The following is a 58,851-nucleotide window of genomic DNA, read 5'->3' on the forward strand; positions in this document are numbered from 1 at the left end:
AAATGCCCAGGTATGTTCATTTGGGATGACCGAAACTTCTTTTTCAATAAGTAAGAAACCAGGGGAGAAGGTTCCAAGGTGATTAAAAGAAGAGGGGAGCAATAGTTATGGGGGTGTGGTGGTTTATATACAGCAAGTGAGAATATAAAATAAGGGGGAGGGTGAAAGAAAAAAACTGGTCCAGAAGGGAGACCTAGTCTCTCACCAACTGCACTTTCACAAATGGCTTCATTTCTTTAGGTCCCAATTTTGCTATCAATTGAGAAGAGTTTGGACTGGACTGGATTTCTAAGGATCATTCCACCTTTACTCTTTATTATTCCATTTTGTAATACATGGTCTGATATGAAAACCAGTTCTTTCTCTTAGCTTCAAATACTACCTTTATTTTGATGAACCTCAAATTTATATCTCCACACCAGACATCTTTTTTGAGTTCAGGTCTTGAATATCCAACTGCCTATGTTGACATCTACCTCAGAGACATCTCAAACACACCATGTTCAAAACTGAGATCTTGATTGCCAGCAATTTCCCCCCTGCAAGCTTTTCCTTCACAGTATTTCTAACTCAGTAAATGGAAACACATCCACCCAATTGCCCAAACTGGAAACTTGGGATTCATTCTTAATACCCATCTCTCCTTCACCACCCATTCTTGCTCAATCCAATCTTTCTTTCAATCCTGTCAATTCTGCCTTCAAAGCGTGTCTCAAATCTTTCCACGCCACACCACCTACACTTCCATCTCCCTAGTCCAAGCTACTTTCATCTCTCACCAGGACTCCTACAATAGCCTTTAAAAGACTCTTGCCCCCTTCTAATTCATCTTCCACACAATAGCTGGGTGCTTTTCTTAAAATATAAATCAGATTATGTCATCATCCTGCCTATAAACCTGAAATACCTTCTCAATACACTTAGAATAAACTCTAAATTCCTGGCCATGGTCGACAAAGGCCTACATGGTCTAGCTCCTCACTCTCCCTCCAAATTCATCCTCTGCCACTCTCTCTGCTTGTGCCATGCCGGTCTCTTTCAGGTCTCTGAAGCTGCCATGGTTTTACCCCCTTTAGGGTTGTTTGACCTCTATTCCCTCTGCACCTTACTCTTTCCCCCTCACTCTTGGCCTAACTAACCCATCCTCCTTTTTTCAGATCTCAGCTTACTTTAAGAGAGAGGCCTGTACACTGAGTAAATTATGTCCTTCCCCCATCTCGTAGCACCTTACTTATTTCCTGTATCTCAGTTATCATAATTTATCATAAATACTCATCTGTGGATTTACTTGTGTAATACTTGTCTTCTCAACGAGACTATAGGCTCTTCTAGGAACAGGTCTGCAATTGTTCTTCGTAGATGCAAAGTCCAGCCCAGTGCTTAGCAGATAGTAGGTGTTCAATTCATAACACATGTGGCTGCATATTGGTAAGACCTGAAAATATCAACAGATGTTTATTTTGTGCTGAAAAAGTCCAAACAAATGTGTAATAAAATAAGGAAATATAGTTGAATATGTCCTGTTTCTCCAACCTTCTCAGTTCCCAACCCCTAGAATCTTGCAGCACTCCTCCATTTTCTTACTGAACCTGCCCAGTTTTCAGAGTTGAGAAGGGAAGTATCTTGATTTTATGTTCTTTTGCTTTGCTCCCCCCATACACATTTGGCTTTGTGCAAGAAGGTAGCTTGCACAGGTATGGCTGGGTGAGAGGTGTTGGGAACAGGAGGGATGGAAAGGCAATAAAAAGGAACCATATGAGGGAGGTGGCTGCCCTTGTACAGCTTGGACATCATCCCAGCTCACCCACATTAGAGTTTCTTTTTTAATGCCATATATATCCAGTATTCTCTTCTTCCCACCTCTAGGAATCCAAAAATAAACAAGCTGTTGATCATGGGCTTGGTGTTGGCAAAATTGGCAAGTACGGGCAGACAGGCTCCCAAATCTAGGAGTTTTCTCTTGTGGCCACCACCCACTGCCCCTGGTCCTTTTGGAGACTGTGCACCTGTTCTGGCTGAGCCCACTGGGTATTTTGTTCCATTTAGATGCCTACTGTTATAGATCGCAGGACATAGGATAGGGCTTCTGAGTAGTTTTTCAACTCTAACAATGTCTGTTGCTTCCTCTGATTATCGCCTCACTCCATTACTAGAGTGAAGCCCTCACTCCTTCTCTCCAGCACCCAAGCTCATGTTTTCTTTCCTCCTCCCTATCAAGACCAACTTGTTCCTAATCCCTTTTTATATTCACCTCCACATTTGTGGGATCCACTCTGCATTTGTTGCAGAGATGGGAGGGTTAGATTCAGGGATTCGCTTAGCAGGACGGAGTTGGCGCAGGGCTCTTCCCATCATTCAGGTCAGGCCTTGGGTAGAAAGTTATCCTACCTTGTTTTAGTAACTCACCCATCAACTCAACCGTTCAAAAAATTTATAGAAATTTTGTTGATCCTAGAAGACAGCCCTGATAAATTTGGACTTGGGTTATACCTTTTTCTAAGACTGAAGTTAGCTCAAAACAAATGACTTTTTCCATCTGGGTGCAGGGGAGGGTTGGGAGGGGTTAACGTAGAAAGTGGAGGAAGAAAGAGGAAGAAGGTACCAAAAAGGAGGATCTAACACTGGATTTCAGTTCCCACTAATGGGAAATGGTTCATTTCCAATTCTGCATTTCAAGAACAAAAAGACTTTCTGATGGTCTTTTTAATTCTTTTTGGATCAGTATGAATCCTTAGCAGTAATTTATGTCTTCCTGCATTTAAAGGGTTAAAATATTTTGGGAAGTGAAATAACTATGTTTGAGGATGGTTACAAAGTCAAGACAGGGCACTTTAAATGCATTGTTCCCCAGATGTATTCTGAGTCACAGAGTCTGTTACGGACTAACCTGTTGGCTTTACTTAACCGTGATAGTTCACATATTAGTTTGTCCGTTCATTCAACAGTCAACAACCACTTCGAACCGTGCATTATAATTTTCAAAGTACTTTCCCCTCCATTATACTTGATTCTCATGAGAATCCTGTGATGTAGTCGCTTAACAGAAATTACCATTTTAGAGAACAAGAAACTGAGACCCACAGAAGTTAGTCAGTTGTGGAACTTTAACTGGAACCCAGATCACCAGATTTCACATCAAATTCTCTTTCAGTTCTACCTACTTTAATTTAAACAACATTTTCTAAGCGAGTACCATGTGTTGGACACAAGTCTAAAAGAACAAAAATGAACTACTCTTGTCCTTAAGGAGCTTCCAACCTATCAAAGACAGACAGACATCAAGGCATGGGTGTGGAGTCGGGGTAAGTGCCTGGGTCTTCAGAGAACGCTAAGAGTCTGGTGTAGAATATTGTAGGAGATGAGACTAGAAAGAAGTTTGAGGCCCTAAAGTGCTTGATTTATTGATTCACTGTCACCATCATCAAGTCTTCTCAATATACCGTCCCAAATTATGGCCTTTATTAATGTCATTACTAATCTTTTTCTGTCCCATTTTCTTTTGAGCATTTTGCTGGTATTTTTGTGGCAGTGCCTCCAAAGGGTACAGCAATTCTTAGTAACTTGATGTTTACATGTTGAAAGCTGCTGGACTTCCAACTAGTTGTAAGATTGCTGAAATCGTGTCTGGTCATATTATGCACGTGCCATTATATGCAACTCATCCTTGCCTGGCCACAGAAAGAAAATGGTTACAACTCCTGGCACATAGGCCCAACCCTGAGGGCAGGCTGGGCCTTGGTGACTAGGGTGATGTGGAAACTGGTCTGGATGCAGGGTTGGCACCTGGAGATATCACCTGTCAGTTTATTACCCAAAGGTTTGGGATGCCCACAGGATTGGGGTGAACTTGGGCTTAGTTGAGTGGCATCAGGATCTGTTAGGTGCCCACTTCCTGTTAGGAATGGTGTTGGCTTCTGGAATCCAGGCTGTGGCTGTTACTTGAGGCTGTGTACTTTGGAATGGCGTGATGCTGGGTGATCTGTCTGTTCAGGGTACAGCCTGTCAGGTACAAGAAGGTACAGGTACAATGAACCAAACTGCTGATTGTGGTGGTGGAGATAGTTGAGGATTTGTGTGTGCTCCAGGCTCTTGTGGATCTTCCCACACTGGGTATTGGGTATGACTCGATGGTATGTTGGGGTGGCTGGGTTAGTCCTGTTCTAATCAATACTGGATGAAAAGCTCAGAGGCTGAAACTGCCTAGTGAGGGAGTCAATGCCTCGCACTGATGTTGGAATGGGAGGTAGGATGCAGCATCTGAGAAGAAGCCATCGAGTTTTATTGGGCTCAGAATCAGGACATTTGGGGCCCAGTCCTGGCTCAGGGACTATCTTTTGCATGACCTAAAGCAAGTTTTAGCACCTTTCTGGGCCTGTGTTTCCTCAGTAGACTGTGTGCCCCCTGGGGTCAGGGTCCACTGTTGTATTCATATTTGTTTCACCAGCATCTAGCACAGTGTCTACCCCACAAAAGACTGCCAATCATCTGTGTATTGTTTGAATGAGTGAATGAGTGAGGGAATAGAGTGAGTTGAGCATGAAGAATTCCATCAGTAGTTTAAGGGAAGAGGGGCTTATCAGAACCATGGTCCTTACCCTCACCCCCTAGATCCTAATGTCTATCCTCATGCCCTTTTTCGAGAACTAGTAATTCAAATAATAGTATACCCTCCAAAGTTCCTAACAGCTGTGTGATTCTCTGAAGAAAAAAGATTGATATAGTTTATTTTAAAATTATTTTCCTTACCATTCACTAGCCAAACATGTTATAAGAATCAAAAACAAATCTCCTGTAGCTCCAGAAGGATCCCAAAGAAGTTCTATCTACCAGGAGAGCTCCTGGGTGGCCTCACAGAGACAGCAAAGCAACCAGGAAACCCTCTGACATTTGCAAATGCTGTGAAACACCAACAAACAAGCACAAGAAGACCAAGGGGGTGGAGACAGATCAAAGATTTACAGGATCTACTTAATCTCATTATGGTCAATGTGCTCAGAAAGGGTGCTGTTTTGTTGGTGTGGAGACAAGTGTCTCCCAGAGTGAAAGGTCTTCTCCAAGAGTGAGTGGGCACTTCTCACTTTGCTGTAGGCCCTAAAGATGTGGGCAGCTCCCACTTAGGTCAAACACTCTAAACTGTGAATTAGGGGACTAATTGTTTGCATTTAAAAGGGTTTTCAGTTTCTTGTGTGTGTGCTTGTGAGATAGATAGATATCAAACTAATATGCAAACATTATACAATTTGGAAGATAAAGAAAAGAATAAAGGAGGTGAAAAGCATTCATAACCCTACTACCCTAAGATAGCCACTATAAATATTTTCTGTTAGTTATGTACTCTTATTTATGTCCAGTTTATTTTCTATAAAGAGTATTTTGAAACATAGTTATGAATATATGATATACATATATTATATATACATATACCTCTTCTTTTCACCTTACCTGTTACCATAAGTATTTTCCAACTCTAATTTTTAAAAACGAGTTGTATTATAATTTACTAATTTACTTAAACATTCTCCATCCAACACCCTTTCCCCTAACCCAGTCATGATGGCACAGGTGCATTGTGCAAATTTTCTGTTGTTATATATTAGGCTTGGATGTATATATTTATTCAAAGATATTTTTCCCCGTATGTTGAATTGTGCCTTGAAGATAGATTTCTAGAAGTAGAACTACTGGGTCAAAGGACATAACTACATTTATGATTCTTGATACACGTGACCAAATAGATCGCTGGAAGAGTCATGCTAACCAATATGGAGTATGATAGGAGTCAGTCTCACCATATTTTCACCAAGAATTATTTAAATGTCAGCCTCCACAGTGAATCTAAGTGTTGGTTCAAAGATCTTATAACTACTTGGCAGAGAGGCTGATAGAAGTGGGAAAAGGTGAAGGGAAAGAAGGAAGAGACATTTAAAACTCAAGGGCAGCATTGGAACTAGACACCATTGATAAGTGACAATTCGTTAGAAATTAATAAGGCATTTCTGAAACAATGTACATCAATGTAATACCAGTCCTCAGTTTACCAAAATGGATACTGCAGCAAAATAAATGATTCAGGGTGGACCAGTTGATGGGAATCAACTCTACCAGTAATTTATGGGGTGGTCTTTGCAAACCATGTCCCTCTCTGGGCCTTTCTCAAATGTAGAACTGTAGAACTGAAAGATGAGGAGAGTTTAGATTATGGGGTCATATCCAGATAAGGAAGATAAACTCATAGAGTTATGGGGTCCGGTCAGCTATTCTTCTCTAGACACCCAGATTTACAACTCTGATGAGATTCATGGCTCTATTGGAGTTCTACAATCAAATAGCAGATATTCTAGGAAGCTCTTGGGGCATCTCCATCCTCAGTGATGAATCCCCAAGTTCTATATGTACTGTATGGACCGACGGCAAGATCTTTCAGGGTCTTGTTTCCATGGAGGGCTTCCACAGAGAAAAGTTGAACAAATGGATTGATGAAGTGGCTTGAGTCATCTACCACCATGAAGACATTTGGCCTTTGGCACCTCCCCAGTGTTCTCCTGATAGTTCTCTATCCAGACAGTGGCATACAGAAATTATTAAATTGCTTCCAATTTAGTATACTAAAAGAATAATTGCAGGTTCCTTCATTTCCCTGACTCTATTTTGGGGACGTGGTTGAGTGGGAAGCAGGACTTCTCAGATTTTAAGAGAGGCCTGGGTCAGCTTTGGAGGTTTCTGGAATTGGGGGAAAAAAAGAGAGAGAAATGAAAAAAGTGAATATATATATGCAGAAAAAAAATATATATATACAGGAAAAAATATATACATATACAGAAAAATTGAGAAGATTGTATGGAGAACAACTCCGTACCCAGTTTCTCCTATTATTAACATTTACATCAGTATGGCACATTTGTAACAATTAACAAAACAATATTGATACAATATTATTAACTAAAGTCCACGATTTATTCAGATTTGTTTAGGTTTACCTTAGGTCTTTTTCTGTTCCATGAACCCATCCAAGATATGACATTACATTAAGTTGTCATGTCTCCTAAGGCTACACTTGGCTGTGGCAGTTTCTCAGACTTTCCCTGTTTTTGATGACCTTGATCATTTTGAAGAGGTCAAGTATTTTGTAGGATGCCCCTCTATTGGAATTTGTGTGACGCTTTTCTCATAAATAGACTGGGGTACGGAGTGAAGACCACAGAGGTAATGAACCATTTTTATCAACTCGTACCAAAGGTACATACAATCAACATGGTTTATCATTGTTGATATTGACCTTGATGACCTGGCTGATGTAGTGTTTGTCAGGTTTCTCCACATAAAATTACCTCCCCCTTCCCCTTTCCCATACTGTACTCTTAGGAAGGAAGTCACTGTGCATAGCTCACACTTAAGGGAATGGGGAGTGCTACTCCCTCTCCTTGAGAGCAGTGTATCTGCATAAATTATTTGGAATTCTTTTGCAAGAGATATTTGTCTCTTCGCTTCCATTTATTAATTTTTTCAATAATTTATTTATATCTATGTGGACTCATGGATATTTATTTTATACTTTGTGTTATAATCTAATATTACTCTATTTTGTTGCTTAAGATTTTCCACCTTTGGCCATTGGGAGCTCTTCAGGTGACTCCAATGTCTCTTTGAAATATCCCCCATCAATGTAGGGTTTTTTTGTTTTTTTTTTTGGCTGAGGAAGATTCACCCTGAGCTAACATCTATTGCCAATCTTCCTCTTTTTGCTTGAGGAAGATTCACCCTGAGCTAACGTCTGTGCCAGTCTTCCTCTGTTTTGTATGTGGGTTGTCACCAAAGCATGGCCACCAACAAGTGGTATAAGTCCACACCCAGGAACCGAACCTGGGCGGCTGAAGCAGAGTGCGCCAAACTTAACCACTAGGCCATGGGACTGGCCCCCAGTGTAGGTTTTTTTTAAAGCAAATCCTTACTTTATGGTGCTACAAGATGTTCCATCCTAATTTTGTATATTTCTTGACCCAGGCCTAGAATCAACCATTTCTCCAAGGAGCCTTGCTTCCCATTACTGGAGAACAGTATCAGAAATCAAGATCTGTCATTGCTACTGTGGCATCATTGCTTCTAGGCCAAATATATTTTAAATGTTACGTTTTTAACACCAACATACATATAGTTATAATACAATTGCACTATTCCTAAGACAATTATAGATTTATCAAAAGTAGTAAATCACAGTACCATAGGAGCCAGTGGGGGCTCCTACACTGGGACCCACTCACAGGATTTGTGTATGACGGTCTTCTCCTTTCCATCCTGTCAGTGTAGCACTAAGACTGATGTACAACCTCAGTGGAGATCAAGTCAAAAGTCCAAATGTGAAAACTTCTCTGAATCTAAGGGCACAGCAAATGGCTCCTTTGCAGGGCTGCCCACCCCATATCCTCTTTCCATGACAAGCCATGGAAAAAATAGTGCATTTAGAACCTGGGCATCAAAGTTCCGGATCCAGCTCTGTCAGTGATTCAGTGTATGTGGCAAATGCATTCTGTCTGGGCCTCAATTTCCAATGATAAAAAATCAGTACTGTTGGGTTAGACAACTGTTAAGGACACTCCTAGTTCTAGCATATTATAATTTTCAGTAGTTTCCCATTGAGAGAATGTGATTGGCTCCACCTCTCCTTGTACATGGGCATCAATATTCCAGAAGGTCTAAGCCAGCAGAGGGATGGTGGTGGTGGAGAGGTCACTGTTAATAAGTAGGAACTACTTGATTATTTTCTGAGGATGTTGAGGTCTGTGAAAGGCCTAATTTTGTCTATATAATCAGGCCTGAGAAATGTCAGATCCTTCTTTTTAAAGAATGGAGATCAAAAAAGTATAGGAAATATTGATGGAAAGTATCTCTTTCATTGCCTTCAAGTTTGTTCTGGTAGATCAAGGCTTCTTTTTTTTTTATTGGTAACGGCAAACTCCTCATCTGTTATTTCCTCTGACTTCAAATAATCACCTTTAATGCAGTGATGGCTGAGCTACGTCTAAGTTTCTTACTAGGAATCTCTCTAGGTTTTTTTCTTTTTCTTTCCTTCTTTCTTTCTTTTTGTGTGTGTGTGAGTGTGAATGTTACAACATATTTCTTACATCCACATGGGGCCCAGTGTCTTAAAGACTGCCCAGTTTACAAGTGTCATCTCCTTCCTATCATTGACTGGGACAGTTTCCAAAAACAAACAGAAGAGGAAAAAAAATAGAGTGCGGAAAAGACACTGAGAACTGTCATCATCTGATTACAAATGCTGGAGATCAAAGGTACAAGGTCTTAAGAACTTGTCTTCTCCAACTTTTAACGTTTAAAATGTTTAATTGGCTTTTGGACCCACTCAGCATTATCCCAGACTTTGGTCTACAATTGGTTAAAAATTGATAGAAGTGAGGATTCTGGGACTGCCTTCTTAGAAGTTTAAATTTTAACCCCTTCCCCCATCGCAGGTACACATATACACATATACTCCTTTCCACCCCCCAAAGTTATGCAAATATGTATTTAGATATAAAGGTACGGAATTTAGAACAGACAGCCATCACGCAAATCACCTGGGTTATTCCTTCATCCAGTTGAGGAAACTGAGTCCTGACTAGTGGTTCTGCTCAGGTCCCTTAAGGAGTTCCAGGCAGAGCTGTAATTAGAAACCAAGGTTTTTCTGGCAACAAATCCAGTTGTTGTTTTTTTTCCCCTACCTCACACTGTGCCCCGGCGGAGTTAGACGTTTGTGTGTATGTCTCTGTATGTACATACATTACACAGACACGGACGTGTAGGAAGCATGCACCAAGCATCTGTAGTCTGACCTCAGGGAACAGTGTAATGACTCGAATTTCAGGCAGCTGAAAGGTTTCTGCGGGTGGAGGTTGAAATAAACAAGAAAAGCCACTGTGGAGATGTGAATGGAAAAGTACCGAGCACTCCCTCCCTGCACACATTCTTCCGCTCTCCAGCTCTCCCTGACATCAAGCCGGCTTCAGATAGGCTTCTGCACGGTCAGGTGTACAGAGGGCGGTGTGGAGACGAAAGGAAAAAAATGCAGGCACAACACGCAAATCAGGTTTTTCCACTTCTAGCCTTAGGTAGTGAAGACAGCTAAGTGCAGCAGTCTGGTGGCAGGGTCGGCCAGCCACCCTGAGTTTACAAACACTCCAGGGCTCTCCTCCCTTTATCCCCCTCGTAGTCCAGCTGCTGCTTTCCCTCATGCTAAGGTTTCATAGGCAGTGAAAACCCTGCTGTTCAAAACAGTGATCAAATGCAATAAACAAATGATTATGCGTCCCCCCATCACTTCTCTATTTTAAGCTCCCGATAGATATTTATTTTCATTCTAAATAAGTGAGAAAAGTGTGGAAAATCAGTGTTTTAGGGGAAAACTTTGAGGTAGGCTGAAAAGGTTTCTAAAGAAAAAAAAAGTCTCGGAATAATACAGGCTGAAAGCAGGCAGCATATGGATCAAAACACTTCTTGACACTTGCTTTTCAGAAGGTAGTGGCTGGAAATCTATTTTTTTGTTGTTGTTCTGTCTCAAAACTCTCTGCTCAATTTCTCTAAAACAGACTAAGAAAACTCCTTTCTCCAGGGATAATATAGGGAGCTTGTTTACAATAGTTCTAAATGAAGGATTTGAAATAAAATGAATGGGTAAAATTTACATGTCAGGTAGATAACATCTCCCATGCCCATCAAAAGTACTGTCAAGGGCTCCAGCACAGGTAACGAGCACAACCCAACCCAAATGACTATCAAAACTCAATACTCATCGTGACTTGGAGTTTGTTCCAAGAACCAGTTTTCAGTTTATATAGAGCCCAAAGCAGCCTTGCTTTCCTCAGTCTGCCAGAAAACAAGACACTCACCTCCAAACCCAGGTGGCAGATCAGCCTGATTCTCTAAAATGAAACAGGACCATCCCACCACGCAGACCCATTTCAGCTGTGTTCTGGGGTCATGCACGCCTCTAGTGAGGGCCGGCCTGTCCTCCAGAAAGAAGGAAGCCTGGAGGAGTTGAGGGATTATCTGTAAGTTTCCTTCCAGTTCTAAAATCTATAATTCTGTGGTGTGATTAGTTTCAAGATCTACCAAAGTACCAGAAGTTCCTGACAAGGGAAACAAGTTTCCTTTTTGGAGCCCCCTTAGAAAGAGCACAAGACTGTGTTTATTCCAAGGATAGGTTCCTTTTCAGCTATGACTGGATTGTGGGGAAGGTTTTGTGAGCAGAACCGGATGCGAAATCTGTTCCTTTCCTTAAATAGATGTATTATTAAGACCAGCCTATTTTATTTTGTAGCAAAACTTATATTTACCCAGCAGCTGTGATTAGGAACCTATTACGACGCGCAGTCCACGGGGCAAAGGGGTTGGCCTGGTCCTCTGTTCCAAATATGAACTGCCAGTAACCATTAAATCATAGGACTGGTTGATAGTCTCTCCAAGTCTTCAGGAATCACACATAAGACCCCAGACATGGAATCTCTCTTAAGAGCTTCTTAAGGATGATTTAAAAGAATTTGAATGTATTCAAGTCGATTCTTTCTTTAATCCTGTAACATAGCACTGCTGGAGTGAAGGAGGGCCACACAGTGATGCCATCTGGCTACTAATGGGGAGAGATCAAGAATGAGAGAAGGAAGGACATTCTAGAAAAAATTCAATTGGTATAAAATTTGATAAAGTTACTTTCCTAGGAATTGAAAAGAGATCAAGAGGTGGATGCACAATTTTCCTCACTGTTCATTCAGTAGAGAGAAAGGGACCTACCTAAAAGTCAGTCTCTAACTTTAGAATATTTTCAATCATTGTTTTCTTCTTTTAATGGTTTCCTTCTGTTCTGATCAATTTCTTTCAATGTAAACAGTTTGATTTGGCAAAAAAAAAACAGTAGTAGAAATGTGGGACTCTGGCACTTGGTCCTAGAAATACTGCGCTGAGAACTTTCAGGTCCCTGGTGGTGGGGTTAATTATCTATAAACCAGGCCTGGTGGGTTCTCCAAGGGCTCCTTGCAGAGAGTTAAAAGGGCTGAGGTACAAGAAGGGTGAATTCCTTCCCAGCCCCCACTCTGGTTGGTTCTACTGCCAGAGGGAGCACATTTCCCTTTGCTCTGCAGCGCCCCCATGGGGCTAAAATTGGAGTGGCAAAGAGAATGCAGGAGGGACCAATGAGGCAGGATGGCAACTTTGACAAGAAAAGTGACCAAAAATCACAAAAGTAATCTCATTGTGGGATCAAGGATAGGGCACAGCCATATAATTCACATTCCAAACCACACAGATACACCTAAAGTTCTTATTGCTCATAAGAGACAGAATAAAAATATCACACCTATACATACACAAAGAAAATCACTTCAGCAAAATCGGGGCATCATTTTGAATCCAGTGGGATTCATTTTAAACTCTGAAAATGAGGGGGAAGGAGGCAATAAAAAAGCAGATTGCCTTCTGGCAGAATAAATCTGCACTTGACAATATCATGTGGCTTTGGGGGTAAAATGTTCATGTCAACAACAATGACAGGATTAGGCCTATGTATATTTTTCAAAAATCCTTCACAAGACAGGCTTTTCTGCAGAGGCTGCAGTAATCCATCTGTCAATAAGAATTAAAATATTCAGATTTCATAGGGATAGACACTTATGCATATATCCTGAGCACTGGCCCTTGTGGGGAAATAATCAACCTCTTTGGACCTCTCTTGGTTCTAAAACCCCCAACACAGCCTTTTCGAAAAGGGGGGCTGCATTTTCAGCGATAGATATGAACTTCTTATGGACTTCTTCTGGAAAGAAGATCCCAAATATCCCAGGAAACAGCCAGCAATCTTTCATAGCTCCGCTCGCTTCTCCATTATAAACCCAAATTTGGGGTTCGGAGAGGGAGATTATTTTGGGAGTATCTTTATTGGAAATTAACATGTGCAGAAAGTTTGCGGAACCTTTAAGAACTCATCTGTAATTTAATGAGTCGCCTGAAGGACTCTCATAGCCACGGCTCAGAACAGCCTGACCTTTGAAAGCTGCTTCTGATCCAAACATTTTGGGTTAATTCTTGAGGAATCTGAAATATTATTTTCCCCTCACACCCTTCTTTTAAGAGAGACATAAAAGAAACAAGAGTCTCCCTCATTCAGGGATGAGTAGGAGGGGAAAAAACCCCAACCAACATTTAAATAGGGAAACTGGCAGTTCTGAATAAACAAACCAAGGCCCACAGTGAAATGATTCTGCACTGCATTTGCCTTTAAAAAGAAAGGAAGAAAGAAAGAAAGAAAGAAAGATTCCCCCTTCTCCTCCGCCTCCCAACTCAGTTCGAAAGCTAAGAGGACGGTGCTGCGTGCAGCGCGCCGTAGTTGTAGGACAGTCTGTTCTAAATACACGCAGTATCTGTGATACTGGCACCGCAGGCCTTTAGAATTCCCTCCGCTGATCTCTCAAACACAGACAGAAGAGATTTTTTACAACGACCTTGAAACGAGGGCTGGAAGGGAGGGAGATGAAGACCTTAAGAAAAAGCAAAACACAAACATATATTTGGCTCTACAGAATTCTGGAGAACACTCGCGTACACATACCCAAATACACACACATTTCTTGCAACCAGAAATTTCCTAAGAGTCCACAATAACAGAAAGAATAAACCCACCACTTGCTGTCCTGGAAAGAAACAAACCAAAACAAAACAAATCCTTTGAACATGTCTCTCAAGTGCAGGAGAGGCTCCTTTCTGTAAAAGTCCAAGAAGAAAAAGAAAATTGCACCAAAAAAAAAAAAAAAAAAAAAAGTGGGGGTTAGGATTGTTATATATACGACCAAAAATTTAACCTTCTTTCCACAGTATCAGTATTAAAATAACAGATCTTCTTTAAAACGCCTGAGAGATTAGACAGGGAAAAAAACCACTCAAAAGAAAATCCAACCGATGCGGGATCCTATGATTTACGTAACATCACAAACTTGGAAAAGGCAAAAATCAGAAGCAAAAATCCGAAAATCATCAAAATACAAGTACCAAAAATCCCAAGCCACCACACCAACAAGGAAAAAACAACAACAACAACAACAAAAAACTGTCCCAAATAAAAATAAAGCAAATGAACCCACCGAAAACTGCTTGGCAAATATTTTTCTCGTGGTGCCTAATATTCTAGCTGGAAAGAGCTGTGGTGTTTATTGTTTTTTTCTCTTAACTCGCCTCTAACCCTACTATATATAACAGACTTTTTCCAACGGATCGAACCTCTCGCTCCCTTTTGTGTATTTAGCTCGAGGAGCTGAGTTTATGGGTAAGAGAGGAGGAATTAGCCCCAGACCCCGGGAAAGCAAAGAGCACTCCCCCTCTTATGTCACCGAATAGCAAATTAGTTCTCAGAATTCCAGAGGCCGAGCTTTGCTACAGAGAAGACGCCGACGTCACAGAGGGGGCGCCCACGTGACGCTGGCGGAGCAGGCCGTACCATAGTCCTGGGCCCGGGGAGGGTGGACCACCGTGTGGCCCCTCGAACCTCGAACCCGAACCTCCAAATCCGAGACGTCTAGCCTGTGTGGGCCTCAAAATATGCCGGATAGTGGGAAAATTTTGTGGCTTGGAAGGCTTTTTATGGGCCAGAGGAGGCAAAAGTCCCGGAGAGCTGACACCGAGTCCTCCCCTGCCACGTAGCAGTGGTAAAGTCTTCAGCTCAAATTCCGAGAATTGAGCTCTGTTGATTCTTAGAACTGGGGTTCTTAGAAGTGGTGATGCAAGAAGTTTCTAGGAAAGGCCGGACACCAGGTGATTATTGCTGTTGCTGCCGCCGCTGCTGCTGCTGCCGCCGCCGCCGCTGTTGCCGCTGGTGCCGCTGCCGCCGCCGCTGCTCATGATCATTATTTTACCTTTTAATTCTTTTTTTTTCCGCTCTTGCCAAATGCTTTGGCTCCAAGTTTCCTATGTGTATCTATTGTTATAAATGTATATATTTATTTATTCTAGCTGTCAGGTGTTAAAATAAATGCCGAAGATTAGTCCCACGTCTCTCCCATTCTAGGATATAGATTTTTATATATTTATTATTTTATTCTTGCTGCCTTGGAGTGAATCGGCCGGTTTGGGGAGGCTTTTGCCACCCTCCCTTGTGTTGTTTTGGTTTTGGAAAAGGAGGTGGAGGAGAGGAAGGAGGGGAATTAGGGGGCGGCCGGAGCAGAGAGGACGAGACAGTGTTTGGGGGGTGATTCGGGAAAGTCTGGGGGCTGTCTGGCCCCAGACGGCGGAGAGGACGCGCGCTCGCGCTCTCGCTCTTTCTGCTGCTGCTTGCCTACGGCTTGTGATCTCGCTGGATTCGCGCGGCTGTGTTTTCTCCCTTCTTCTCTCGCTTGCAAACTGCCTTCCTTGCTCCCTCGCTCCTGCCTCCCCTTCCCTCCCTCCCTCCTCCTTTCCCTCGCCTCTCCTTCCTTCCCCTCTCCAGTCCTTCTTGGTAACTCCGGGAGGCGAGGAGGGAGGCTGCCCGCTCGCTCGCCCCGCTGGCTCCCTTCCACCGGCCTCGGTCCTCTAGATTCCCTGCCTCCGAGGCGAGATTTGGGAGGAAAAATGCACGCGAACTCCTCGGGTTTTTTTTTTCTTCTTTTCATAAACCCAGATGAAGTATCGTTTCTACTATTTCTTTTCAGAGCCGTGATCTTCTTAAGGAGATCCGAGTGTTTCGGTGTCCCCTTCTCCTGTGTTTTGGGGGAGGTTTAGCTTGCCTGGGGGCGGGGATGTTGAATACTTTGAAAATTATTCTTTCTTGGTTGCAGTCGAGGGAGTCGGGAACCCCCGCGCGCTCCCTCTCCCCATCCTCCGGAGAGAGGCTGATGGCGGGACAGGGATTTGGGGGGTGGGTGGGGAAGGGGTGCGCGTTTGCACCTGCGGTGCCGTTCAGCATGCGGGGACTCCGGAAACCTTAACAGGACAGCCCAGCCGAGCGGGAAGGTGGCGGGAGTTCTGGCGGTCGCGGTGTTTGTATTTTGGACGCTGCGTGACTCGGTGTTAGCTCCCAATGGCTGTTCCCCTCTTTCCTAAATTTTATTTTTCCCATGGTGCAAGCTTTGTAAAAAGATAACTGCGGGCCGGAGAGTAGCCGACGTCAGCCTTCAGATTCCCGAGGTAGTTGCACTGGGCGAGGGGAAAAACAAACAGCCCCAGCCCGCGTTCCTATGTGCAGGACCCGGGAGGAGAGAAGGGCAATTTGTGACCCTGGCTGGGGGACCTGGCGCGGGAGGAGGGGGCGCGGGCGCGAAGGGGAGATCTTTGTGAGTGATTTTGCAAAAATGTATTGCGAGGTTGGTTGGATTTGCAACCTGTGGCTCTCCTCGAGGGAGTAGGAATGGGGGAAGGCGGCGGCGGCGGCCCGGGGCGGGAGCGGGTAGGGAGTTGGAGCCTCGGAAATGGGCTGCGCTCGGGGGCAGCGGGAGCGAGGGGCCACCCCGCTGCCGGATGTATTGACCGCGGTAAATGTCTTGAGATCTGTGGATTGCGTTGCCTTTATGATACCGTGTTATTGGAACTCTGGCGAAAAATGGAACTAGTGTTGCAATAATGAGTTTTAAAGCTCCCTCGTGGAAAACAAGAACACTACCCAGTAGATAAAAAAAAGAATGAAAAAGACCCCTTTTATGTTGTGCCCCCTTTCTCGCAATGGTTGAGTTGGTGGTGGGGGTCCTGACAGCTGAGCCGGGGAAATGACCCCAAACAGGGTGCTGAAAGTCCAGAGCTGTGACTGGGTCCCTGACCCGCCTCAGAGAGCTGGTCATCTCCCCCAGGAAACTGATTTAATCGTTTATGGATTTTTTTTTCCAATCAGTTTATAGTTTCCAGGAGGAAAATCTTGTAATGCTTTACTCTCTCTCTCTCTCTGTTTTTTTAAGTGAGTGTCAATAGATACATTTTTTACTGTCCGGAAAAAAAAAAAAAAAAGTGGGGCAGGAGAGAAGGAACCAGGGAAAGGGCTGTTTAGAAATACAGTTTGTGGCTCTGAGCGATGCCACCGGCTTCCTCTACAGAGACTGCCAGTTTCCCTTTTTCTTTGCAAGGTGTGTGTGGTTTTAATAAATAACTTAAAAAAATAAGAGGGGGGCCGGCAAGATCCGTCAGGAGACAGGTATCTATTTTGCTCACTATTTACTACCAAGAGCCTTTGGCACTGGAACAGAACCTCGTAAATCTGCAGCCCAAGTTGAAGTTCATCTGGCCCTAGTCCACACGCTATTCCTGGAGGTAGCAAACATGAGCTCAAAGGAACAAGGTGAAATCACATTCTCGCTTTAAAATATATACTTTTTTTTTTTTTTCAAGGAGAAAAGATATTTGTCTCTAGGGGAGGAGGAAATGGAAAGAGAGCACGAGGAGATGGGCATTCCCTTGCTAAAATGACTGCATTTAAGTTTTCAGGCCAAAATAGAAACCTGTAGATGGGAAATATTCCCTCCCATCCCCCCCCCATTTATAAATAGAAGTTTCCAATATCCTATTTGGAAGATTTTCCAATTCTACAGGCCCAAGCATTGGCTGATTTTAAGGGTCTGTTGATAGTGACAATAAGGCTAGAAGCTGTTTCTAAAAACTGGGCAACTTGAAGGAGAAGGCAGCCAGAATAAGCAGGAATTCTCCAATTGGACTTTTCCTCTGCTATGTTGAAGGGTTTTACCCCGTGCTTTCTTGAAAAGACTCTCCCATTTATTCTGGGTTTGGTGGACTGGGATGGGACTCTAAACTCTTAAGCTGTCGTTTGCTGAGCCTTGAAGAGTTCCAGTTATTGGTTGAGTAAATGGCAGCCATGACTAGATGTCAAAATCCTTCCTTCCCTCTCTCCCCTGCGGGGTAGCCACACTCACAACCCACTTTGTTGTGAAAAACTTAGAGAGATTCAGAGGCGGTGGTGCGGCAGCGCCACCCCTCGGTGGGTGCAACTCTCTAGTATTTGCAAAAGTCAAGTATTTGAAAAATATTGTGAAATGACTTTATGAAGAGTTTTATTTTTTTTTTCTTTAGGAAGAGGAGAGAAAGCTAACTTTAAAAAAAAAGGACTTTACAGTTGATCTCTGAGATGGGGAGGAAAAAAGTTGATTTCCAGCGAGGATGGTGCCATAACAGGCAAAGCAGTTCGAATAAGTGTGTGTGCGCGCGGGCGCGAGGCGGGGTTGACTGGTTGGCTTTAAGTAGGCGAGTTCTCCAGGCTGAGGTGGCCCTCCTTCCTCCTTGGACTTGACTTAGGGCAACTGAATTCTGCTGCTTGTCTGACGTTGAGACATGGAGGAATGTTTTGGTGTAAAAAACCGTAGTGACTGGAAATCCTGCTGTTTCGCTGGCGCTGATGGTGGTGAATGTGCGGAGTAGGTTGAGGAGGGAGGTTTGTGGATGGCGTGGGGCAATGGTAGGCTGGTCTATAGCTGGGTTTGGAGCCCCCTGGGAGGCAAAGTAGAGTGGCGCGCACCGGTTTCCTGCACTGCGCAACAAGTGGGAACGCCGCCGCAGTGATCCGAGTGAGGATGCTGTGTTGTGGCAAAGCTGGCAGGTTTCTCTTTTCTCCACTGGAAGCCAGGAACGGCTCCTCCCAACCCTCCCCGCCTCCCAATCTGAGACGAGCAGCCCCACCAAAGACCATGCTCGTCCCCCTGTCCCCACCCCCAGCTTTGCCGAGCGCTGTAAGCCTGGGTGGGACCCTGCCCTTGGCCTCCAGGGCCCCTTTTCTCCGTGGGGATCAGGAGTTTATTCCCGACTTTCTGTGCTGGTCGACCAGCGTTTGGCAGGAATCTCTGCTAATACCGTCGTATGCCTTTCTGCTTTTTGAAGACAAGTGTACTGTTTCTTTCTCTTCCCAATACATTCAGCCTTTCCGGCTGGAAAAATCAATGTATAATATATGAACGCAACTCTAGATACCGTGTTATGGTTACTAGAGGCGTGTGCATCGAGAAGAACGGAATTACATCCAGTAAATTAAACGTTTTTCAGCTTTGCCTATGGAGGCAACCGCCACCCCCTAACAGAAAAAAAAAAAAAAGTGGGGGGCAGTCGGATGTGGAAGGCTGTGGCCGCGCGGTGATTTTCGGACAGACTGAGTCTGCCACCTAGTGGCAGATCGTGGCCGAGTTCCCCGCCTTGGGCGGTGGGCCAAGCGCGTCCCTTCGGGTCCCCAAGTATTCCGACTAGGCTCTAGAACTGACAGAGGGAGGGCACCCTCCAATGAGGATGACTTCCAACCTCCAATGTTTGGGTAACATGGATGAAAATTAGAAAGCCTCCGGATGCTTGCCCTGTCCACGGTCACTCAGCGATGGGCATCTGCCTCCAGTAATAGAACCACAAAATAACCGGTTTTGAACACTATCTCCCTGTCGCTGTAGCCTCTCCCCGGGAGAAGTCGGTGGTGGAAGGATGCCACGGGGCTGTAGGATATATAACTCTTTACAATTGAGGAAATAGGCGTGATGAGGGGGTCTGTTAATGGTGAGTTACTAACCTAACCCGGACCAGATTTTAAGCTTCTGAATTCCGGGTCAGTGTCTCAAAGGCGAGTTTATCTCCGCTCCTTCGAGGTATCTAAGAGAAAGGAGCAGCACTCAGAGAGAGCCATGATTTTAACCTCTTAGGTCACCGTAGTTGGAAACGGTTACTTAGCAATCTTGGAGGAATTTGTTTAGAAAGTACGGCCTCAGATTTTCAATAACACACATGAAAGTTCTACTGTAGTGCTGAGGGGTGGGGGTCTCAGATCTTGGGGTGTGTGCGTTTATTAGGGGGTGATTAAGGCCCGGTTCCTAGACTTGTGGAGGTGCACCCCCCTGCGCCCATGGCTCACAATTGGATCCTGACATCACTCCCTTCCCCTTCCATCCAATCTTAGTTCAGTGGCTTGGCTAGCAACCAGTTGTGTGTGGGGCTCATATGGATAGGCAGAGTGTAATTCTCTTAGAATTTGTGCCACAACAGCTTCTCAGAAAAGTTTTCTTTCTCGGAGCTCAAAACTTAAGATGGCAAACTGGCGTCCGCGTGCTGGCGGCCCCTAGCGACCGCCGGCGCGCACACCCGCGGGGGACGCCGTCGTCTCCACCGCCCTGGTCGACCGGAATCGAGTTCAGCCTCTCCCACTGCGGGAGCTGTTGGAGGCCGCGTCGGAGAAACGCGCCTCTGTTCGGGTTGGAAACGAATCTGGGGACGTGTTTGAAGAGCGGTCAAGTTTGACTCATCCCTTTCCAAGGACAGTTAGTGCCTTCCATCTTCATTAACGTGAATAAAGACCTTGGCTGACTTCTGTCCGGATCGGATTTTTAAAGGCATTGTTTGCTGGGGGAGATCATGCCGCTCCCCTCCCCCGCCAGCCTTTTTTTTGCAAAGGCCGAGCCCGGTCCAGCCAGGATGGCCAAGATATCTTTGCTCGGGGACGTGGTTTGCTGGCATTGTCTTCCGGCCCTTTCTGGCAGGCTGTCGCGAGCTGGGCGCATGAGGAACGTCCCTTCTGCAGCTCTTCTAGAGATCTTGATGATAAAACACATCCCTCTATTTTATTTCATTTCCTAGAAGCTTGCAGGCTTGCAAGAACGCTGTTAGCAGGAAACGTGATAGAAATGAAAGTCCGGGCATAATGTCCCCGAGCACCTCGGTCACTCAAAGCGACTGCCGAGGCCACCGCATTATCAAATTCGCTTTCATCTCCTGTCGTTTCCTCACCCTCTCGCCTCCCAGCCAAGAGCGCTGAGTGTTTCGCCCCTAGAACAAAAACGACTCCGCAGGTGGACCCCACCCCCTACTGCCGGACCACTGTGGCCAGACCTGAACAGCTCGTTAGTTGAGACGCTGCGGAGAAAGGGAGCGCTCCGGCAGAAGCCCTGATGCGGGTTTCACTGCAGCAGCTCCAGCCTTATTAAAATTCCTCGTCCTTGCCCCTAAACAGTGCTTTGCACTTCCAGATTCTCCTTTGGATTTCTCAGCGAGTTATTGGAGTTATTAGATTACCAATAATCCAAAGGCCGGCCGGGATAGAGAAGAGGGGGGGAAGGGCGGAAGGTGTTCTCCAAATCTGGAGACTGTGTCTAAAGTAGGTCAATGGGAAGGAGGGGCGGGGCGACAAGGGGGTTGTTGGTTTCAAGCCTTGATGGAGGGCTCTCTCTAGTGTTAGGCAGCGGTAAGACATGATTAGGTTTGAGCTCCCGGAACCGTGGGACTCCTAATTTCCAATAAGTGGATTTACTTTATTTTAACTTCCCTTTCTAGATTCTCACCCCTTCCCATATTGTTTCAGCCTCGGCTTTCACCTTTATCCCACGGGGCGAAGGGATGAGAATGCCTCAAAGAAGGATTTTATGAGGCGGAAGAGGCCCAGTCTTTATGGACCGACGCTGACCCCGCCTCCGTCACTAATAGGATGCGCGGCGCAGTGACGCCACCCGCCAGTTTCAGGACTGGACTGCGGCCTTAGAGGCTGCGTGTTTCTCGCCCCTCAACCGCTACCCCTGGCCCCCGAAAGCGCCTCTGGGAGCCCATACTGAAACCCCTTAGTAGATGGCGCCCCGGAGTTGTAATTCCAAGGAAGGCCACGGGAAGGCGAGGCACCCTTGGAGCGCGCCCGTGCGCGCCCTGGCGTCTGCCTCCCGGCCTCTGCCAAATCCTAACCATGTCTCTACCGTTTCGGAGAAATGAGATTCAGAACTCCCGAAACCTGGCCAGGTTCGTCCTGGCAGCTCCTATGCTAAAGTCTTTGGGCGGAAATAGAGCCGAGCTGGGCTCCCCTTCTTGCCAACGTAGGCGGAAGGGACTTTCGGTTTAGTTTTTCTCTCACCCGGCTGGGGCGCGCTGGATGGAGACCCTCAGCCCTAGGGACTCCATCTTTTTGACCTTGACGCCTCGCCTAATCACACCTTTAAAAAAGAGGGAAGGGGGCCAAACAAAAAGAGAGAAAAAGAGAAAAAAAGAAACGATGCACCAGGCAAAAAAGGCCAGAATTGGGCAAATTGAAGTCTTGAAATAAGCCTCGGATTGGACCCGAAATCCTGGGTTCTAGGCCGGCTCCCCTACTAATTTGTCTGCCTTTTCTCATTTATAAAATTGTTGTGGGGGAAGGGTTGGATTAAGTGAACTGTAAGAGTCCTGGACCTGTCGCAGACGAGGTATTTAGGGGAAAGTATGCCGTGTTCCCGGCGAGCCTCCTCGGGCAGCCCCCCTCCTCGGGTGAATCCCCGGAGGCCCGCGCGGCGCAAGCAGCGATCCTGGCGGCTGTCGGGGCCGGTAGCTTCCTGGAAAGTTACTTCTCGTTGGAGCCGGCGATAGGCAGAGAGTGTTCTGTGAAATCCGCTGAGCTGAGATCGACTACGTTCCGGGAATGAGAGGGCTGTGCCATTCCCCTCACTGCCCCCTGCCTTGACGGCGTAACAGGAAAAAGAAAGGCACACACAATGTTAGCTACCGAGGTGCACAAAAAGTTTTACTTGAATGTAACCAAATTAAGGGCAGCCGCGGTCATACCACGGGGCCTCCGTCGCGCCTGCAGGGGCTTCGAGTGCCCGCAGAGCACCCGGGGGTGGGCGGTCTCTGGCAGACAGGTATGATATGGTGGGGGTGGGCGAAGCTGCGCGGGTTTGCCCCGGGGGCCGCAGGACTCAGGTTGTGCCCACGTGTGTGAGCGAGAGAGTGGGGCTGCCTAGCGCCCGCCGATTGGAGGAGGGAGGGAAAAGATGGGGTCGTCGTATTGGCTCGCTCTCGCTCTTAACCTCGCCTCTCGCTCTTCTGTCACCTCCTGTCTTGTCTCTCTCCCTCTCGTTTCTGCTGTCTTCTTTCTCTTTGCCTTTTTTTTTTTTAGGGGAATGTCCCTCTTTTTTCTTCTCTAAATCCTTTAAAAGATCTGCCTTCTTCTCAAGGTGCTTAATTGAAAATACACAGGGAAAGCACCAGAGGAGAGAAAGTGTGTGGGGTGGAGAAGACAAAGTTTAACTCTCACTTGGTGGTTACTGCGGCTGGGGTGGGGTTGGGGTCGGGGGAGTCCGGTTTGGGCCGTTGAGTTGTCAGTTTCTCCTTGACAGCTCTGCTCTTTTGGTTGTTTTTGTGGAATGAGTCTTGTGTGTGGCATTGGTAGGATGGCCGAAGCTAGTAGACAGGGTTTTGAGATCCTGGGCAAGGCTTACCGGCTGAAACCTCAGTGTCCTCCCCAGTAAATCAGGGCTGAGGATCAGATGCAATGATGGATGGGAAAGAGCTGAGTGGTCTGTAAAAAACAAACCAAATGCTAGTGGTGCTTCCAAACCTGCAGCATCTAGAGGGAGGCACCATTGCCCACACCCACCATAACTCACATAGTCACTAGTTATGGGACCTCCTAAGACAGAGCTAGCCAAGGAAGGAGTGGACCTAATAAGGACGTGGGCCTTAGTGTATGTGCATTTGTTTTTGGCCAAGCCAGGAAGAGTTTTAGGGTGATAAGTGCCTAGCCCGGGCCGGACTGACAGTGGACCCAGGGGAATTGTTTTGTTTGTTTGTTTCATTCCTTATCTGGAGTGAGTCATTGCCACTTGTCAAGGTGAAATGGCAAATCTGGGCTTCCCGTGGTTCCAAAAGTCAGTGACTAGAAATCCACAAGCGAGCTAGTGGCTGAAGCTGGTTAAAGGACTGCCTTAGGTATTCCAGAAGTGTTTAGAGATCTCTTCCATGGGGAAAGAGGAGAAGGTTTATAAATAAACTTCACATGTGTCTTCAGCATTCTTTTACAGAGGAGATAATCATCGAACTTTGGTTAGGACCAATTTAGTGTATCTCTCTGCCCATCTTGAGTTAGGATGGGGAGAGGAGGAAATAGGTTCTTTTGTCTTTTTCTGTCCTCTCCCTTTCCCCATTTCCTTCCCCCCGTCCCCACTCACTCACATGCACACACTAACCTTGAAGCCGATGAAATTGAGTGTCTGGCACTTGGGACCACAGAGAAATGTCAGAGTGTTTGGTTACAGACTCAAGGAAACCTCTCATTTTAGAGTGCTCATTTGGTAAGACTCAGCAGCCTGGAATGGGGGCAAAGTGTTTGTGTGGGGGAAGAAACTTAAAAATGAGATTCACCCACATCAGGGTGCTGTCTTGCGTGTTCCACAGCACGTAGGCTGATTTGGAAAGGGGAAAGGAATTTGAGCCAGAAGATCTAGGGCCGGGCCACTGACCATCTATGTGGCCCAACATGACCTCCCTGGCCTCAGGCCCCTTTACCCGGAAAATAGCTCTAAAGGGCTATGTTAAAAAAAAAAAAAGAGGAAAGAAGGTTCAAATATTGTTTTGTTTTGCAGCCCACATATGATCATAAATAAGAGTCTTACACCTGTACTTTAAATTATTTTGCTTTAGAGAAACCAATTTGGAGAGGGTACATACTTTATGAGTGCTCCCTGGCCAGTTCTCAGCTAAACCACACAGTTAAATCTTTCACCAGTAGGGGGAAGCACAAACTTGGAAGTTTGTAGCGTTATATCTGGTCTTAGACCCAGGAGGGAAGGGAGAGGAAGCTTTGAAAAAGAAGGCAAAGATTCTCAAGAAAAGTGTAGATACACCATCTCAGGTTGTATTCCGCAGTTTCCGTATTCAGTCTTAAGTGTTTGAGATGATCAGGAAATACTGCCTGGCTGTTTGTCCTAAACAAGCCACTTGAACCCCTGAGGCTCAGTTTTGTCACCAGTGAAATAGGAATAAAGATATTGACCCTGTTGGCCTTGCAGAATCATTCTGAGACATGACAGGTAATGTTTTAGTGGATTTTGTAAGGCATCCAGAGTGTTTAGGTCCCTCAAGGATCATACTCGTTAATATTGAAAGAATTACTTTTCTTATTTTTTTTCTTTCCCATAAACTCAAGGGCCTTTGAATGGTATACATTTTTTACTTTGAGAAAGGAAATATATGTATATGTATATGTAATTAATGTATGTAATTGCATTCCCAGTACTCAGGGTAAAAACATTATTATCACATAGCTTCGGGTGCCTGTTGTTTCTGTGAGAGCCGAGCTGGAAAAATGTTTGCTAGCTTGTGGTGAAACCACACCAGCTGGCAGGCTGCAGCTATCAAAGTAAAACTAAATACGTGTGTCCTAAAATAAGACTATAGTGGACAATCTTACATTCGTTAAATCAATTTCTGTTTGCTTTTTTCTCTTCCCTGCAGGTTTTAAGCAAAATTTTGGACTGTGAATCAAGGCATTGGGTAAGTAAATTGAATAATATGCTTTAAAATTTTGTGGACAAACTGTTTCTTTTGAATTTGCCAATGCATGTGTTTTTGTGAACTTTGCCACTTTCCATTAGATGTGATAAAGGATAGCTGATTCCCTCTCCATCGCTCCCAGCCCTCACCCCCTGACCCCTGCATTAGACTATCTTGACACCGTTGTGTGATCATGCATTCCCTTACTCATTTCTTAGTTCAAATTAATTGGGGCACAATGTGCTAGGTGCTCCAGGTACATTCAAACAATTAATTCTAAAGCCTAATAGAGGAGAGACAGCTGGTGGCTAGGATAATGAAATGAGATACTGATGAGAATAGCTGCAATTTTTGAGAATCTAGTATGCACCAGGCACATATCTCTAATTTTTACAATCACATAGGCATTACTACTCCCGCTTTGGGAAACAGAAGCCCAGAAACAGTAAACAGGCCTCTCCAAGTCACACAGCTAGCAAAAGGTAAAGGTCGCATTAGAACCTTCAAAGCATGGATTCTGTCCCCTGTCACACACTTGCTGCCTCTCGGTGTTGGCAGAGTATTTGGCATGCGGGAAAAACGCTCCACAAATACTCATTCCCTTCCCCTTTCCCCTAAAGCACTTTCTAGTCCAACTTGTTGGGTAAAGATTATTCTCCCCATTTTACACATGTAAAGAATAGTGGCCAGAGATGAGCCATGCATTGTTCACAGACCACTCAAGGGACCTCAGTTTGCATTCAGCACGTTAGCAGGCCGGGCCACCTGTTCTCACACTCCTGGTAAGCAGGAAGCAGGTTCTGGAGAACTAACAGGATTTTGACCCTTTTTTTCAGGTGAAGACAAAATGACCTCGCTGGCTGACAGCTGTATCCAGTTCACCCGCCATGCCAGTGATGTTCTTCTCAACCTTAATCGCCTCCGGAGCCGCGACATCTTGACTGATGTTGTCATAGTAGTGAGCCGTGAGCAGTTTAGAGCCCATAAGACGGTTCTCATGGCCTGCAGGTGAGGGTTGTGGAAGGGAAAGATGGATGGCTACAGGCGGAGCTATGGTGCTAGCCGTCAGCGAGGCGGAACCTATGGGCCTTTTGTTGTGTTTGGGATCACATCTCATTGGTCTCCAGATCTCCAGCACATGGCCGGGCAGAGTAGCTTCCCAGGAAGCAAATGAATGAACACACTTCTAGAAAAGAAAGAGTTTCTGTTCTGTGGGATTAGAGAGAGAAGAAATCATATGCTATCTCAAGAAGGGACGTGCTTGGGGCAAACATAGAGAATAACTTCAGTTAACCAGGGAAAAAATGAAAAGTGAGAGTTATAAAATATTTTAAGCAAGTTAATTTGAAATCTTTTCTCTTTTATTCTGTAACCATATTTATTTTATACTGTGACGATATTTTCATGGGTCTTTCAGAGTAGATGTAAGTTAGTGAAAGTGAGCCAGCTGATTCTTATGTTTGTCAAGTATTTCAAGTGTTCAGAGCAATTTTGTATTACCTCATCTCCCTGGATCTTCATAGTGACCTGTGTTATAATGATGACCTCCATTTTACAGGTGATAAAACAAAGATACTCTTAGGTGAACTGACGTGCTCTTTCCTCTACTAGACCACACGGTACCTGGAGGTGTGGCTTGAAGTTTGACTTGGAACCTTCTAGAAATATTGACCTTATGATAGTCTATGGACTATCTGTAGGCATAGACTGTAGATGTAGGCATCATTTTAATTATTTGTTATCAATACCCAACTTGCTTCCAAGAAAATACAATAGGATTTTTTAAATAAGGATAATGTGATGGAACAAGAAGGGAAATGCTTATCCCAAAGTTAGAGACTAAAACTAGTTACTGCAAATGAGTGCTAAATTTAACTCTAGTAATCTTTGCAGTTAAGACTAAAAGGAAAACAGGTCCTGTGACTTTGAGAAAATCACTTAACCTCTCTGATCTTAGTTCCCCCATCTGTAAAGGGGGAGAATGGTAGTGTCTACCTTGGAAGGTTGTGAGGAACACAGGATAATGTATGTAAAGTGCTTAATGACTCTGGCTCTCTATAAGTGAGTATTAGTAAGCTCTCCATAAATGGCAGCTATTATTCATTACCATGGAAGTTCTGGAGCTAGGGCTAGGGGAGAGGGGCTGAGCATTGATGCTGGCTGTAATTGATGACAGATTCTGTGTGTCTGTTTAGTGAGACATTTGTTTGTTTTACAGTGGCCTGTTCTACAGCATCTTCACAGACCAGTTGAAATGCAACCTTAGCGTGATCAATCTGGATCCTGAGATCAACCCCGAGGGGTTCTGCATCCTCCTGGACTTCATGTACACGTCACGGCTCAATCTGCGGGAGGGCAACATCATGGCCGTGATGGCCACAGCCATGTACCTGCAGATGGAGCATGTTGTGGACACTTGCCGGAAGTTTATCAAGGGCAGGTGAGCTGCCATGCAGATGGAAGCCTTGGAGATGGAAGGGATCAGAAGGGAGCAGAAACCCTCGATGATGCGTGCATACAGAAAAAATAATCTTCTGTGACACACCACAACCTATGTTTCCACTATTTTTGCACACTTTTGCCCTTAATTAACTCTTAACACTTTAGACAGACTCGACTCCTTCCTGCTGTCCAGATGTGTCTTGTGCATCCTCACCTCATGCTTTCTTCCATTCTCTTGATATACCCTCACCTCCCACCCATCCTACAAGGCCAAGCTGGGATGCCATCCCAAGGAGATGTCCTTGGTACATGTTCTTATGATTATCACTCAGCTCGTTCCTCAGCCCTTCCTCTCCAAAAAGTGTTCCAAAGCCTTTTGCCTGCCCTTTAGACCTTCCTTCTATCTTAAGTTCTATCTTCCTTCTATCTATATATGTTTGCATATATGTTTTAGTTCTCCTTTAGACTTCTATTATAACTATTTACATATGTGCCTTAGTTCCCCTACCAGACTCTGAGCTGCTTTACTCATCATTTATGTCACCCTGCTCCTACTAGAGAGGACATTTATTGAATTAAATTGAGTTCATTGGGTCTAACCCACTACCTGAGGGCTGGTAAGACATGACCATCATTTAAAGGTGAGGAACCTCGGGGGCCGGCCCGGTGGCACAAGTGGTTAAGTGTGCACGCTCTGCTGCGGCGGCCCAGGGTTCGCCAGTTCAGATCCTGGGCACGCACTGACGCACTGCTTGTCGACGAGCCATGCTGTGGCGGCGTCCCATATAAAGTAGAGGAGGATGGGCATGGATGTTGGCCCGGGGCTGGCCCTCTTCAGCAATAAAAGGGTTGGCAGATGTTAGCTCAGGGCCGATCTTCCTCACAAAAAAAATAAATAAGTAAAAAATAAAGGGGAGGAACCTGAGAGCCAAAGAGGTGAAGAGCTTTGCTAAGTGGAACAGAGACTTGGGGCTTGACTGCTTTAGAATCATTTGATTCAGCTGCTCTAGGGTGATTGCATCCCTTCTCAAGCAGAAGCGTTTCCAGCCTCTGTCTGCACACCTTCAGGAGCCAGGAACTCAGTGTTCCCAGAGCCATGCAGTCTACCTTGGACAGTTAGAAAGCTCTTCTTTATGGCGAGCTGAAATCTGGCTCCCTTAACCTTCACTCACTGGTTCTAGCTCTGTTAACTGTGATCATGTTTAGCTGGCCTATTTTTCGCCCACATAATGTCCCTTCAAGTATGTGCAGCTAGAGCTCTTTGTCTCCGGTGCGTGATAATGGTGGCAAGATCATCATTGCTGTCATTTGTGAGGACTTTCTCTGCGTCAGGCCTTGTGCTTGGAGCGGTTAAGTAAATTGCTCCAGGTCACATAGCTGCTAAGTGGCACAGCTGGAATTGGAAAGCAGGTCTGGCTGCTTCGGAGCCATGCTTCCTGCACTGGCAGACGCTGCCTGTTCTCCACAGTCAACTTCCCACTGACTCTGGTGGGCATATAGGGCAAGTCCTTTCTTTGACAGGGCACCAGTTTGTCTATGACCCTCCGAAAACTGGTGTGGCACCAGTATTGTATAAATTCTTCCCTCCCTGAGCCTCAGTTTCCATTTGTATAAAATGGAGACAATAATACCTGCCTTTTCTGCTTTGCAGGATTTTGCATGGGGGGAATGAGATAAGGGCTCTGAAAGCTTTACATTCTATATGGATTCACACACATACATACATGTGACTTAAAGCTACAAGACCATGTTTACATAGGCACAGACTGTGTGGGTAACTCACTTCCCTTCTCTGGGCCTTGTTTCCCCAACTGTGGGCTTTTGCTAGACTTCTAGCATAAATGCCTTGTAACTGCAAGTACTTTCCGACTCCAAAGCCCATCCCTGATGTCTAGCTGACCCAAGCACAAATGTGGTTACATAGTCCAGTGTCACTTGGAAGGTCATCCATTTAACAGTTCTGATTTAGGACCGGCCCCGTGGCTTAGCGGTTAAGTGCATGCGCTCCGCTGCTGGTGGCCCGGGTTCGGATCCGGGCGTGCACCGACGCACCGCTTCTTCGGCCATGCTGAGGCCGCGTCCCACAGACAGCAACTAGAAGGATGTGCAGCTATGACATACAACTATCTACTGGGGCTTTGGGGGGAAAAATAAATAAGTAAAATCTTTAACAGTTCTGATTTAGAGGCCCGTGTCTCCTCTCTTTTTTCTCCTACAGTGAAGCAGAGATGGTTCCTGCCATCAAACCTCCCCGTGAAGAGTTCCTGAACAGCCGGATGCTGATGCCCCAAGACATCATGGCCTATCGGGGTCGTGAGGTGATGGAGAACAGCCTGCCGCTGAGGAATGCCCCCGGGTGTGAGAGCAGAGCCTTTCCCCCCAGCCTGTACAGTGGCCTGTCCACACCGCCAGCCTCTTATCCCGTGTACAGCCACCTCCCCGTCAGCAGTTTCCTCTTCTCCGATGAGGAGTTGCGCGATGCCCGGATGCCTGTGGCCAATCCCTTCCCCAAGGAGCGGGCCCACCCCTGCGATAGTGCCAGGCCAGTCCCTGGTGAGTACAGCCGGCCTGCCATGGAGCTGTCCCACAGTGTATGCCACAGCAACATCTACTCGCCCAAAGAGGCAGCCCCAGAAGAGGCACGGAGTGACATGCACTACAGCGTGGCCGAGGGCCCCAAGCCTGCTGCCCCCTTGGCCCGGAATGCCCCATACTTCCCCTGTGACAAGGCTGGCAAGGAGGAAGAGAGGCCTTCTTCAGAGGATGAGATTGCCCTGCATTTCGAGCCCCCCAGTGCACCCCTGAACCGGAAGGGTCTGGTTAGTCCACAGAGCCCCCAGAAGTCCGACTGCCAGCCTAACTCGCCCACGGAGTCCTGCAGCAGCAAGAATGCCTGCATCCTCCAGACCTCTGGCTCCCCTCCAGCCAAGAGCCCCACTGACCCCAAAGCCTGCAACTGGAAGAAATACAAGTTCATCGTGCTCAACAGCCTCAACCAGAATGCCAAACCAGAGGGGCCCGAGCAGGCTGAGCTGGGCCGCCTTTCCCCTCGAGCCTACACTGCACCACAGGCCTGCCAGCCGCCCATGGAGCCCGAGAACCTTGACCTCCAGTCCCCAACTAAGCTCAGTGCCAACGGGGAGGACTCTACCATCCCACAGGCCAGCCGGCTCAATAACATTGTCAACAGGTGATTTCAAAGGCAGGGCAGGCCTGCGGTCGGGGCTTACCTGGACAGGGTTCTGGGGTCACTTCTGATGGATGCAGGGCTGTGTTCTTTTCTTGCCTGCAATGCTGAGCATATTAGAGGTGTGAGATAAGTGCCTATTGATTGAGTTAGCCTAAGGAAGGATATTAAGCTTTAGTATATTTTTTCATAGCAAGAGAGATGATTCTCTTCTATGGTAGAAGAGCATTCCGTGAATCCCAAAGGCCACTCCTGTGGTATCAGTGTGGCAGAGGGAATCCTCACTCTTGCCCTGGACTGAGAGAGGCTGTGTCTGCAGTGCTGAGGGGAAGAACTGGGCCCTGGAGTGGGGTTTTGGCTCAGCTTGACCCCGTCAGTGGCCTCTGTGTGTATGTGTTTGGAGGTAGGCTTGAGGATAGCTGAGGCCCCAGGTCCAGAGGGGCCTCTGGGCTTGCCTGAGCCCTGGGAGGAGGGCATGGCATCGAGGCCAGGCAGAATGCTCCACCCTGCTCCAGCTCAGAGCCTCTGTCCTTCTACCCGCAGGTCCCTGACAGGCTCCCCCCGCAGCAGCAGCGAGAGCCACTCGCCACTCTACCTGCACCCCCCCAAGTGCACGTCCTGCGGCTCTCAGTCCCCGCAGCACGCGGAGATGTGCCTCCACACCGCCGGCCCCACGTTCCCCGAGGAGATGGGGGAGACCCAGTCTGAGTACTCGGATTCTAGCTGTGGTGAGTCCCTTCCCTGCCCTCTGCTTGCCAGGGAGAAGGAAGGCCCTGCCTCTGCTCCACAGGGTTTGTGTTTTCATTTTATTTACACTGTTGTCATCGACTGGGAGAAGTCACTGATTGGAAGTCCGTTGGCATTTAAAGTCACCAGTCGATCGCCCCTCTCTAGACCTTTTAGGGAACTAGGCTGACCAAACAAGGATGGCATCTTAGAGTTAATCTGGGGTAACAGAGAATGACCAAATAGCCTCTTCAGCTTCATGCCAGCAAACGTAGCTTGTGGGGCTGGCTGTACAACTCCCAGAACTTTCTCAGTCCCTCCGGACCCAGCCTCTTTACTGATCTGGGTGCGTGTTAGTTCACCCTGCTAGGCTGCCCATTCTATGAGGAGAAGAATTATTCATTCCTGCATCTCCCATAGATCCTAGTAAGTCTCTAGCACAGAGTAGATACTCAGTTAATGGTAGCTGAATTCGATTAGTTGACCTGAATTATTAAATTAAAGTTTCTGGATGGTCTGATTGGCATCCCCAGTTTTTGCCAGATAAGAAAGTCTGCCTCTTGCCCAGCTCTGGCTGCAGTCGTAGAGCCCAATAATACCTAATTGGGGGTAAGCCACCATGACATGTCATTTTCAAACTGTTATAACAAAAGAAAAAAATTACTTCCTTACATTGAGCGGTTTGGCACAGGTTCATGGACCCATAGTTGGGAGTGCAGGGACTGTCCCCTCCTGTCCCCCTGGCCATTTGCCTGTGCTCTGCACTCCATTTCCTTCTCTCTGGGCCTCTGTTTCTACTTCCATCAGCATCCTTGGTCTCCCAATCTCACAGAAGTGTTCAGGAGACATGAAATCCCGATGGGGACAAAGGTGACCATGTTCACCATTAATTCCTCCTTCAGTGACCTCACAGTGTCATTGAATTTGATTTATATCTTACATTCCTGTAATGCTTTGTGTTATACAGTAGGCAGGATGGGATTTATAATCCTGATTTTGGAGATAGAGCCACAGACAGGACTCAGGGAGGTGAAGGGTCTTGCCCGAGGGCTTCTGTGTAGGAATGTAAATAAAACTATGAACTGATAAGAACAGTCTGTTCTCAGAGCCCTGCTGAGCCTTCCTCAAGCTGCTGCAGGCCATATGGGGCCCTGTTGGTTTGTGTTTCTCTTCTGTACCTTAATATTCAAATCTGTCTCCTTTTTCCTCCATGACTAGACTCTAAATGCTAAGAAAAATAAAACCCCCACAGGCCCTTTGCTCTGGGCTCCTACAAATGTCGGGTGGGCAGGGGGCCGAGAGTTCAGTTTGGCACTGGGGGTAGCTACAGAAGAGAGAGGCCTCGGAGCCCTTCCCCCTTCCTCGTGCTGACGTCGATGTCCCCCTCCCACCATCCGACAGAGAATGGGGCCTTCTTCTGCAATGAGTGTGATTGCCGCTTCTCTGAGGAGGCCTCACTCAAGAGGCACACGCTGCAGACCCACAGTGACAAACCCTACAAGTGCGATCGATGCCAGGCCTCCTTCCGCTACAAAGGCAACCTCGCCAGCCACAAGACCGTCCACACGGGTATGGCCCTGCCCCTCCACGCCCACCCGCCCCAGCTTGCCAGGGTTCCTCGGGGCAGAACGGGAAGAGGATCCTGGAGAAAGCAGTGCGGGGCCTTGGTACCTGGTGGGGTGAGGCAGGGAGTGGGCCCGTCCCCGCCTGAATGAGGGGCCTCGCCCTGTCATGTCTTCGCCAGGCGACTCGTCCACTCTCTGTCTGCTTTGTCTTCCCTCTGAGATGCTCTGTCCTGTTTCTCTGCCTTCGCTGGCGTCAGAAGTGTTACTCCCACTGTACAGGGGAAGAAACTGAGGCTGAGAAAGGCAAAGCAGATTCAGTTTTTGTAAATCCAGAAAAAAACAAAAGGCCTCTTGGTTTCCTCTAAGGGCTTGTTCCTTATCAACTCACATTCCTTTACCAGGTAGCTTCTAATAACCTGATTGTTGTCCAGAGTTGACTCTCGATATTTTAAATGGGTCCATTAGCCCAGAAACTTTGCATGGAGGAAGGCTCAGCCCTTCTGTTAGGTTCCCAGGTCTGAGCATCTACTCCAACTCAGGCCCCACCTCTCTTGCAAATGGAATTTAGCTGTAGCTGCCATGAGGGCAAGAGCATGTTTGTTCTAAAAGAGAGAAATAAAAGCAGCCTCCTGATTGTATCTCCCTGGTGAGAGGGTGATTATTGAATCAGTCTTATCCAAGCGAAGAGCTGGAAGAGCCTCCCCAGGTCATCTACATTCTCAGGTTCCAGAGAGAGAAACTGAGGCACAGAGAAGGAGTCACTCATCCAGGTCCCGCAGTTAGAGAATCCTAATGACAAAGCTGGTTCTAAGGCTTCCTGGAAGCTCGCTCTTTCCCCGTCCCACGCCCGGCATTGTTTCCACTTCTCCTTGTCACCGCCAGCTTCTTGACCTGGTCGCCTGCAAGGCATGCTGATGTGTGTGTGAGAGAAGGGTGGCAGGCCAGGAGGCAGACCCCAGATCTTCTCTGACATCTTCTATGGGAAAGAAAGCCAACGTGGCAGCTTGCTTTGAAATCCAGGGCCCAGGAACTATGGAGACCTCTGCTGAATATGGCTTTCCTTCTTCTCTTTCTCTTGGTAATAGGTGAGAAACCCTATCGTTGTAATATCTGTGGGGCCCAGTTCAACCGGCCAGCCAATCTGAAAACCCATACTCGAATTCACTCTGGAGAGAAGCCCTACAAATGCGAAACCTGCGGAGCCAGATTTGTACAGGTGAGCAGGGGGCGTAGGGAAAGGACCCCTCAACCTATGCGTGCTGATGGGGGGCTGCTGAGGGGTCTGCAGCCCACCCCGACAGAGCGTCTCATGCTTCGGTCTCCCGTTCAGGTGGCCCACCTCCGTGCCCACGTGCTCATCCACACTGGTGAGAAGCCCTATCCCTGTGAAATCTGTGGCACCCGTTTCCGGCACCTTCAGACTCTGAAGAGCCACCTGCGAATCCACACGGGAGAGAAACCTTACCATGTACGTGAGCCTCTTGTGGCTACTGGCTGCCAGGGGAGGGGCAGGGAGGTGGAGGGGTGGGGCAGCAGAACTGTTTGCTCCAATCTCAAGGACACAGTGGGACGACCACTGAACAAAAGCCCTGGATTGGGGCCTGATTTTCAAAGACACCCTACTTGACCTTGGCCTAGGTCTCAGTTTGCTCATCTTTAAAGCGGGGGTATTGGGCTAGGTGATCTGGGCCTTAGGAAGAGGTCTGGACTATGGATGCATAGATTTTGGAGTCATTCGTTCATTCCACAAATACTTACTGCATGCTTATAACATGCCCAAGAGGAGCTAAGGTGTTTGAGAAGGAGCAGTCAGAGGAGTAGGAGGAGAACCAGAAGAATGTGGTGATATAAGAAAAAAAAAAAACAGAGAAAAGTCCATTTCAAGAAGGAGTAGGTGGCCAGCAGCAAGATGCCATGATCGGGCCATTGGAATCGTAGTGTTCTAGAGCAGGCTCTCAGCAAACTGCGCCTTGTGGGCTAATTTTTGAACATTCCGTGAGCTAGAATAGTTTTTAAATTTTTAAATGGCTAAAAAAAATCAAAAGAATAATATTTTGTGACCTGCAAATTATATAAAATTTAAATTTCAGTGTCCATAAATAAAGTTTTATTGGAACACCACCACGCTTATTTTGCTTACGTATTGTCTGTGGCTGCTTATAATTATACTGCAGGGTTGAGTAGTTGTGTTAGAGGATGTACGACCCTCAAAGCCTAAGACACTTACTATCTGGCTCTTTACAGAAATAGTTTGCTGATCTCTGCTGGAGAAGGGAAAGATATTGGCTGGGCAGCTGAGAGATCTGGGTTCTTATTCTGACTCTGACACTAACCCTTTTCAAGGCCTCGGGCAAGCCCTGACCCTCTCGCTGGGCCACAGTTTTCTTTCTCTATAAAATGATGAGCAGTTTTCGAACTGTGCTCTCTCAGTCATTGAGGTTCTGCAACCCCGAAGGGCAGGGCTGGACTAAGACTGCAACCTCTTTCACCTTTTCAGTTTCCATTTAATTTGAAAAAAGAGCCCCATGGCTTACGAGTGTGGAAACTCCTGTTCTAGGCAATGCTGCCTTTGGTGGGTTTATGGCATCACTTAGGTAGTGACGGCACGGGAATGAATCAATGAGTGGTTAACCCACGTCACAAATGTTAGCCTGCGCAATGTGGTTATTTTCATTCCCTTGTTTATCAGTCCTTGAGTGAATATCTTCTTACTTGCTGTTTGTTCTTGGCAAATTGGTTATTCTCTCAGCACCTTAATTTCCTCATCTGTAAAATGAGCCTGATCCTGGTACCTACCTCATGGAGTTGTTGTATTAAGTTAACGAATTCGATAGTGTTCAGAATAGTGCTTGGCACATCGTAAGAGTACAATAAATATTTGGTATTATAATTATTTGCTAGAAGTTTAGATGCACAGAATGTCAGAGTTAAGGGTGACCTTTAGAATGTATAGACTCTGTCCCTTTACAGAAGGAAAGCCAAGGCCCGGAGAGAGAAATGACACACTCAGGACACACAGCAGCAAGTGGCATAGACTCTGTGGGCCCCACATCTCCCGAGACCAGGACTCTTTCTACTCACAACCCACTCATTTTATTTTTCAGTTTTCTAAATGTATTTTCATTTTTACTTTAAAACAAATTCTTTATATGAACATATTTTATTACACTTTTTATTTGGGAATAGTTTTAGATTTATAGAAAAGTTGCAAAGATCGTACAGAGAGTTCCCATATGCACCCAGTTTCCCCTGTTGTTAAGGTCTTACATTAGGAGGATACATTTGTCACGACTAATGAACTCATAACTGATACATTATTATAAACTAAAGTTCATACTTTATTTGGATTTTCTTAGTTTTTACCTTAAATGCCCTTTTTCTGTTCCAGGATTGCATCCAGGTTACCCTAGTACATTTAGTCATCCATTTGACTTTTAAGTAACTTCTTCACTAAAACTCTTATCATCCTTTCATTGAATCAAAGCGAGAAACAGCTCTACTTGCTAATGCCTTGTTAGCTTATCTAAGGTGTACACACTAAGAAGGAATATAACTGTGTTTTTTAAAGTATGTCCCGGACTTGAGAATTTTCATGAATTCAAACCGGTCTAACTCATTTGTCCAAATGTGTTCAGATTTATTGCATAATTGCCTAAGAGGCATATTCTACTAGGTACTAGGAAGATGATAAAGTTTCGTAAGAAGTAGTCACTGCCCTCAAAACATTCCCCACCTGATAAGGATGCTAATGCACGGGATAGCAAGGCTGGAAATCTTACAGAGGTTCAAAGGAAAGAGGGATTATTTTCACCTTAGAGAGATTCAGGAAAGCCCTTATAATTAGAGGAGTTTACATCCGAACTGCATTTTTGGATAAGACTTGAACTTGTGGAGTCAAGGTAGGGAAACCCATCTCAAGGAGGGGAAAAGCGTGAGCAACACTTTGGAAAGCGGGGAAGGGATATTTGCACAAAGCTGACTTGTCCCTTAGCAGAAGCCGGGAATCATACGGGTTCCTAACCTGCCTTTCGAGAGGGGAGAGCTGCCCGATCCCTCGCCGGGAGAATCTCCTTTTCTAGGTCTTTGAGCAATGACACATTTCTTGGGTGGATGACGGTTAACAGTGTGCCTCTGCTTTACCTTCAGTGCGAGAAGTGTAACCTGCATTTCCGTCACAAAAGCCAGCTGCGACTTCACTTGCGCCAGAAGCACGGCGCCATCACCAACACCAAGGTGCAATACCGCGTGTCCGCCACTGACCTGCCCCCGGAGCTCCCCAAAGCCTGCTGAAGCATGGAGTGTTGATGCTTTCCATTCGAGCCCCTTCTCGGAATCTACCCAAAGGATACTGTAACACTTTACGATGTTCATCCCACGATGTAGTGCCTCTTTCATCCACTAGTGCAAATCATAGCTGGGGGTGGGGTGGGGGGAGGGGCGTGGGGACCGGGAGCCGAGGCAGCTCCCCTTCCCCCACTGCCATAAAACATTAAGAAAATAATATTGCTTCTTCTCCTATGTGTAAGGCGAACCATGTCAGCAAAAAGCAAAATCATTTTCTATATCGAAGTTGGGGAGTAGGCAAAAGTTCTGACTTGACTTAGTCTGCAAAATGAGGAATGTATATGTTTTGTGGGAACAGATGTTTCTTTTGTATGTAAATGTGCATTCTTTTAAAAGAAGAGACTTAACGGTATGTTATCAAAGAGAGGGCTTTAATTTTTTTAACCAAAGTTGAAGGAATATATGGCAGAGTTGTAAATATATAAATATATATATATAATAAATATATATAAACCTAAAAAAGATATATTAAAAATATAAAACTGCGTTAAAGGCTCGATTTTGTATCTGCAGGCAGACACGGATCTGAGAATCTTTATTGAGAAAGAGCACTTAAGAGAATATTTTAAGTATTGCATCTGTATAAGTAAGAAAATATTTTGTCTAAAATGCCTCAGTGTATTTGTATTTTTTTGCAAGTGAAGGTTTACAATTTACAAAGTGTGTATTAAAAAAAAAAAAGAACAAAAAAAACTGCAGAAGGAAAAACGTGTAGTTTTGTTTTAGTTTTTGGTTTGTATATACCTGTACAACGTGTCCTACGGTGCCTTTTTTCATGGAAGTTTTCAACGATGGACGAGCGCGCCATCCTTTTTTGAAGTGTAGGCAGACACAGGGACTTGAAGTTGTCACTAACTAAGCTCTCTTTGGGAATGTTTGTCTCATCACATTCTGCGTCGTGCTTGTGTTATAACTACTATGGAGACAGGGTTTGGCTGTGTCTAAACTGCATTACCGCCTTGTAAAATATAGCTGTATAAATACAAGAATAAAATGTTGAAAAGTCAAATCGGCTTGTTCTGGAAGTCTTTCCTTGTGTTGGAATTGGGACTTGAAAGGGTCTCTCGACTCTTAACCTAGTGGGAAACGCTCACGGAGGGGAGCGGCTGCTGGCTGGTGGAGTCTTGGAGATGCCGAGGCTGGGGTTTGCTTCTGGTAGCTGAGCGTGGACCCACATTCAGTTCCCAGCACCAGGAGGGACCGCAGACTCCAGACCCTGGTCATGGGGAGCTCAGGTGGGGGATTTTGGATGGACCTCTCACCTTTATTTCTGGCTAGTTCCCTCCTCTGTCTGTTTTGTCACTCAGAGCTCTAGGCTGAGCATTTAATGACTTCAGTTCTAGCCTTTCTGACGCAGATGTGTATGAGTCCTTCCCTCCTCTGGGCCTTGGAGAATTTGTCCATTCTGTGAAGCGAGAAGGCTCATCTTGCCTCCTGGTTTCATACATAATTTCTCTCTTCTGGGTCCAGGGGACAGTTGAAGGCATCTGGCCCCATCATACATTTCTCAGCCTTGCTGCCTTTGGAGTCTTTTTGGTATCTGCTGGATCATTGACAGACAATGTAGACTCAGAAGCTTTATGGATGGCTATTAGCCAAGCAAACCTCCATCCCTGCGGAAGTGCTCTTTGTCCAAAGAACTCTGGTGGAAGTCAGTCACCTCATCCTGTGTGACTTGCGACAACCACTTCCCCTCTGGGTCCTCTTCCCAACCTGTCCATGAGGGGATTGGATTAACTAGATCATTTATGATTCCACAGTTCAGACATAAGTTCACCCTAGCTTGCTTTGGCATTCAGTTTTATTTTACCTCAAAAAACCCCAAGGATCAAGTTTGATTGACAAGACCTAAGAATGGTGACAACAAGTGTTGTTCTGGCCCCTGGCCCAGAGGAGAAAGTTTGCAATGCCCACTTCCTGTTCCTGGGTGGCAGTGGGGGAGGACGCAAAGTGAAGACTTTCCCTGGGCCCGTGGGCTACCGGTTAGACAGTGGTGTCCCTTGGCAGTGCCTTGCAGCAGGCTCTGAGCACGTGCTGGGAAGCTCAGGGGAACTGACCACCCAAAGCCCCAGAGACAGCCTCAGAAAGTCATGCCACCCTTGGCCAGCTGCATGGCCTTTCAGCTCAGGTTTCCTTTGAAAATGACTTTAAAGGACTTGCCAGCTCGAGGCCTCAGCTCACCCTGCTCTTTGAAATGGGAGAAAATGATCCCTCTGCTCTCAGAGAAACTTGGCAGAAGAACTTAACAAAACAGACGGCTTCAGGAATGACAATTCACAGGCCCGAGAGAGGCTGGCCCCAGCGCCCCTTTGCTCCCTGAGGGCCTCCAAGCTTGTTTATGTATCATTACTGTTTAATGGAAAGACTAGGGGGCCAGGGCAGACAGTGTGGGTGGCATTCAAGTTCAAACAAAAGGGAAGATCAAAGAATGAGTGACTGCGGCCAACTGACGATCAATAATAAGTAAAAGGCAAACATCTCTAAACAGATAAGCTAGGGCAAAGGGAACATAGAATTTTATTACAAAAGTGGGATGTGAATGCAACTTTTCACAAGTACATAACTTATAAAACTGAGTGTGCATGACGTTCTGCTCTATATTGTAAGGTTTTTAGAAGAAAGTTTTCTGAGGACCAAGGTGGTGGTTGGAGGGTAGAATTGGAGAGGCATGGTGGTTGGAATGGAGCAGAGCTATTCAAGAGCTGGAAGGGATGGGGATGGTAAGGATCACCTAGTTCAAATCTATCATCTACCCATGAAGGCACTGAGGCAAAAGGCATGAAGAAACTTGCCCACTGTTGGCCAGCACACTGGGGCGGAGGGTGGAGGACAGGCTCCCGCTCCTCAACCCAACCCTGAGGGAAGGAAGAACAGACACAAATGTTCCCATTTTAGAAATGAGGAAACTGAGACAGGGACTTGTCCAAAGTCACATAGCTAAGAATTGGCCAACTAGTCTCAGTTCGCACAACTTGTTGTTGGTAGAACTTCAATCATTTTCTTTTCTTGGGAAAAATGAGGTATTTTCTTTGAAATCTGGGTTCCCATTCCTCTCTCTGTGTCACTCATAGTAATAATTGTATTAAACAGTGATTATAACATCTTGAGGTGCTTTTGATTTTCAAAGCACTTTTGTATCAGTGATCACATTCAATTCTCACAACCACCCTTCGGAGTACAGGTTACAGTAGGGGGTGGAAACCACATGTCCACCTCGGAAACTCCCTGATGGTGGCAGTGCCCCAAGAGTTATGGTTGAACCAGGGGCTCATAAGAACGCATCAAACTGTACCTGGCCACAAAATTCTCCAAAAGAAACTGCTTTGTCCTCAGCTCCTGCTGAAGAGTCAGAACTCAGGCAGCCATATTCCATATCGTGGGACCTACCTTCCTGACCACTGATTTGTCTAAGGATGGACACTGGATCCAAGGGCAACCAACCACTGGCAGGCGTGTAGCCTGTATGGCATGTAAAATGCTGCCTAAATAGGGACTGCTAATAAATTGGGCTGCTATATTTCTGTGTCCTAGGAATTTGTAGTGAAATATGGAGGCAACCAGCTAGTCCAGTGTTTCTCCAATTTGTCATTTGTGATCCACCTTCATGATTTTGCTATGGCATCATACTTTGAATATTTATGTACTATTTTTCTTTAAATCAATTCACTTTTTAGGTATATTTTTCCCCAAATATAAATTAATATAGTTAGCATTCGAGATAAAAATGTTCACTCATGTGCCTTCTAGAAGTTATCTCGTGTTCTACCAGAGGCATCCTTCAGAAAACACTAAGAGAATGGGAATGGGGAAGAGAAGCAGGGAGATGCAGAGAGAAGTTGATCCCTGGGGAGGAGTTGGATGTCATTAATGGCAGAGCCCTGGAGTGAGGTCCTGGAGGAAGCTTGGAACTAGAACGACCTTCCAGTACCAGGTTCTATGAACCTTGTCATTGATTGGAGGATTCTGGTCTTAGATTTCTAGAAGATTCCATCCCTTTTATAACCACTTCATAATGAGGTCCATGCCTCTACTCCTACACCACCCACCGTACTTGGTCTGGTCTGTGTGAGTCCCTGTTTCCTGGAACCAAAAGAGCACAATTTGCACAGATGCCTTGGTCTCCTGGTGTCTGCCATTAGGAAGACTTTTAAATACTCTTAGATTGGGTTCAGCCTTCTCAATAGTAGGGGCTGAGGCATGCTGTGATCCCTCTGAGGTAAGACACAAAAAATGGTCTAACCAAAATGTCATAACCACTTGGAAAGACAGTGCTCCTTCAAGCCCCCAAAGCAGCGACATGAGGCTTCCAAAAAACATGAAGGAGCCCAGCCCCCCACGGGTGCATGCAATATAGTATCCAGGGCCACACACCTTCAAGGAAGGAGGAAGCCTCAGTGAGCACTAAGGAAGTGGCCTTCTAGAAAGGCAGGTGCTGAAGCAGGATGGCCTTGGAGTCTAGGATGGGGATCCACTGGGGCTTGGAGCCCCCGGAGTGCCATATTGCCCCCTACGCCTGGGGGTCTAGCCTTCTTATTAAATGTCTGACTCATTTAACCCCAAATGACTGGCTTCTCAGCACATCTAAGAGACGAGATTCCCAGGTCTCTCCCTCCCCATTGCACTCCAATCAGGTGGGTTGGTTAAATAGCAAGCATCTGACTAAGAGTCAGAAAGACAGAATATCATGACTGGAGGGGCCTTAGCGATTATGATCCTATTTGATGGGTGAAGAAACCAGGCCTGGAGGGGAAAGGTGACATGCCTAACGTCACACAAATTACTTTTATCAAAGAGGTCTCCTGACTCCCTGTTTGCTTTGTAGCACAGTCCCAGCCTTCAACAAGGGTGCAGTCAAGTTGGGAAAACAAAAGTGGACAGATATGGAAGGGAAATCAAGAAACACAAAGAGACATCACATTATGGCTAATAAATGATGTTCCTGAGGATTCAGGGGCTTTCAGCAGGAGTGTTGTCAGAATGGCAAATTGTTCTTTTAGGGAAGCACGAGGCAGACAGCCTGTAGAAGCGTTCTCAGGGCTTGCAAGTGTCTTTCCTCCCTTCTGTGAGACTGCAGTGCCTCCTTCTGTCTGGAAAGAGCTGTCTTCCTTGATGTCACCAATGAGAGCCATCTCTGGAGGGGGTTTAGCTCACTAAGGCTGCTGTAACAAAGCGCCACAAACTGAGTTGTGCAGACAACAGAAGGGCATTGTCTCACAGTTCTGGAGGATAGAAGCCCGAGATCAAGGTGTTGGTTTCTTCTGAGGGCTATGAGGAAGAATCTTATTGCAGTCTTCTCTCCTAGCTTCTGGAAGTTTGGTGGCAATCCTTGGCACTCCTTCGCTTTAGAAACATCATCTTGACCTCTGTCTCCATCTTCTCATGGCATTCTCCCTGTGTGCATGTCTCTGTGTCCAAATTTCCCCTTTTCATATGGCTACCTATAAAATCGGAATAGGGCCCACCCTAATGACCTCATCTTAACTAGTCATATATGTAATGATCCTATTTCCAAATCAGGTGACATTATGAGGTGCTGGGGGTTAGGATTTCAACATACGAATTTTGGGGGGACATAATTCAATCCATGACAGGGATTGTTTGTGGGACGGGCCATAGTGAGGTGCTCTCAGAAGTGGCGCCATCCTCACTTCTCCTTTGCACTTTCTCCCTGCTGCCAAAGGCAAAGGGAATGGAGATTTGGAGGGTGTTCTGGACGCCAGACACTGAGATCTGTGCCCATTTTCTCAGTCACCTTCATAACAACTCACTAAGCGGGGCTTGCTTGACCTCTCACAGATGAGAGGAATGAGATGCAGAGAAGTTGGGTCACTAGGCTGAGGCTGGGCAGTGCTTCTCCTCTTTGTCCTCCAACCAGCTGTGTTTTTCATGTCCCCTCTTAGTCGCACAAGGAGACAAAGTAATGCTCAGTGAGCAACCACACTTTGGTTATCCAGAAGGGAGAAAAAGATCACTGTAGGTCTCTGTGGAATAGGAATCACCAAGAACATGTATACAAGGCCATTACAGGTTTGATAAAAGCCCCTTAACAAGAACTGGAGACTATTACAGTTCATCGTATTTTGAAAAGTCATGGAGTATGTGCAAGTACCCTGGGGATGATCTAATCCACCAGCTCTCCGCCATAGGGAATATTTCAAGGCACTGCTACCTGCCCACCAGGCGACACTCACGTGCAGCCAGAGTGAGAATCTCTCATCTAATCCAGTCCCTTCATCACACATAAAAAGAAGCCAAATGACACTAAGCAAAGACATTCTATAAGGACTAAGACACAGCTCCCCAAGTACCTAAGCCGGTGTTCTTGCCATTAAAATCTTTGCCTTACACTGCCAGGATTTTCTATTTCCAGAAAGCTTAGTACATCCCTTAAATGATTGCTTTCTTCATAAATCTTCATATATCTAATCACTTCTTTGGTGTGACCCTAGGGGAGCAAAACTTAGACCAATGGGTAGGAATTATGAAAAAGCAGAACTCAGCTGGATAGAATAAAGGGTTTCCGAACAGATGTCTAAGGATGACTGGCTCCTGAGCTCATCCTTGAGGTGAGAAAGCAGAAGATGCAAGATAAGTCGGCAGCAATGTTGACTTGGGGCTGGTCCAGGGAGGAGAGGGTTGGACTAAATGACTCTAAGGTCCCTTTCAAGCTTGAGATTCTCTAAGATCCTATCCCCATTATGGAAAGAGGTCACGGGTCTGCTACGACTCTCAATAGAGAAGGGCGTGATCACGTGAGTCTGGGGCCAATTTCTGTCGGGTTGGACAGCTCTTGTAGCCCTGAACCGAGCTGCATTCCAGGGGTGGCTTGTGTCCATCTCTTTTTTTTCCAGCTCACCCTGGGTTGGGGTTTCCCACGCATCGTTTCCTGATAGTGGGACTATACCTCATCTCCCACTGTTTCTCCCTGGTGCTCCTCTCTTTCAGTCATATGGAGAAATGCATCGTCTCCGAAACATACCAGGCTCCGTTGTCCTTGTATACACCATGCCCTTTGCTTGGCACGTCATTTTTCTCCTTCTACTCTCCACCGCACCCCACCCCAGAAACTACTTCAAGACCAGCCATCCATGGATTTCCTCAGCCTGGAAAACCATGAGTATCTGTACAGGTTTGTTGAATGATGGAATGAGAGAGCAAAAGTGTAATTAAGGGTTCCAGTTGGTTTAAAAGTTCTCCTGGTGCCTAGATTTTATGAGGCTGTTCTACCTGTGCAGTCTACCAAATAGCCACAAGGTGGCGGGGTAGACCAAGCAGTGAAGGCTACAGCGCCACTTTTCTGGTTGCAAGGATACAGGAAGGTGTAAATGGAGCAGTGCTCTTTTTTCTAGTTCACCTCCTTTACCTTTGTGCCTGTTCCCTTCCTATAATTCTCTCCTTCGTCTCAGCCAAGCCATCCAGTGGAATTGGCTGGTGGCCTGTGGGATGGACTTGAGTTCCTCTGGCCCCAACATCTCTTCTTTGGTGGCCTACTTGGGTGCGTAAATTTCCACTCTGAAAGTCATTCTTCTGAGATTCAGGTTTGCAGCTCTCCTTGGAAGGAGGGAGTCATATCTCAATTCTCAGGCAAAATAGGCCAATCCCTAATAGAATCTTAGAGGGAGGGAGGGGCTTATGAGATGACACTAATAATAATTTACAGATCAACAGAGGCTTTCATTTCCAAGAGTTCACTTAATTCTCACCACAATCCTGCCAGTTAATGAAGAAAAATGCCATTTGGCAGATGAAGAAACTGAGGTTCAGGGAGGAGAGCCTAATAACACATGACTAGTAAGTGGCAGGGCTGGGAATGGAACATTTACCTCTGACTTGCCGTCAGGGGCTCAGCTAGCACAGACAGTACCTTTGTGTGTCAGCTGATGAATTAGCAAAAAAGTGCGGGTTCCAACTGCACAACTAGTCTAAGAAGAGAGTTTAGGATATCAGAACTGGAATTCTCTTTGGGTCAAAATCCTAAATTCTGAACGTAGATAGGAAGCCACCAGGGCATGTCATGTAGCTCGCTATTTACGTCACAGTGTCCTGAACTCTGGATGCCTGGTACCAGGTGTGGGCCGGCTGCGCTGGGCACCTCACTGCTCCCCTTCAATGCCGAGGGTCTGGGGGATGCCCCTAAGCTTTCCTCTCCCCATCGTACTCAGTGACCCTGGGTAGTTGTGGTGGGGGCATCACCCACTCTCTGCTGGCCTGGACCCCGCCACAGTGAGATCAGGGCAAACACTCTGGCCTTGATTCAAGGTCACTGGCCTTGGTCAGGAAGCTTCTTCTCCCTGGCTCTCAGTTTCTGACTATAAATGAAAAGACTGCCCAGGATCATCTCCATGGCCCCTTCGGGAAACCGTGACACACTTTTCCAGCCTAAGTAACTGGGAGACAGAGATGGGAGATTGCTTTTACTGGGGGTGGGTGTCTTGGGAAGAGAAATCACTCATCAAGAGCACAGTTCTAATGCTGGAGGTGAGCCCCTTCTTCTCTATTGTTTCCAGTGTTTCCTGTATCTAGTAGACTAACAGTCACAGACCCAGGATTTGGGGCTTCCCTGTACACGCCTCCCAATGTTTTCATAATTCAAACGACGCTCGTTATCAAAAACTCTAATGACTTAACGGTTCACAAGGGGCTCAAAGTTCCTGTATATTTAACAATTTGTAACTTTGCTGAGGCATAGTCATTCTTTTTAAAAATAACATTTATACCTGTCTATTTAATTTCAAAATTAATATGTTAAATGCAGAAAAACTTGAAAAATATCTATGACAAAAATAGAAATAATAATATTTATTAAACGCTCACAGTGTTTCAGAATCTTTTTAAAAAAACTTTTTATTTTTAAATAATTATAGATTCACAGGAAGTTAGAAAATAGTACAGAGAGGTTCTGTGTCCCCTTCTCCCAGCTTCCCCAATGGGACGCCTTACAGAGCTATAGCAGAATATCAAAGCCAGGAAGTTGACACAGTTGGTATAAAACACAGGTCTTGTTTAGATTTCACCAGTTTTACATGCACTAGTGTGTGTGTGTGGGTGTGTGTGTGTGTGGGGGGGTTTTATGCAATTTTATCTCCCGTGTAGATTCATGGAGCCAGTACCACAATCAAGACACATGACTGTCCCCTCACTACAAGGCTCCCTCTTGCTACCCCTTCATAGTCGTCCTCTCCCCCTCCCTTCATCCCTAACCCCTGGCATCCACTAATCTGTTCTTCATCTGTATAATTTTGTCATTTTGAGAATGTTCTATAGATGGAATATCATAATAACGATCTAATATAGTGGAATAATAAATAACCTTTATTGAGCATTCACTATGTGCCAGGAATTGTTTTTAGCTCTGTACAAGGATGAGCTCATTGATCCTCTCAACAACCCGTTGCAATGGTCTCTGTTATTGTCCCTACTTTGCAGATGTGGAGACTCAGTTCATCACCCAATTTTACGCAGCCAGTGACTGGCAGAGCTGAGATTAAAATCCAGATCTGGCTCTAGAGTCTGAGGCTTTAATTATAATATTATACTATGTCTCTAAATAGATTAAATGTAAATTTTTTAAAACTAAATACAGAGATGCATAATAAAGAACAAATGTCGAATGATTGGTACCATACAGAGCATGCTTTCTCAAGACAATATAATTAAGCTAAAAATCGATAATAAAAAGGGAACTGGAAAAATTCCATTTGTGTGTAAATTTTAAAAAGATTTTAGCTGTAAACAATTTGCACATCAGAGAAGAAGAGGGCAGGAGTTTTTTCTAGTGAGAGAGCTGAGGGTGCACGGATAGGGTGTCGTGAGGTGAAGGTGCGATTGTTTCAAGGTGGTAAACAAAAGCAATACTATGCTGCCCCAGGCTGAGTCCAGGAGGGCAGGGACCGTATTTTGATCATCCCGGTCACCTCAGAGCCTCACCTAACACTCAGCACTAACAGGGAGGCAAAAACTGTTTACCGATGGATTAAAAAATAGACCCCACGGTGGACGCATCTTTAAGTACAGACAAAGCTGGAAGAAGCTGTGGGCCACTGGAGGCAAAAGCACACCAAAACAGGGATAGAGGTGTGTAGAAATGGTACATTTAGGGGATGGACATCCATACTAGGGTCAACGAGAGCACCTTGCTTTTCATCGTGCCTGTTGACACCAAAATCTCAGCAGTGAACAGGCTGGAGAGGTCAGCACGTGTGAAATTTGGAAAACGAAAATCAATGCTCAGGGAGTGAAAGTGACTGATCCGGGGTTATGACAAGTTTGAGAAGAGAACCTAGGTCTCCTGGCTCTCCATATGCCAGCAGAGTAGACCCTTGACTTTGCCACAGAATATTTGCCAGGACTTCCAGAAATCCCCCAAGTCAAAAACTCAGAGATGTTTGCAAAGGCTTTCTGGCTTTTCCTGGAATCACGGTTAGAGAGAATCATGGGTTGCCAAAGCGTGGCTTCACATCACAAATTAACCACTTTTTCAACTTTTAATAGAGTTTCCCCCCTCTTTTGATAATCATTTTCCACAGAGAGGCAGTATTGCAATGATGTCACAAGGATGCGACAGTAGCACACGTGAGCCCAGTGGGATGCCGCTGCTGCTGGCCTCAGACGGGGCGCTCAGTGGCTAACACAGGCTCACAAACAAGGCTCTGTGTCTCAGAAGTCATTACGCACTGACCTGGAGAGATATCAATGCTATATAACATCTGAAAAAGAACCGTAGACACTATAAAACATTATGATCCATTTTTAATAAAATACGTTCTATAATCAAATTAATTCTAAATTTTTACCAATAATAACTTGACCAAAAAAAAAATGAAGAGTAAGGAGAGGTGGAGTGAAGAGACTGTAGAACCTTCATTTATTCATTAATATATTTTTGTTTTGCTTGACGTTTCACAATGAGTTTATTACTTTTAAAACTGGGCCTAAGGGAAAGTGTAGTGGATAAATGCACGTAGTTGGTGAGCCAGACTGTTTGGGTTCAAATCCTGCAACTGTCACTTATTAACTATGTGACTCTCAGTAAATTACTCAGCCTTTCTGTGCCTCAGTTTCCTCATATGTACCATGGGCATAATAATTATAGTATCAGCCTCATAGAGTTCTTGTGTGCTTTAAGGAATTAATACATGTAAAGTACTTAGAAAAACTCATGATACAAAGTAAGCACTCTTTCACTATTAACTTTTGTTATAATTGAGGTTTATTAGGATTTCTCTCCTAATTAGGCTTTAAGAAGAGGAAATAATCTGTTTCCTTGCCCAGTTCCTGGGTCCTCAAGAACTCGGTTGCAGCTTCTGCTGTTTCTTGCCTCAGATAAAGTCTCTTGGAAGAAGGACCTGGACTCCCAAGTGGAAACTGCAGCTACCCATGAGTTTGGTGTTGTACTCTGACCAGTTTCCATCAATAGGTCCCCTTGGACATTGAAACCATTCTGGACTGAATCTTAGAGTTTCCTCGCCCTCTTGGATTTTGCTTAATTGCCTTGCAGGGAGCCACACAGATTAAGTAACTGTTACGCTTCTTGAAATTGCAGTTTCTACTTTATCATCATTGAGTTTACTCTCTAGTATAAGTTGCTTTCAAAGTCCCGCTTTCTCCTGCCTACCAGCATAAATCCACCTTAAGATTTTCCTGCCCCCCTTTATCATCTTTTAAAAAGAGGTAGGAGATTTAAGGCAATTTGATGGATATATCCTGTGGGTGTCTGTGTTCATCTGACAAATGCTGAGGTACTAATGCAGATTTATAAGCCTCAGTGTATCCATTTCTTGCTCACATGAACTCCATTGGGGAAAATGGTCCACAGAAGCTTTATTGACAATATAAACTCATTAAGAAACATTTAATATTTCAAATTCTGAGTGTTAATTGCTTTCCAATATAAACACTGTAAATTATTTATTTCTCCATTTTCTCATGGCACTTAATCCCCTAGGTCTCGATTGGCAGCACACAACAGAACTCTCCATGGAGTTGTTTTGTGTGATCAAGTGAAGGATCTTCCCACTCTCCCTGCAGAGTCTGGATTTTCAAGAAGCTAGATAGATCAGAACCCAGGGCAAGGGTGTCTTGAGAACAGCATTGTGAAGCACCAGCCAATCCATGGGGAAAGAGAGAGAGAGTGATGGCCTGAATGGCCCATTGTTGATATGCAAATCTGATCATGTACTTCAGGCTTAAAACAGTTTAGTGATTCCACATCTCCTCTTAGACAAAATCTTAACTCTTCATGACATTTAAAAATCCTTCGTAAACACTAACTAGAGAAGATACCTGCACTCGAAAAGATAACTGCCATGTTCACTGCAGCATTATTTACAATAGCCCAGACATGGAAACGACCTACGTGTCCATCAATGGATTAATGGGTAAAGAAATCGTGACGTATATATACAATGGGATATTATTCAGTCAAAAAAAATGAGGAAATCCTGCCATTTGCAACAACATGGATGGAACTTGAGGGCATTATGCTAAGTGAAATAAGTCACAGAAAGATAAATACTGTATGATCTCACTTATAAGCAGAATCTAAAAAAAAAGAAAACCCAAAACCAAACTCATAGAAAAAGGTATCAGATTTGTGGTTATCAGAGGTGGGGGAGGGTGGAGGAGGAATAGGAGGAAGGTATGGTCAAAAGATACGTACCTCCCAGTTACAAGAAGAAGTACTAGGGATGTAATGTACAACATGATGACTATAGTTAACACTGCTGTACAATTACAAGAAAATTGTTAAGAGAATAGATCCTAAGAGTTATCATCACAAGGAAAAAATTTTTTTTTTCTTTTTATGCTTTCTCTTTTTATTGTATCTATATGGGATGATAGATGCTAACTAAATTTACAGTGGTAATCATTTCACAAAATATGTAAATCAAACCATTATGCTCTACACCCTACACAGTGATGTATGTCAATTATATCTCCATAAAACTGGAAAAAAAAAGTTTAAAAAAAAATCCTTCGTAATCCAGGTCCCACGTATCTCTCAGGCCTCAACCCTTATCACTTTTCTCTGTGATCCAGGAGTACAAAATGATATGGAGTTTCAAGAATGATTCTAGATTATTTTATCCTCAAAGTCTTTGCCCATGGTTCCCTCTGCTTAGAGTACATTTATCGGGGCTGGCCCAGTGGCACAAGTGGTGAAGCGCGTGCTCCAATGCGGCGGCCCGGGGTTCACCGGCCCGGATCCCGGGCGCGCACCAAGGCACCGCTTGGCAAGCCTTGCTGTGGCGGCGTCCCATATAAAGTGGAGGAAGATGGGCACGGATGTTAGCCCAGGGCCAGTCTTCCAGCAAAAAAAGAGGAGGATTGGCAGATGTTAGCACAGGGCTGATCTTCTTTACAAAAAAAAAAAAAAAAAGAAGAAGAAGAAGAAGAAAAAATAAGAATACATTTATCCTCCTTCTCTGTTTAGCTGTCAATTGCTCATTCTTCCAGGGTTTATTCATGCCTCATCCCTTCTGGAAGCCTCTTTTAAAAAAGTGTTGTGCACATATTTATCCAAATACATTGTGTGCTCAGAGGAAAAGCTTGGTGGTGTTGCAAAGGAGAAAAGATAAATGTAAAAATTTAATATTGAAGCAAGATGAGAAAATATTTAGTAAATTTGAGGTTGAGTTGGATATATCTAGAAAGAAGTGTCTAAGAACACATGTCTTTCATTCTCTTTGACCTGTAACATTGAGGTCAATTGGTAGTTTGCTCCAAATTTAAAACCAAGAGTTCTGGGTGCTACATTGAAAGATTCTCAATAACAGTACTAGAAGTTCTATGTCCATTGTATACAGATGGGGTTTATCCAGCAAGGACACCCATAGATAAACTGTGTACATATAAGTGTACATTGAGTCATTACTGAAAAGGAGTGTGAAAGACTCTGGTACATCACTATGGGGATTAGGCTGCTTGTATTTTCTAAGCATCTTTCCTAACCCTCCAGTAACTGAATGCTGCTACCAAATAAGAACCAATAACTGAAAGCTATTGCCATGTAACAGTTAAACCACATCTGAATACAAACTTGACATATCAGCTTGAATTTCTCAAATTTTAACATCTTCCAAACTGTGCTCCTGATCTCCCCACACACCTGCTTCTCCTTCTTCCTACCTCTGTGATGGCCACTCAGGTGCTCAGGTCAAATATCTAGGGGTCATCCTTGACTCTTCTCTCTCTGTCTCTCTCATACTCCACATTCAATCTTTTGGTACATGCTGTTAAAATATGTGTAGAATCTGGCCATATCACCACAGTCTGACCACACCACACTGTCACTGTGGCCAAGATACAATCTTCTGTTATATTGAAATAGCATCCTAATTTCTCCCTCTGGATCCTCACTTATCTCCACAGTCTATTTCCGACATGGCCCTTGGGTGATTCTATTAAAATTTAAGTAGCATTATGTTACTCTGCTACTCAAAAGCTTCTTACCATCTCACATAAATGACCTAGCAGGCCCTGTGAGATCTGGCTCTCACCTTGTGAGTTTTTCATCTCTTCCCACTCTCCTACACTAGCTTGCTCAGCTCTAGCCACATGGCATTCTCACTGTTCCTGGGACACATCAGGAGCACTGCCACTGAGGGGCTGAGGTAGACCGAAAAATGGCCCCCAAGAGATAGTCACATCCTAATCCTCGGGACCTGAGAATGTTACTTTATACAGCAAAAATAGGTCTTTGCAGATGTGATTAAGTTAAGAATCTTGAGATGGGGAGATTTCCCTGGATTATCTGAGTGGGTCCTAAATGCAATCACATGTATAGGAGAGAGGCAGAGGAAAATTCTACTACACACAGAGAAGACGATGTGAAGACAGAGCAGAGAGAGATTCCAGGACACTGGTCTTGAAGATCAGAGTGGTGATTGGCCACAAACCAAGGAATGGATTCTTTTCTAGGGCTTCTGGAGGGGGTATGACCTTGTGAACCCCCTGTGATATTGTTTTCAGACTTTTGGCATCCAGAACTGTGAGAGAATAAATTTCTGTCATGGTAATTTGTTCCAGCAGCCTCAGGAAACTAACACAGGCACTTTGCACGTGCTGTTCCCTGTCTGGAATGCTTCTCCTCATATATGCATGACTTCCTTCCTCATCTCTTATGTTTTTCTCAAATGTCACTTTCATCTGAAGCCTTCTCCTTCCACACTGTCTAAACTGTAATCCTCCCTACCCTTCATCCATACCTTTTCTATCTCCCTTTCCCGTTGATTTTTTAAATATACTTCCTATTAGCATCTACCATAGTGTTTATTTTATTGTTTATCTCCTCCTAGGAGAATGTAGCACTGTGAAGGCAGGGATTTTGTCTTTTTTGCACTGTATTATCCCCAGCATGTAAAAAAGGACTTAGACACACATTAAGTACTCAATAAATATTTGTTGAATGTTGAATGAATAAATGAAACTAAAGGATACAATTTATCATGTAAGTGATTAAATCACCAGAGCATAGATAATTTATTACTTGTAACTTGAAATAAAGTGATTTGAGTGTACGTAATGAGTGGGACATATGAAAAAAAATTAATGATATTCTAATTATTAATTATTTAGTGTTTTTACAGTCAGTATTATCATTTTGGACTTTTTATTGACAGACAAAACAATTATTTTTATTGGCTTAATTAATTTATAGCATCATTTTATAAGAAAGGGCTGAAATTACAGTAAGAGTATAAATAGTTTTGCAATAAAGTAATGTTAAAACTCCATTGGAAAATATGAGTATGAACTTATGATTTAAAAAATATGTCTTTTCAAGCTTATCTGCTGAAGTGGCTTATGAATAACATCACCCCCAGCCAAGACTGGTCTGTAGCCCTAGCATACAGATTATGGTCTCTGATACTTCTTAGAATAGTGGCTGATGTGTCTAATATGTCTGAGTGAAGTAAGAATTCTATTTAAATACTAGATAACCTCCTTGAGGGCAGTTTTGGGTGGATCTCAGGGTTTTACCCCTCTTTCTGATAACCTGCATTGTGTTAAGATTATAGTACCAGGAAGAATAATCTTCTAGACTTTTGATTGTAGAGCTAATTCCAATATGCTGTGAGTGTTAAAGCTCCCCTTCAATCCCACCATTTGAGGGGTGTTTCCTGCCTGCCTGGGCAGAGCATGTATTTACGTGTCCCCCATGACACTGAGTGCTCATCCTAGCATGTCATGGGTAGTAAATGAATCCTTGTTGCTACAAACTGAATCGCATTCACGGCACCTATTTTACCTCTATTATATGCCAATCCATATGCTATGGGATCTGTGGAGAAACATTATATGGTTCCTGTGTTATTGGAGTTTACATTCAGTGTGAATAGTAAAGGACATACACAGTCAAGTCTCATTGATATTCATTCACTAAACAAGATTTTACTGAGCACCTAATATGCTTTTGAGGTTTTGTTAGTCACTGGAGAAAACATAGAGATGAATAAGACAGTCCTGTGGAGGAATGCAATGACAGCATGGCAGGTGTTATAAAGGAAGAGTGTTCAAGATCCCAGGACATTTCCTCAGCACTTCCTATTTACCAGGCGCTGTCTCTCATTGTATCCTTCTTTGACTTTCCTTCGCTTATCTGTCTGATGCCTTTCTCAGGGTAGAGGGATGATGGTATCTCTAGGCCTCTTTCAGTTTTAAACTCTATGGCAATCTTTTTTTTTTTTTTTTTTTTTTTTTAAAGATTTTATTTATTCAGTTTTTTCCCCCCAAAGCCCCAGTAGATAGTTGTATGTCATAGGTTCACATCCTTCTAGTTGCTGTACGTGGGACTCGGCCTCACGTTGGACGGAGAAGTGGTGCCTCAGGGCGCTCCCGGGATCCGAACCCGGGCCGCCAGCATCAGAGCGCGCGCACTTAACCGCTAAGCCACGGAGCCGGCCCTCTATGGCAATCTTAATGAAGATGTTCAGGAGGTCCATTGCTAGATGCTTGCATTTTGGGGCCACCTGAGCAATGGGGAACCCCCTGTCCCAGACAGGGGCTGGTGTCTGTTTTGTTTTAAATTGTGAAATATATCATATATACAGAAGAGTACATAAAACACATACATACAATTTAAAGAATAATTATACATTGAAAACTTGCATAACAAACACCCAGGCCAGAAAAAACTTTGCCAGCCCACTGGAAACTCTCCCATCCACAATATGTACAATATGTAATAATCCCTTATCACAACCTTTCTCCCCCACCACAGAGATAACTACTGCCTTGACACTTATGATAATCATTTTTTTGTTTTTTAAAAAAATATATTTGTCACATATATATCCATCCCAAAATGACATAGTTTAGGTTTTAAATTTTTTTACTTGTCTATATATATGATTTACTTCTTTTGCTCAACACTGTGAGATTCTGTCACGTTGATGTGCCTAGAAGTAATTAATTTTTATTGTTCTGTAGTATTCCAGTGTGTGTGTATCCATTCTGTTGATGGACATTTGTGGAGAGACATGGAATGGAATGGAAAGGAATAGAATGAATGAAAAGGAATAGAATGGGATAGAGAGAAATGGAATGAAACGCATTGGAATATAATTTGGGTCATTTTAAACAATGATGTTACGCCCATTATCAAACAGGAATTCTGGGGAAAATGTGAAAGGGTTTCTCCAGGGTGTACATCCAGGAGTATAATTGCTAGATCATATGGTTCTTGAACGTTCAGCCTTGCAAGACAATGATAGATTGTTCCCCAAAAGAGTTATATAAATTTCCACCAACTGTCCATGACAGCTCATGCTGCTCTACTTCCTCACCAACCCTTGGCACAATCGGCGTCTTTATTTTTGCCAATCAGGAGTGTATCTAAAAATATTCTATTGAGGTTGTAATTTGAGTTTGTTTTTAATTCAGTCAGACAGTCGTTGCCTTTTAACTGGACATACAGTTTATTTATGCTTAACATGTTTGCTAATATATCTGGATTTATATCCATCATCTGATTTTTTGCTTTCTATTGGTCTCGCCATATTTGATTATCTTTCTCTTCTTCTTGTTTTCTTTTGGATTATATGTTTTCTAATAATTACACTATTTTTCTCTCTCTTTGTGTGAAAGTTATATACGCTCTGTTCCTCCTATTCATTTAGTAGCTATCCTCATATCATTACAAGATAAGTATTTATCCAATTTTGAAGCAAATCAGTACCTTTCCCTACTCATGGTCAAGGCAATTATCCTTGCAGTGCTCTGGGAGTTGTGGCTGGACCTGGTGATTCACATTCACCATTACTGAATGTGTGACCCTTCGTGGTCCAGCTCTCTGGGCAAAGGGTCTCTTATTATGCTCCTGCCTTGGGTGGACCCTGGGCTGTCTTCCAACGTCCTGGGTCCTCTGAAGGGATAAATATGACAGCTCTATTTCAGCAGATTTGGCAACTGACTTCAGAGTAAAAGTAGCATCAACGTTCTGCTCATCTTTCTGGGTTCCTGCCTTCAGGTAGATTTTGGCCTAAGTGTGCTTTACCATCTTATCATATCATTAATGCTTTCATAAACATTATTTTCAGCAGCATTTTTCAATTTGTGGTCAGCAGAAAGGTTGGTCATTATAGTCCTGTCCTCCAATAACTGGGACTAGGCAGAGTAGCATGCTCGCTGCCAACCACCAGAATGATGTCCTCTAGAACAGTCTGGGTGGTGGTCAGAAGCTGTGGTGTTGAAGTGCATGCTTTAATTTTGTTAATTACCATTTTTGCAAATGTCTCTCTGCTCAACTCTGCAAAGGAACTTAGTAAAGTCATTTCACCAGGGCTTGAGGGCTGGATTCCCAAGGATCTAGATCAAGGTTCACAATTTATTGATACTGGCCACAGTTTCCCATAGTCTGCTAAGTACTTGTACTCTTAGAGAAATAAGTGCAGTAGCCTTGAAACGCAGATCTTCCTGGAGAACCTAGGACATACAGTCTCCATCCTCCATGGCTCTCTTTTTCACTAAGGTCACAGAGCAGCTGGCGAAAGAGTAGGCATTAGAATTCAGGATTTCTGACTACACTGCATCATAGAACCTGTTTAGCTCCATTGTTCCAGCAAGGTACCCATCATTCAGAGGGGTTCTGTGATGGATTTTATTGTTGTTCAAAATATTTGGTGCCACTCCTTAAAGTGCCCTCCCACTCCCTTTGGCAAGATATATTTCCCTGCCTGATTGCAGACTTGACTGTATGACTTTCTTTGGCCAGTAGAATGTGAGGGTAAGTGAGGAATGTCATTTCAGAATGGCAGCTTTGAAGAGCCTGTGTAAGCTCCCCCATGCTTCCTTTTCACTCTGTCACGATGCCTGGGATTGTCCCAGACAGAAGTCATGGTTGTTTGTGCATCTGTGCTGAGCCTCAGCCCATCAGAAACTGGTAGGTTCTCTGAGTCTAGCCGAGGAAGTCTGATGGAGGCCCTCAAATTCTGGGACAGAAGTCAGCATAGGCCACATCTGCTGAAAGTAACTCCAGACCCTCTGAGTTTGACTGTCTCTTTTCAGCAGATAATTCTGTATTCTTCCTTCTTGAACCACTAACTCACTTACTTAAACCCCATCTTCTTTTTCTCCCTTGCAGGAAGCACTCCCTGCTCCCACCTCCCTCTTTTTATTTATGTACTTCCCGTAAATAGTGTCACAATTCTTCACCAAAGCTCTGCCTAGGATAATAAGGCCCCAATAAAAGTGACAACAGATATGGCTACCTTTAACACAGACTTTGGGGTGCTGAAGCATGGCCCATAGCATTTGGATCCTTGAATACCAGCAGGAATAGAATCTTGCCTGCCTGTGGTTGTTCTGGATGCTGCCAACTGCTCTAAGAGCAGCGGGAAATCCCCCCGGGAGTTGTCTCACTACACACACTGAGAGCCGTGGACTGTCCTGACCATGTGAAGCCCCTGAGACACAGAGTTCCCCCCAGCCTTTCAAAGAGTGGAGCTTGGACCATGCTACCTCTGAGTGCTGCATCCTGGGGGTGGAGATGCCTTCCTAACAGCTATTGAAAAAGATTCCCTGGGGACCCTGGATTTGCCCTGTAGCACCTTCTGTGGTTCTTTGAATTGTGGAGAGATTCACAGTAACTTTTTTTTGGCCCCAAGATGCCTGTGGGACAACATATTCCGACAGTAACAATGGCTGGCAATGGCAGGGGTTCTTCCCAGGACTGGAGTGGGTGGAGGGGGTATATCCCTCTCAAGACCATATATTGAAATCTCTGGGATAAGCGTACACGCAGTTTTCAAAAGCCCTTAGGTGATAACTACTCACCTGCCCAACTCTTCATTATTTTTATATTTCAGGCTCCACATTGACATTCTTTGTATTATTCTAGTAAGTAACCTTTAAGTAATGGACATTTTACAAAAGTATTTATTAATCCACATTCCAAATTGGAGAGGGGACTAGTTTTTATCCTCCTCCCCTTTACCAATTTTGTTTGTAGAATACAGGTACATGGTATTTTATTTTATAAAGGAATAAAAATTCCTTTATCTTAAAAAGTATTATCTAAACTAAAAATATGGCAGCAATGTATAATGGAACTGCCAGTGTGTGATGTGCCATAGCTGTACACATTTATACATTAGTGAGCTCTTAAATTATGGCTTCTGGAGCAGACCAGTGCCATTTGCAGAAAATTGAGGTAGTAACTGTGTTCATTGATTGTATCACAAGCAAGGTTTTTCTTGAGAGAACACAGGGCTGTTGTAGAGAAAGATAAATTATATTGGTCTCTGCTTAGAGGGCTCCCACTTTAAATTAAACCTACTAGGCCTAAGGGAATTGCATCATTTGAGTAAAAACAAATGATAAACCCTCACTCTGTATCTCTTTGTTTTTCATTCTTTGTCATTTGTTCTGGGAACAATGACACAATGTTTCTCAGAGATTCACTCCTGGCGTGTGGCTCTAAGCTGGGCTATAAGACCCTGAATTCATTCACGGCTCCCCCATCTCATTTGGCTGGTAGCTGACTGCTGAGAGAGGCCCCAGGGAGGTGGAAGCAGCCTCTTCCTGAGGCCTTGGCCAAAGGATTTTCCATTTATGAGCTTCAGATGTCTGAATTCAAGGTCAAGAGAGTTAGGTTAAGAGATGGAAAGTTCAATGAAGAAATCAGATTTTTTTTTTTTTTTTGTGAGGAAGACTGGCTCTGAGCTAACATCTGTGCCCATCTTCCTCTCGTTTGTATGTGGGACACTGCCACACATGGCTTGATGAGTGGTGCATTGGTCCACACTCAGGATTGGAAACTGCGGACCACGGGCCGCCAAAGCAGAGTGTATGAAATTAACCACTATGCCACCAGGCCGGCCCTAAGAAATCAGATTTTTAAAAATAAAGAGTCCCTTCTAGAGCTCTCAGTTGATGGCTCTGAGACATAGT

General features: G+C 44.9%; 1 protein-coding gene and 1 long non-coding RNA gene across 3 annotated transcripts; one reads left to right on the forward strand and one right to left on the reverse strand.

Annotated features, from left to right (window-relative positions):
* Positions 1–3,120: 3,120 nt before the first annotated feature.
* LOC147915164 (uncharacterized) lies at positions 3,121–14,337 on the reverse strand. Its single transcript, XR_015554456.1, has 3 exons — positions 14,121–14,337; positions 9,573–9,655; positions 3,121–6,720 (listed from the first exon to the last, which is right to left on the reverse strand). It is a non-coding gene; the product is annotated as an uncharacterized LOC147915164 (long non-coding RNA).
* Positions 14,338–14,728: 391 nt separating this feature from the next.
* BCL6 (BCL6 transcription repressor) lies at positions 14,729–38,470 on the forward strand. Of its 2 annotated transcripts, none has more exons than XM_014783092.2 (10): positions 14,729–14,787; positions 25,159–25,197; positions 26,034–26,205; positions 27,416–27,637; positions 29,858–30,829; positions 31,370–31,554; positions 32,954–33,121; positions 34,203–34,333; positions 34,448–34,585; positions 37,264–38,470. In XM_014783092.2, exons 3-10 carry the CDS (start codon positions 26,045–26,047, stop codon positions 37,405–37,407), a joined length of 2,121 nt encoding a protein of 706 aa, XP_014638578.1. In that variant the 5' UTR covers positions 14,729–14,787; positions 25,159–25,197; positions 26,034–26,044; the 3' UTR covers positions 37,408–38,470. The 2 variants fall into 2 exon arrangements, with proteins under 2 accessions (XP_014638578.1, XP_004424641.1); XM_004424584.3 differs by lacking the exon at positions 14,729–14,787 and adding an exon at positions 14,810–23,996.
* Positions 38,471–58,851: the final 20,381 nt, after the last annotated feature.

This window comes from Ceratotherium simum, chromosome 15, assembly GCF_057802395.1.
Source record: "Ceratotherium simum simum isolate JZ-2026a chromosome 15, ASM5780239v1, whole genome shotgun sequence".
NCBI classification, from domain to species: domain Eukaryota; kingdom Metazoa; phylum Chordata; class Mammalia; order Perissodactyla; family Rhinocerotidae; genus Ceratotherium; species Ceratotherium simum.

What these genes read in the sequence shown, in the direction of transcription:
- BCL6 (XM_014783092.2), top strand. Translation starts at nt 26,045, where the DNA reads ATGACCTCGCTGGCTGACAGCTGTATCCAGTTCACCCGCCATGCCAGT. An exon ending in CGGAAGTTTATCAAGGGCAG is followed by an intron (nt 27,638 to 29,857) that starts GTGAGCTGCCAT and finishes TTTCTCCTACAG; the next exon opens with TGAAGCAGAGATGGTTCCTG. An exon ending in GCGGAGCCAGATTTGTACAG is followed by an intron (nt 34,334 to 34,447) that starts GTGAGCAGGGGG and finishes TCTCCCGTTCAG; the next exon opens with GTGGCCCACCTCCGTGCCCA.